Genomic DNA, 72089 nt, shown 5'->3' on the forward strand with positions numbered 1-72089 from the left:
GCATAGAGAGGCACATTCCATTTATCTCGCACACTGAATTGCCAGGATCCAATGCCAAAGATCCGACACCAATAGAGTTTTCAGACGATTAGTATGCTTCGCTGTATAGTTTGGATAGGTAATTTTGATATGTATAGATGAGTAACAAGTTGTTATGCTTTCCCTGTTATAGGTATACTATAAGTAGGAATTATAAAGACATTCAGGTTTACAATACTATACTAGACATTCTCAAACTCTTTAGATTTTGGTTGGCTTATAATGCTGTTAGATGGCCAATAAACCTGGTTTTCTGATGGATAGATTGAGGCCATTTGACCATAAATGCTATTTATGTAACACCTATCTATTTTGAAAATAATCTACCAAACTTAGAAAAAAATATTCAATTTTCTTTTTATATACCTATGACAGTGATTATTATAAATATGTAATTTCATAATACTACTATTATTTCAATTTTTTAAATCTAATATATAATTTAAATTCAAATTTCTTTTATACACTAGGTTATCCTTTAACTACCACACCATTGTTATAAATATGTAATTTCATAATGCTGATATTTTTGCTTAGCGTAAAACACCACATTGCTACTTAAAAAATGACAACATCAACCAATCAACGTCACTAAGGAGCACCGCCAATAGAAAACTGAATTAACTCCCAAATTCCGGTCATTAAAACCAATAAAAAATTAATGACAACTCGTTCACCTAACCTCATCAATCAACTAGAGTTTACAAGTCCGAACTTCAAAGTCCGGTCTATCTCGGACTTCAAACTATGGTCTACACCATGCCTAATCGTCAATCGTTTCCGTTAACCGAACCGAAATCCGAAGGGAGCCAGGTCCAATCTGGAATCCGCATGCCGAGGACCGGACCACAGCAGGTTCGGAACAGAAGCTGGACATTCATACAAATTCACTTGTCATTTCCCGATATTTCATCGTTGGAAATTTGGAGCTGGATTTATCCGCGCAGAAGAGAACTGTGTTCGAATCGCATCGAGTCTTTTATTGATTTTGTTTTGTTGAGCCTCAACGAGCGTGTTGTACAAAGTCCAAGGCGCTCGGGCAATTTGCTTTCCCGTGATTACCACTGTGGGAGCGCGGCCTGGACGAATTTGGTGGAGAAACGTTTGGATTTGAAGTCAAGGCCTAAGTTTCCTAAGAATTAGTGTAACTTGACAGAGGATGGCTTAAACTGTGGCATGGAATGCGGTAAGATGCTAAAACTGCTACGATTCTGTGAGTTTGTGAATGCTTTTGGTTGAAAATATGTTAAAATTGGAAACTTTCTAGCTTATACGGTAAGATGCTCGAGCCGCTGTTATTATTGAGGCCGCGATGGCAGTTTTTCTGCGTTCGGCAGGTGTTGTTCAGGGGCATTTTTGGTTCTTTTTGGCCGAGATGTTGCTATATTTAACGTAGTATGTGCTGAGACACCTCAAACTGCTCTGATTTTTGGGACAAGCTATTTATAATTAAAATTTTGGAAGCATTTAACAACAGGGAAAGACAGGTTTTTAAATTTAAACAAGGAGTTTTTATCTTTGTCACGATATGCAGGGTGGTACCGCGAACTGGTCTGTTTTTGGCCAAAACTGAATTTTTCTGTTAAGTTCTTTGGGAAATAACTTATTTTCATCGACAACAGAGTTGTCAACAGGCTTTAGACAACAAAACTGAGATTTTGAGGGCATTCAACCGCTCTTATGAAACTTTTAACCAAATGAACTCGAAGCTGCGGAACCTTTAACACAATAACAAACGAACTATGTTCCGGTCGGATTGGAATTCGAGTCCTCTAAGGAAAATTTGTTATTTTGCCGCTATGCCTCTTTCTTCCGCATTGGGTTCCGGATTGATTAAAGAATGGAATACTCCTGCTGGAATGCCTGTGAATCGCTAGATCGAAACCCTCTTACAGCCCTACATATCTGTTATGCGTGTAATTATGTGATCTTTAGTCGCCCTTCTCTTCCAGCCGGAGCTGAGAGGCATTCGTGTTGAGGAGTTTTCGAGAAAGGAACTCCCTTTAGATAATAGCCTCGTAGCTGTTTTAAAGGATTAAATATCTGCTTATGTTTCTTTTGGATCTCTGATTGCTAGCAGTGTTTCCTTATTCAAGTTAGGGATACCTAAAAACTTTTTGTAAGAAATTTTGATTTCTGTGGATCAGTCTGACAAGTGCACCTATGCTGAGAAAACAAAGATTTTCAACTTTACAGATCAAGCCTACGGCTATGATTGAAAAACTGCACTCAACACAGTGGTTTTTCATTACTTCCAACACTTGAACACTTGAATCAAGCTTAATGCGGTACCCATACGGAGTACTGAAGAACTTATTGCCAGAAATTTTGATTTATCTGGATCAGTCTCCCAAGGACACAGATGCTGTGAAAACACATTTTATTGTACAGATCACAGGCTGAAGATTATAATAGCAAAATTGCACTAAACACTTACCGGTTTCTCATTATTTCCAACACTTGTATCAGTCTTCAGGTGGTACCGATATCTGGCTATGTGAGAATCCTACAAACGTTTTAATGTAATACTGAAATAAATGATGTTAGCTTTGCTAGCGACTTATTTGTGGGTAGTACAGCGAGATTTATAGACTGTACTTCTGAAATATCCATTGCAGTGAATTATATGAAAACAAATTTTATAAAGTTTTATAACAATTGGCTATGATTGACTACACATGTATTGAGCTAACATAGATTTCTAGGTGAAATCTTGAAACTGACTTGACAACAAAATCTGACCTGGTAGGGTTATCGTGAATTTGTTTGAATCTTCTTTGCATGTTTTCCAGAGTTTTAAATGGTCATTCGTAGGTACTCAAAAGGCATCGGTCATGTTGAGTGTAGGCAATTTTTTGTTCCTTTATTTGACATTGCAGATCTACCTGAAACAATAACCTTAGCAATACTTGAGCATAAATAACAACAATCAATTTTAGCTTATTTAATCCCTTTAATGAAGCTGTTTGACATGTCCCTAAAGATCCATTAGAGCCTAGTATGTTAGGCTAATTTAATTTTAAAAGTCTACTCTAGCAGCAGATCCGTCTTAGATCCATTCCCGGGAGATGGACTAGGTCCTCCAGCATTCAGCAGCGCGCGAACCCCCTAGGCAACGAGATAGTGGACAGTCCGCACTTGCCACCGGCTCTTCATCGGGCCAACAGACTTTGTTGAGTCTCTTCAGTCTTATTCATTCAGCCTTGGATGTTAGGAGAGATGGGTCTGATCCTCTGACCTATTAGCTCCTAGATCTTCTCTGCTAGGGCCAGATGTTGATTTACTTCATGCATTGTATTTTTTATAGGAGACCGTTTGATTCTCCCACTTTGTATGGGACATCATTGTACTCAACAGTTCCTTTGACCTACTTTGTGGTCATTAGTTGGACATAAATATAATTATTTTATGTAGCAGCTTGTCCTTGTTGGCTAAATTTCAGTAAATATCCATTAGGGGTAATTCCAAGATCATTAAATCCTTTGAAATTCAACATGTCTGGTTATATAATTGGAGAGTTAATTTCAATGGCCAGATTACTTAAGATAGGTTTTAGTGCTAGTGGTAGATGGGACTCTGTAAAGAGTTCTGATGGTAACCCTTTCTAGAAAATTATACTTACCTTCTAAGAAATTAAACTTGTTCTGAATGCCCATGTGGTGATGGTTGTTGCCACCTGATGCAGCCTTTTTCTTGACCTTCACTTATATGTAAGAATAAGAAAAGGGAATTGACAGTACTCAGAACCTGACAATGAACAATATACATAAACTGGGGATGTGCAGTCTCACTACTAGTATGGAGAAAAACATACACTTGTAATCATTGAACTTGTTTCAGTTCACAGGCCAGTGTAAGATGGCATTTTGTTTGAGCGCACATTTGTAATATCTACTGTAATCGGTTATGTTGTTATTCAGCAATATAGTTAAGATTCTGCAATTGCTCAAAAATCCATCAGAGATTTCAAATAAGAAACCAACAGTGGTCAATATTTATTATTTCTGGTGTTTAGTCCACCTTAACTATGGAGAGCATTCACTTTTAGCTACATGATTCACAGATCTAACATTTTTATGGTATGCAGTTATTTGCTTTTATCATGTATTGACATGTGATTTTGCAGGACTTCTCAGATCTGTTGTGAGCTATAGCCTATCACTTATTAAGGCTGCAAGTTAAACGTCTTAAATTCCATAATCATGTCACAGAACTGGGAAGCTGATAAAATGTAAGTAGAATGTTTTCCATGCTATATTTGTGGTATGATAATCATCAGTGAGATTTATCGGGGCCATTGCAATTGATCTTCTCACTGGCTGACTTTCTGTTGTGATTGTAGGCTGGATGTCTACATTTATGATTACCTTGTAAAGAGGAACTTGCAGTTGTCTGCAAAGGCTTTTCAGACAGAAGGGAAAGTTTCCCCTGAACCAGTTGGTACGATAAGTGTGTGGCCTGTTCAGTGCTCAAATTGACTTGTTTTATATGAATTACAGACTTGTAGATTAACATAGCATTCAATGGGAACTCATCATAAATAGTACTGGATTCTAACTGTATGTCTGTCTTCAACTATTTGATTTTGGGAGTCTATTGTGTATATTTTCCAGCCATAGATGCGCCAGGAGGTTTTTTATTTGAGTGGTGGTCAGTATTTTGGGATATATTCATTGCCAGGACTAATGAGAAGCACTCAGAAGTGGCTGCCACATACATAGATGTAAGTTACAATGCTCTGTGGACTGCCACTAGACAGCATAGGCATATAATTTGGGATATTGTGTTTGAGATTTTGTTCCAAGGGCATTAACCTATAACATATTGTCAGAGTTCCAAGAAGACTTGCATTACAGAATATGATTGCGAAGAAAGTTGAATCTGGGTAGCAGATGAAGCTGAACATGTTGAAATAATATAACTTAAGAGTATATATAGCTTGCAAGGCTGCTATTGTATCTAATGCATATCTGTGATATGCAATGACAGACACAACTGCAGAAAGCACGAGAGCGGGAGCAGCAGCAGCAACAACAGCAGCAGCAGCAGCAACAGCAACAACAACAACAGCAGCAACAACAACATCAACAACAACAGCAGCAACAGCAACAACAGCAGCAGCAACAGCAGCAGCAACAACAGCAGCAGCAGCAGCAGCAGCAGCAGCAGCAGCATCTGCAACATCAGCAATTGCAGATGCAACAACAGCTTCAAATGCTACAGAGGCATGCACAGCAGCAGCAACAACGTAGAGATGGGGGCCATCTTTTGAATGGCACTTCCAATGGGTTGGTGAGTAATGATTCCCTGATACGTCAGAACCAAGGGGCTGCAAATGCCATGGCAACAAAGCTATACGAGGAACGTCTAAAGCTGCCGCATCAACGAGATCCCATGGATGATGCATCAATGAAGGTACTTGGGTAGTGAATGAGCCCCAGATGGTGTTGCATTTTCTGGTTTTCTTGTGGAGACATAAATCTATGAAAAAATGCACATCTTGTTATGCCAGCACACCGTGGTTTGTCTCTGTTATCACTGATGGTATTTCTCCAGAATTTTACGTCTTATGTCTTTGTTTTCAGCAGAGGTTTGGAGATAACCCAGGCCAGCTATTGGATGCAAGCCAGACATCCATGCTAAAGTCAGTGCCTCCCCACGGGCAGCCTTCGGGGTATTTTTTATTTTTATTTTTTTGAAGCATATATCTACAACAGTTTTGTTCTATCTCTCTCCCTCACACACATGTGTGTGTGTGTGCGTGTTTGCATGTGCAAGCATTTCTTATAATTTCTGTCTTATTTGTTGCTTTACCTTCTTTCCTTAATGTGGTTCATGCCTCTGCATCTTGAAGAGAATTATCTGTAACATTTTCAAGAAAAAGATGGTTCAGCTTTTCTCATGATCCCATATTTTACACACAGGCAAGTTTTACACAATACAACTGGCAACATTTCAACTGCTTTGCATCAGGTACAAGTTCTTAATTGACGACTCCCTATGATGTTGCAGCTGATCAAGGTGTCTCGATTACATATAGTTATGTTATTTATCTTGTAAAACATTCGTTCTGTAGCAAAAAGTTTAACTTCAAAAATGTATACATTGCTACAGGATAACAAGAATGACATGAGTGCAGTTTTGAATCAAAGATCAACTGCATCTGACCCTTCATTGTTTGGAGTTCCTGGGGCTGGGATTTCAAAACCAAGTTTGTTGAGCCCAGGTTTGCTAATTTGTCTTCAGTTAGGGACTAGTTATATGTGCAATTTATAATGTTGAAATCAGTGAAGTATGAATTCATATTTTTTCAGTTAAAGATACTATGTAATACTCTACACTTTTGCAATTGTTAGGTGTCAATCAAGGACAAAATGCATTGCCTTTAAAGGGATGGCCACTGACTGTAAGTGTCTTCTTAATTAGGAAAATTTGCAATCATATTATTGTCTTGCTACATCTCACTTCCACCGTTTTTTTTGTATTTTTCCTATCTGGTATTCGTGACCTTTTAGTTTATGGTAAGTTTGTTTCGAAAACTCATACTTCAGCATGAAAATTGTTCCAAGTAATTTTTTTGTGATAGAGGGTTAAGTCTATAATAATTTTCACGGTTCACAGTATTTAGCATTGCAGTAGTAGAAGATTTTAAGAAGTCAGCAGTGTGGCAAATGTGGGCATGATAGTTAAATAAAACATATCTAATGTTGTGTGCCTATATATTGGATGGAAGTCTGGGAAGTGTACAAATGTGCAGGAGGGATTGAACTAAACAATTGCTCTTTAGGAGATATAAGCGGACATGGTTGAATTGAATGGGTGGGAACCGGAATAGTGTTGTAATTCTAAATCTTGGAATGAAGGGCACCTTTATTTGAATGTACATTCATATATCATGTTGTCCAAACAGTAAAATTATTCAAACTTTAGTGTGTATGTGCCAATGTATCTGATTTTTAAGTTATAACTTGTGTGCGTGTCTGTGTGATGAGTATTCCTGTATCCCAAGTGGATTCACACATGGAGCATAATTGGATTAAGACAAAAAGAAACCATGAATTTTCGGTTGAGGTGTTCTAAATTGTGCCAGTGGTACGTTACTCCATTTACACAGGGATACAAAGCCAAATTTTGCTCATAGATTTGCAAAGAGGTTGATTAAAGCAAAGTTCAATACCAAGAGGCATACCTGCTGTTCAGGGTTAACAAAGTTGTGAGACTCAAACTTGTTCTAAAGTGCATTTGGATGGTTTTGAGGGATGTCATGAATGTTTAACATAAATATTTACTTGCAGTAACAAGGCATATTCATGTCTGTGGAAAAACCAATGCATGCATATGTGTGTCAAAATGGTAAAGATTAAATTTTGACTTTTAATGTAATACTGTTTTTCTTGCACTGGTGGTTTAATTTTCGTATTTTCCTTGATAATTCTTTGCAGCCGATGAATTATTGCTGTCAAGAGATTGCACTAAACAGAATCTCAAAACCTAACCAGTTCATGGGTTACATGTTTTTTAGGAGAGAAGTAAATAATAAATTAGATTGATGGTTGAATTATGGTGTAAAGGAAATCCTCTACTGAATTGAGGAAAATTTAATACGTAAAAGGCAACACAAGGAAGAGAAATACGTACAAACATATGAAGATTAACAAATAAAAAGAACTTGCATATCCAACCAACATTTACTGGCGAGTCAAGAGAGAACTAAAGAGAACTAAATGTTATGGATTAAGGAAACCACTTATACTGTGTACACAATGCAGATGTGGTTCAGGTTGATGCCTATAGGTTTTGGACACAAGGTTTCTAAAGCCGTAGTCCACCATCTTAGTGACAACATTGGAGTCCAGAGAGTGGCAATAATCGGGCAAAGTTCATCCATGTCCAAGGATTCCTTTGGAGTATATATATTAAATTTGTCATTAACTATTTTTTAAATTCATCTTTGAAGTTGAGTAAATTTATCCAAAGAGAAGGGGCTGTTATTTGCAAGGAGAGGGCTTGGTTGGAAATATAGGCACACTGGCTTCTCAATGAAGGATTATTAAGAGGTTTGCTACACTGAAATTGTTGTTTGCCAATAAAAATGCCAGACTAACTGGAGGTTTGTGTGGAAGCATTTGAGATAAACAGTGGATATGAAAAGGTGTACATGCTTTCTTCTGAAGAGAACATTAATATGCATGGAATCATGCAGCTGAGACAGGCTGTTCAATCCTTGGTGACTTAGAAAACAAGTCTCCATCACATTCTTTAGGTGCATCACTGAGCCCACAACTTTTGGATGTCTATTATGGAAGTTTTTGATCTGGATGATTGGCCAATAAAGTTGTCTATGTAAGAGGATTATATTGGAGATATTTTGTGATCAATTAGGGGTTAAAGTGAAGTTCACTCCCCGAAGGTGTCTCCCATGCATTGATGATTAATTTTTGTGATCACAGGCTACTCCGTATGGCAGGTGCGGCATGCTATTTTTTCAAGATTGTTTCTCAGTCCTTGTATACACTTCAGACGAGAACCAAAGTTAGTTCAGCAGTTAGCATGGCACCATAGCAGGAATGAATGAACATGTCTTTCCATGGGATTTTTCCTCTGAAGTATATGCTGGCAATATCATTATTCAAAATTTAAGCTAGCTTCAGTAATAATTTTGAATTATTCTAACTTAGGAAGCTACATATGTGATCCAAGTGTCTGAATGCCTTTGCAGGCTCATTGTCAATCTCGAAATGTTTTAGTCATAATCCTAGAAACTCTTAAGTAATGGTCCTTTTAAGTTAACTTGTTCATTTAGTTGCCCTCTCAACAAGTATCCATAGAATGGTTATACAAGGTAATTGGTCCCTTCTAAGGGGGCCTCTCCAATCAAACTTAGGCATCTTATCATTTACTGGCTACTTCTGGTGTTTTGATTACAAGGGACAAGTACTTCTAATTGATCACAAACTTCACAAGTTGCATGGCCTTCTTTTCCAAATCATCAAATTATTCTTCATGTAAATTGCTCCGATATTCCATTCCAAGTAGCCTCAAGCCTGCCAATTAAATATTAGGAGGATGTGGATCATAATTTATCCTTGGGTGCATTACACATTTTATGGACAGAGATTAATTCAGCAGGGTAGTCTTCATTGTCTATTCATGCATCAGATTTCTGTATTACTATGGATGATCCATGCACCCATATGCTTTTTGACTAAATTTGGTTCACATGTTTAATAGAGAATTCACATTCAGGGATGACGGTGGGTTCCAAGAAGTTCGATGCATGAAGGCTGAAGCAATCTCCAGATGATGTCTGTTTCACCTATGTGACAAACTAATTAGCTGACAGATTACTGAAATTCCAGTTCGTGGAAATTTACAACAGTTAACTCAAATTCAGGAATATTTTTAGTTTGCTGTAATTTAGGATGGCTTGGTATTTGCTGAAATTTTGGAAGCATCATCAGTTTGCTGCTAAGTTGCACGATACAGGGAAACAAGTACGAGTTTCTGAAACGGGTACGGGTACGAAACGTGACCCCCCCAAATTTTGGAAATGGGGAAACACAATATATATATATATATATATATATTAGGACATTTAAGAAATATGTGCAATCATAAAGCATACATGATACTTCTAATTTAATACATTATGATTAAATTGTCCAATGTCAATGACCTTAGTGTTCTTGATTAAATACAAGTTCCATACCCTAGTACCCTAGGTGCTCTTGATTATTGGGAGTCTCCCTTGCATAGAGGGCTTGGTTCTCTTGATTAAATACATGTTCCATACCCTAGTACATGACAAAATCCAATGGAAACATTGCAATCCCCCCAATCTTGAAATCCTGAAAAACAGATAAGTCTGCTGGATTTTGAGTGAGATCTAAAATTCTACTTTCTCCATATGAAATCCAATGAGGGCGAAACCACTCTCAAACATCCTTGAGTCATTTCATGGTAATGTTAAAAATTTAAGTAAAAGGACAATGAAAGATAAGGAGAATATCACTTGAAAGATAAAGGAGAATGTCAAATGAAAGATAACGGAGAATGTCACTTGTCACTTTTACTTTAAGAATTTAACATAATAATTTAACATTACCATGAACTGCATATCAACACTAGGACCATAGGCTTGAACATTAGGTTACCCCACTCAAAAAATTTTGTTTCCAATCTTCAATAGCTCCTTCTATCACTCTTGAATTGGTAGAGAGCGAAAAAAAAACAAAACGAAAAATCTAAAAAAAACTGAAAAAAGTCACTTTATCGCTGAAGCGTGGTTGTACGACCTGAAAACGCGTTTCAGGCCGTACTGGGCCACGTTTCTCCCACATGAAATGTGGCACGTCCTGAAACGCGTTTCCAGGCCGTACCAAACGCGTTTCCGTTTCGTTTCAGCCCAGAAATGCCCTTAGGACCAGCGTTTCCTGCAACATAGGTTTGCTGAAATTAAGCACAATGGCTGTAGTTACCAGCAGCAGTGTTTAGTTCAGTAGGTTGGAAGAAATCGAGGGCTAAGATTTGTGGGCTGTTAGTGATTAGTCCAGTTCAGCCCCCCTTTTGTATGGGAAATGTACTCTTGGGTTGGAAATAGTTATTCAGTCTGCTAAGTGTGCATTTCAATGGTCAAGTAAAAAGGTCACTCATGACTTAGTGCCTCTGCACATTCGCGACATGCTGCTCAGACAACTGTACCTGGGTCCTGTTGGACTGCCACACCTTGAATTGTGTTCTCAATATCAGAGACATGTTATTCCATGTTCTTGAGGTAAAACCAAAACTTCAAGTCGTTTTTCTTTCAGCTAAGTAGTGCTGCAAACTCATAAGCTACATTCAAAAACTTCTTCTGTTAAGCATATGGCCAGCAGTCACACAAAAGACTGTTCTTGCTTCCTGCATGGGTTTCATCCATCGTGCAGTCAATACAACCATCTCAATATGCTTCTGGAAAATTACAATGGCAGATTTAAGGATACTGTTAGAGTTTGACATTATATTGCCAGGTCTATCATCGCATTGATCTAGTTCTCAAAGCTTAATTGCCCAACAGATCGTTGTACGATAGATCCCTTTTGGAAACTGAAGAAATTCAGAGACAGGTTCAGGATATCCTGTAGAAAGTGCATCTGAGGCTGAGCTGTTCTACTTGTGGAAGCCCCATTATGCTTACGCTGAAGAAATATGGCACATGGTGCATTCACTATTGTTGGGTTTATAAGCTTAACCATCAATATGACCATTAGGGAAAGGAGACGAAAGGAACAAATCAAATGTAAAACACATAACTGTTTTGAGAAAAAGCCAATAATAAAAGTTTATTCCTCTTTTGGGCTGCTCATTAATTTGTTCATGAGTTGGTTGAAAACTTCATGAGTGAGTTATGCTCAGAGCTATTTTTGTAGAGCTGTTAGAGGATGGAGTGCTTCTCCTGTGGAAGCCTCATTATGCTTGCACCAGAAAAATATGGGACATAATGCGTGGACTATTGTTGGGTTTAGTAGTGTAACAATCAATATGACAGTTAGATAAAAGAGAAGGAAAGGTGCACTTTGTTAATTTTAGTTAACAATGGTATGTTCTATGCTTAGCACAATTACTTCAATGTCCTTTAAGCAGCCCAATGACAATATCCAAATTAGTTTTCCAATAGCAATCACATTAACCCTAAATCACATTGACAGTAACTGTAGATAGAACATTAACAATAAAAGTATAAGACAAGCAAAGAGAAGATGACACCAGATTTGGTGGATGCCAAGGAAAACCCCAAGATGGGGAAAACCCTTTGATCAATTCTTCTTATTATTATATCAAATGTTCAGCTGAGAGAGAGAGAGTACAAAGTGGAATTTGGCCCTAGTTTCCAATTTTAACACACTCCAATTGTAGAAGTCATAAGCTTTTGTGAGAAAAAGACTACTAATAAACGTTCGTTCTTTGTTGGGGCTGCTTATTAAAGAATTCACGAGTTTCTTGTTTAGATCATCGGTAAGTTATGCCTGGGGCCAGTTATGTAGAGCTATTAGAGGATCCACATTTTCTACCCATCAATGGACTTATCTCTTTTATATTAATGAAAGTTTTCTTTGCTGCTCTTATGGATGAATGTCATGTCTCTATTATTTAGTTTCAGCTACGATGGTTCAATTGGTATACTTATGTTTCATGCTGTGATTCTGATGTTACCATTCAATTTCAAGTTAAGGGATAATGTCTGTTAAGTTAGATTGCTTGTTCTTCTAAAATAGTCTTTTGTATGAGTTTTAGCTGTAAAACCGCCCACCCATGCACCCACACACAACACTTCTATAGCACTTAACAAGATTGCATTCAAGAAAGGTATAGAAGCCCCTGTTGAGATCTACAAGGGTCAACAGAAGAATTGATGGAACCCAGACTCACTTAAATTTCTCAAAAAACCTCCTCACAAGTGTGCTAGAGAGAGTGCAAAAGCCAAGTACAAGTGCTGCAAACAGCTAAACCACACTGAAATGGATGGGGAACCAAAATGGATATGAGGGGAAAATGGTTATGTCAAAATTTCAAAAAAACCGGATTGATATGGTGGGGAAATGGTGCGCACACACACATAGTGGTTACCAATGTCCATCACTACTATTTACTATAATAAATTATACTAAGCAAATGCAAAGACTAGAGTTATATGATGTGAACATTCAACATACCTTAATTGATTGTAGATGTTTGGTCAGGATGATTGTAGGTGCACTAAATATCTTCTATAATATGAGATATCCCTTTAGTCCTTGAGTAGGCTTGCACTAGTGCTTACCCTATAACAATCGTGCTTCATCATCTGCTACATCTGGAGAACCAACACTCCTTTTTTTTGGCTTTATTTTTCAAAAAGAATATGTTTGTGTGGTCTCTCTTAGACTTTTGACTACCATAATTCAATTTCAGCAGGCTGAATATTTCAGGCTTTCATTTGTTTTACAACAATAATCTACAACAACTTCGAACATTAAAATGAAATTCTATGATTAAAACAATTTATAACACACATTTGCTTGAACAAGCATAGTAAGGAACTGGGATTCAAGGTTGGAAGGAGTCAAATCTTCAAAGCCAAAAAGCACATACATCTGACACCAAGGAGTGAATGAGTAACAGATCTGTCCTTGTGATATAACTTGTCTCAAATATGCAACTTCATCCTCAAATTATGGAATATGATGATTACAGTCTTCAGCTTCAGCCAGCGTTAACCAACAATGCTTCCTCATTACTTGCTTGCCTTTCTTCTTTTCCATTGGCATCCTAACGTTATGATAGCTAATACTTCAGGCTTACTCCATTCAGTACCCTAAAAATCGAAGCCTAAAGCAATCAAACCCTCAACCAAGCTTGGTGCCAACTTATATTGTGAAATGAAAGAAGTCTTTTTTTTCTATGAAAAAAAACTTCTAATGCGAGATTAACCAAGAATTTATAAAGTATTTGGTGTGTTAAGGGAGGCCCAAGGCTGTTTATTTTTGAGTTTTAGTGTTCATTTCAGGGTTGGGATTTCCTTAGAGCACTTTTAGGGTTTGACAGTCCAACTAAAAGTTATTTTAATTGGTTTTATGGGGGCCGAAATGCAAGATCGAGGCTTGAAATATTAAATATTTCAAAACTAGCCTGAAATGTTTCAAAATCTGCTGGAACGTTATAAAATCTTCTTGAAACATTTCAAAATCTCCCAAAAACATACATATCCCATTTCCCTTTACTGAAATTGCATTTCACATTTTTAAAAACAACACAAAAATGTTTTTGTGTCATTTCAAAGGAAAATTCCCTTTGTTTCGAGATCCAAAATGGGGATTTGCATTTCAACAACCTCCCCTCTAATGTTTTTGGTAATTTGGTAAAATAGAAATACACAAGTGTGCCCAAGAGAAAAATGTCAATTGGAAAAGAAAAATGCGAAAATTAAGTGCCCTTAGGCTTATTACACTTGTTATTTCAGATTAAGAAGATACGAGATGAGAGATTGAGTTGGTTGTTTATACACAACTCAAGTGAGGCATCCCTTCGATAGGAGCTTATTGAACCTATTAACAAAATAGGGTCTACAAGACAAGGGCACACACCAAGAGGGTTATTGAGCCTACATATAAAGTTTGAATAGGTCGTCGTTAACCATAAATCTAGTACACAATAAATGAAATAACTATGGACTTGGTCATAATTACAAGAGCATAATGATAACATAATGATTACACATAAATGGGTTGTTGGCACATGTATAGGTCAACTCAGTAAGTCCAACATCCTCCCTTAGTTGAACATGCCACAAAGAGAAGTCATTGCAATAGAAGGTTACAAAGTTTACTTCCCTCCTTCATGTTAGTAGAGGGATGGATCATACCTCTTGAACTCAAGCATCACTTCTTCGTAGAACCATCAAGATAATCAATGATCGATAATGAGCTGTAGAGAGATTTAGGTGGGAGATGATGTTTTTAGGCAAGAACATCAGAGTATTGAGTATTGGTTTATAGTTGAGAAGATTCCTCTTGATAGTGCTTAAAGGGGTTGGAAAGTAACTTGGCTCCATCAAATTTGTCTTGAAAATAGTCAACAATTAAAGCAAGAAGGGCTCAAGATGGAGGAGATTCCTTGTAATAGTATGTAGATGATCAATAAGAAATTATGCTACATCAATGAGAGTGGAGATAACCCACTTAGCTAGAGGCCTTGACCTATATGAAAGAACAATAACCGGTGTATGCGAATCATGCAAGTGTTGCCATCAACAAAAATAAATTTCAAGAGCATCTGCAACAAGAATGTTGGATGACCCATTGATAAGAGTGTCATCATCTACAATATGAGGATTGGATGAGCCACTGACAAGTGTATACTAAAAAGGTGAAGAGACTTTTGTAGTAGGAATGTTGGATGATTCATCAATCCATCAACTATAAGAGTTTGCCCAAATTTCATGCAAGGAGTACTAGAGAGAGTACTCATAGAAGTAAGGAGAGCACTGACATTGTACCGAAGGAGAAGGGTCTATTAAAATATGGCAAGAATCATCTAAAAGAGGACTTACTTGATAATGAGAAGAAGCACAATCCTTGGAAGCATGATGAGATCCACTTGAAACATCTTTTGAAAGACGTATTGGGAGAGATCTTGGCAGACTATGAGTAGGAACCTTGTCAAAAATAACTTCTCTATATTCAACCATTTTGTGAATGGTGGGGCCATAAAGACAATATTCCTAAAAAGTTTCAATGTTGCCGACTAGAGTGTAGTAGGAGCTTGGAGGTGTTGATGTGTTTCAAATTTCACTATGAGCATGGGTCCATGCACAAGATCCAAAAATTTTAAAATGAAAAATAGAAGGTTTGTTGATCTGAATTGGATTATTATATTGTTTGTCATCCACCTCGATGCATTTGGAGTGGAAAAAGTGGAGGAATCAACTCACTGGACTGTTTTTACTGGCAAGACCCAGTTTGGCAAAACGGGGTCTGAAACCTTCTAGGAGCATTTTGAGGCATCAAATAACGTTTTTTGGTGTTAAAATTTTGCCGCCTTGGCGCCACACCTTTGCATGCTATTCTACACATAGAGACCTTTCCAACGACGCAAGAAGCACATTAATTGGAATCCGTAAGCAAAAGTTATGCCATTCAAAAGTTGACTTTCCTGTTTTCACACCTATAGTTCGGGAGGATGCCACGTCAACCCCCATTATTTATGGAAAATGGACTAGCCACGTGTTTGTGATGTAAAAGACTCTAGAAGAGTATTTTGTAACTCTAGTAGGCTATTGTGCTGTGTTATAATCGAGCCACTAGGAGGAAGAGACATTCCATTCTTTCGAGAGCATTTTGTTCCATAGCTGAGCAAAGATAGTCGAGAGAGATAGGAGGTAGATCACACAAAGAGGATCTGTGCATTGTAGCAGCCCACGGACCACAGGCATTACTTCTTTATATTTGCAACCATATTTCCAGAGAGAGGAAAAGAGCGAAGTGACCTCACCTTCCCGCTGGGTTTTCTCTCAAAAGGGTTTCCCAGAGAGCATATCTTGTGTGTGTGCGCTTATTTTGTAGTTCTCTACTTTTTTGCATAATTTATATTCACATGCATGCACTAATTACAATTAAATCCATAGATCTTAATGTTTAATAAACTATAATAGTGTAGAATTTTCAAAGTTTTAATATAATATAGTTAGGTTTGTTGTGACGAATTGTCCAGTGGAATATCCACGACAGTTTACGGATCATTTGGTATCAGAGCAGGTTTCTTTGGGTATTTGTGGATATTTGCAGGGATCTAGGTTGGTGGGGTCGAAAATCGTAAAACCCTAATCATGGTTGACGAATTTGTAAACGAACCTCGTGATCTTGCAGAGGTGAGGTTTTCGCGGCTTGAACAACAAGTCGCAGATATAAACTGCAATGTAAACCTCCTCATGGCGGCCCTAAGCAATAAGTTGGGGATATTTGGAGAAGATGGGGGTTCGAATGCAGAGGAAAAATCAGAAGGGGGATCGGGAGATCGAGAAGACACGGAGAACTAGCTGAAGAAAGAACCTGAAAAAGCTTAACCTAGTTCGAGTGCCGTGAATCAATCCCTGTCCAAAATGGAAGCAAAAGTCGATATCAAGTTGTATTACGACGAGATCGATGCTCTGAAGCTAAATCACTGGTTGCAACAATTGGAAGTTTATTTCAACGTCCATCAAATCGAGGAAGGGCAAAAGATCTCATTCGCGCGACTGAAATTAGAGGGCCATGCATTGACTTGGTGGGAGAGCCACACGAAAACCCTGAGGTTGGAGGGAGAACCTCCAGTGACTAAGTGGGAGGATTTCAAAACCCTCATTAAGTCATAGTTTTATCCCATTGGGTATGTGGAGGACCAGTGGATTTGGTGGCATTACTTCAGGCAAAAGCCGGGCCAAAGCGTGCAAGAGTACACCACATAATTTAGAAAGATGGTTATAATGCTGGGTATCTCTCCAAAGAACCCAGATGTATTCCTCAAGTATTTGGGAGCTCTGCACCGCCATTTGCGTGAGCAAGTGATGCTGTTTAAGCCCAAATCGGTGGACGAGGCTTGTGTACAGGCACAATACCTGGAGAACATAGGCCTGAAAAGAGCACAATCAAGTGGATCAAAGCAGACAGAGCAATAATAAGCTTCTAAGGAGGGGAAGAAGAAGCAAAAAGGGGGAAAAGATAAAAAGATGACAACCACAACACACCAATGGAAAGATCCTAGCAACCACTACAACATTGATGGCCATACAGAGGAGAAGTGGTGGAAGTGGCATCCAGAACTAAACCCGAAGAATAAGAAGAAAGATAATAAGAATAAAAATCTCATGGCCACTGATTCGAGCAACCAAGTTGAAAGCAACTCGAACGTGGATGAGAAGATCGTTTGTACATCAGTGCAGAAGGAGGTGAATCTGAGTAGACTTCAGCAGCAAGAAGAGAAATAAATGACCAAACTCTTCCATATAAAGATACAAGTCAAGAACACAAAGATTGATGCTCTGTTTGACTCAGGATTGCAGGCGAATCTCATTGCAACAGAGTTAGTCAAGAAGTTGGCGTTGGAATTTCGTGATCATCCAAACCCATATCCACTTGGATGGGTAAATAAGGATGCAGAGTTGAAGGTAACAAGACAATGCAAAATTATATTTGCTATTAGTGCTGATTTTATTGATGAAGTAGATTTGGATGTGGTTCCCCTTGATGTATGTGGAGTCGTGTTTGGGAGTCATACATGTACATGTGTCATGCAATATTCGTGAGGAGAGCTAACCAGTACCGACTCATCAAGGATGGAAAATTGTTCATCATCAACGCGCACAAAAGCAAGTCGAAAATTTCATTGGCAAGTGCCAACCAAGCCAAAAAATTGATCAATTCCAGCAAAGAAGTATGTTTTATTGTTTTTAAGAGAAAAGTCAATATGAAGAGGAGTCAATAAGAGGCAAGGAATCCTTGGAGGGGTGTACTAAGAAACAGAAACAACAATTGGAGAAGTTGTTACAGGCATAAAAGGATGTGTTCTGAGAACCTAAAGGGTTATCACCTAAGAGAGAAGTGGAGCACGAGATCCAACTATTACCAAACTCGCCATTGCCAAATATTGGGCTGTACAAGCAGTCTGTTATAGAAGTAAGTGAGGTGAAGAAATAGTTGCAGCGGCTGCTGGAACAGGGTGTCATTTGACCAGTACATCACCATGTGGGTCACCCATCATCATTGTGCCGAAGAAGGATGGGATTTGGCGGATGTGTATAGATTACAGGGCATTGAATAAAATCACGCTTAAGAACAGATACTCCTTGCCCGAGACAGATGATCTGCTAGAAGCCTAGATCAGTTGCAACAAACAAAGTATTTCACCAAGCTGGATATCACCAGGTTCAAGTCAAAGAAGAAGATACATGGAAGACCGCCTTCAAAACCAAGCAAGGTTTGTATGAGTGATTAGTTATGTCATTTGGCCTATGTAATGAACCAACTATGTTTATGAGATTAATGAATGATATATTGTGCCCTTTTATAGATTCATTTGTTATTGTCTATCTGGATGATATACTAGTATATAGTGCTACCTAGGAGGAGCATATTTCACATTTGACACAGGTGCTGGAAACATTGAAGAAGCACCAACTGCTAGCAAATCTCAAGAAGTGCGAGTTTGCACAACAGTCTTTGGTGTATCTAGGGTATGTGATCGGTGGAGGAGAACTGAAGATAGATCCTTTCAAGATGGAAATGGTCGGTGCCTACTAATGTTTTTGAGGTTAGGAGTTTCATTGGGGCAACACAGTACCTGAGGAAATTCATATCCTCATTTTCAGCGATAGCAGCATCGCTCCACGCCATAACAACAAGTGGCAAGAGTTTCTAGTGGGGAAAATGTCAATAGAAGGCTTTCGAGGAGCTAAAGAAGAAGATCAGTCAAGCACCAGTTTTGGCATTACCAAACTTGTAGCGGCCCTTTGAAGTGGAGACAAATGCGAGTGGGTATGCTATGGGAGCTGTCTTGATGCAAGGAGGAAGGCCCATTTGCTACCATTCTGAAATATTTCATGGGGCAGTTCTTAACTACCCTACCTACGATAAGGAGCTCTATGCCATGGTGCAAATTGTGAAGAAGTGGAAGCACTATCTGATGGGAAAGGAGACAGTAATCCACACAGATCACTAGCTGTTACAGTACTTGCAAGCCCAAAGTAAGCTACAACAGACCAAGCATTACAAGTGGATGGGGTTTTTATAGCAGTTTCATTTGGTGATCAAGTATAAGAAGGGCAGCACAAACAAGTTGGCCGATATGCTTTCAAGGCCACCCACATAAAATATTACAACTTTGGGGACTCTTATGCACATGGAGCCATTCACCCATGATGCATATAGAGAGGCATATTCAAAAGATGAGGACTTCAAGGAGGTGTATCAGCAGTTGCAGAGTCAGAGTCATGTGCACAATGGCGACAACACCATTGACTACCATCTCTAGGATGGGTTACTCTACAGGCTGGATAAGCTATGTGTTCCTAAAGGTGAGCGTTTGCAGCTGATTAGAGAGGCTCACACCTCCAAGGTTGCAGGGCACTTTGGTGTAGGGAAGACCGTGGCTAACTTGTAGAGGTATGTGTATTGGCCCAAGATGCAAGAGTAGGTAGCTAGGTTCATAAGAGGATGCATTCTTTGTTGTACCAGCAAGCCTAGCAACAGGAAACAGGGTCTATATCATCCCTTACCTGTACTTACTCGTCCTTGGGAAAGCATTTCCATGGACTTTGTGGGAGGTTTACCGACAACCAGGAAGGGACATGACTACCTGTTTGTGGTAGTTGATAGGTTCAACAAGATGTGTGTTCTGATGCCCTGTAAAAAGACCATCAATGGACAAGAAGCAACAAACTTGTTCTTTGGACAGGTCTAGGTGCACTTTGGGATACCAAGGAGCATCATTTCAGATAGGGACACAAGATTTCTCAGTGCATTTTGGACTACATTGTGGGAGAAGATGGACACAAAGTTGAAGAGATCTACAACATTCCATCCACAGACAGATGGGCAGACAGAAGTAGTCAACAAGACTTTGGTGCAACTTCTGAGGGGATACAACCAGAAGCATCCGAAGACTTGGGATGAAAATCTGGTATATATACAACATTCTTATAATAGAGCAGTCCACACTTCTACAGGAAAGTCCCCATTTGAGACTTGTTTTGGATATTTGCCACCTTCACCTTTTGATATTGTATATGGGTAGTAAGGAGTGAGGGAAGATCTTACAGGAGATGCCTTGAGGGCTGAAAAATTTATAGAGAAGATCAGACAGATCCATCTACAAGTACATGAAACACCGTAGAAGTCACAAGAGAAGTATAAGGCTAGGCATGATCAACACAAAACAGAGAAATCATTTAAGGTGGGAGACAAAGTATGGCTACAGTTGAACAAGGAGAGGCTGCAGGGCCCTGGTAAGAAAATCAAGGCTCTACAGTATGGTCCCTTTGAGATACTGGAAAATGTGGGTGATAATGCCTATCGACTCAATTTACCACCATATATGCGCATTTACTCAGTTATGAATTTAGAGAATTTGAAACTCTATGAGCCTTCCATGCTAGATTAGGAAGAGGAACAAGTCCTACCTTCTGTGGAGGATTTGGCACTAGACGCTCAGGCAGAGTTGACAGAAGATACAGTTTTGCAGAAGAGGTCTAGAACTACAAGACAAGGGCAGCATGACCTTTGGCAGATTGGGTTGAAGGGACAACTTCCAGGCAAAGCTAAATGGTACACCAGAGAGGTGGAGGAAAAATTTCCTCACCTCATTCAGTAAAAGCTTTTGGGGACCAAAAGCCTCCCAAAATGGGGAGGTGTGATCCGAATTGGATCATTATATTGTTTGTCATCCATCTCAATGCATTTGGAGTGGAAAAAGTGGAGGAATCAACTCACAGGACCGTTTTTACCGGCGGGACCCAGTTTGGCAAAACAAAGTCTGAACTTTCCGGGAGCGTTTTGAGGCACCAAATGATGTTTTTTGGGGGTAAAACTTTGCCGCTTTATTGTGTCACCTTTGTATGCTATTCTGCACACAGAGACCTTTCCAACGATGCAAGAAACATGTCAATCGGAGTCTGTACGCAAAAGTTATGCCACTCAGAAGTTGACCTTCCTGTTTTCACACCTATAGTTCAGGAGGATGCCGCATCAACCCCCATTATTTATGGAAAAGGGGCTAGCCACGTGTTTGTGTTGTAAAAGGCTCTAGAAGAGTTTATTTTGTAACTCTAGTTAAGAGTTGATGTAGTAAAACTTAACCACTAGTAGGCTATTGCGTTGTGTTATAACCAGGCCAATAGGAGGAAGAGACATTCCATTCTTTCGAGAACATTTTGTTCCATATTTGAGCAAAGATAGCCAGGAGAGATAGGAGGTAGACCACACAGAGAGGATCTGTGCATTGTAGCAGCGCAAGGGCCACAGGGATTACTTCTTTGTATCTGCAGCCATATTTTCAAACAGAGAAAGAGAGCGAAGAAGCCTCATCTTCCAGTTGAGTTTTCTCCCGAAAGGGTTTCCCAGAGAGCATATCTTGTGTCTTGTGGGTGTGTGCGCTTATTTTGTCGTTCTCTACTTTTTTGCATAATTTATATTCGCATGCATGCACTAATTATAGTTAAATCCACAGATCTTAAAGTTTAATAAATTGTAATAGTGTTGAATTTCCAGAGGTTTAATATAATATAGTTAGATCTATTGTGACGAATTGTCCAATGGAATATCCGCAACAGTTTACGGATCATTTGTTGCTATACCATTTCTCATGAGAAGTCATATTTGATATAACATCATTAGGTGTTCTATTGATGATATGGGTTGCACAAACTATCGTGCCTCTCCAAATGAAAGCTTCATTGTCTTGGAGTGAAGCATGCAACAAACCATTTCCATGATGACCCTATTCTTCTATTTTGCTACTTCATTTTGTTGTGTTTAGTGTAAGGAATGGTTTTTTGCAAATAGATGCCTTGAAATATGAGAAATGATTCGAAAGTATTACTAATATATTTACTTTCATAGTTAAGTTCAGACACTTGATCTTTCTATTGCCTTGATTTGTTAGAGATTTGAATCCCTAGAACATTTTTTTAAAAACTAAAATAGGAATATTATATTATATTAAAAGGTTATAGCTAATGCTAACATCATTATACAAAAAGATAGTTGCAAAGTTTTAGAGCCTAATATTAAGCCACCGCCTGATACTACATAACAAAGTTTGCAATTGACTAAAAATAAACATTCCAGATTTTGCTACAAGTAGCATGTTTGACAAAAACACCTAAAATCCTAAACATGACAATTGACGGAAGACGTGAAAAGTATTCGCTTCTTGACTAATTGAGACTCTTCACTAGAAATTCCTCACAAAATGCCTTGGAAAAGGCATTCTAGAAGAAAAGCACACAAGAAAGAAGACGATGGAGAAACATATTGGAGAGATCACCTTCCACGAAAGCCCTTTCAAATTACCTTCACTTAGAACTAGAGAATAAGATCGAAAACGTAGAAGCCAAACTAACATCCTTTATTAGAATCCCTTGAAAAATTCTTGAAATTGTGCTTGATTAGAATCTCTTGAAAAATCCCCGAAATTGGAATAAAACGACCAGGATCCTAGACAAGCCACCTTGCTACAGAGAAATCACTTACTAGGAGGCTTGACACTTGAAGGCCTCAGTAAAAAATGTTCGCAATTCCTTTCCTCTTTTGTTCCATTATTCCACAGAGTTGCCAAATTTCATATTGAAGCATTAATTAAATAAAGACATGGTTAAGGCTTGCATGCGAGAGAGGTCGAGTCTTCTCCTCGTTACTCATCAAAATATAGTTGACATGTTTGATGTGGAATCATGAGGTTAGTAGATGTTGTTTGATGTGCCAAATTAATCCAAGACCTTAGGGGATGTTGCATAGAGTTCACCCCATTTTTTCATACTCTACTTTGATTAATTTGGTGGCCTTTTTGGCCCGAAGATTAGCTCTTCTATGTTGAGTTCTCACTTCACGTGATCGAAAGAGATTTTTCTTATTGTGCTTGTGTCATGTCCCTTCTCAAATACATTTGTAACAGGGTGCTGCTACACAATTTTGGCTAAGGAAGAGAACCCATCATTTTCGACTTAGGGACTTAGGAGGCAATTCACTTAAGAGGCAATTCGACTTTATTTGGTTGCTAGTGGAATGTGGGGGCCACCCACACGGGAGTTCGAATTGGCCCATTCGAACAACTTGGAGGGAAAGCGAATAGGTGGATGGAGGGGCCCACATGAGGTCACGGAGACCCAAGGAGTTATAAGGAGGGAGCAACTCTCATTTTGGATTCAAAATTACTTGACTGTTCTCTTTGCTGCTTAGTCGAGTCAACCGGCTGTTTAGCCACAAATCCCTCAAGCGGGAGATTTAATCTCTACTTCGGGGGACCATCCGTGCCCGCCCTAGAGAGGCAGTTCCATAAGTATTTCAGGAGTTCTGGGAGTGTGTTACAGCACTGCCATTCAACCACAACAGGGAGTGCGTAATTCTGGCTAGTTGGAGAATACACAGGGGGGTTTGGAGCTATCAATGATCAAGCATTTGCCGGGAGAGTCAGAGAATTGGGAGAGCAGCAAAGGGCCAACCTTTCTTGTGAGTTTTGGAGCCAATAGAGCCAACGTCCCAACAATTCGAATTAATGGGCTTGGGGACAACGTAGAGGGCCAGTCCAACAATTTCGTGGAGCTAAGGAGCAGGTGCCATAGGTCGGAAGCCCATCTGGGAAGTTAGGGGATTGATAGCAGAGGTCAGCCCAGCACTTTGGGTCCATTTCCGGGAGGATTTACAGGCAGATTCCAGCAGGCCGAGTTTTGCAGTTGCAGCTGAAGTTGGGCTCCAAGGGGGTCGAATTTCAGAAGTCTAAACCAACCAAATTCCTTTCTGGGTTTTTCTGGGTTTTGGGCAAGGATCACACTCCTAATTTTATAGAATTTTTTGGGCAGATCTAAGGGGTCAAACAAGGGTCCCAACTGAGCCAACAACTAGAGGAGCTAAGGGGAATTTGGGCCAAAATTCCAAGGTCAACATTTGGCCAATTCCTTCGTGGGTTTTTTGGGTTTAGGCCAAGGAGCAAGGAGTTGAAATCTCATAATTTTCTGAGCACGGGAAGCAGTGATTCCAACCCTTCGAAGTCAAGACAAAATAATTTTCTGGGGCAACACAATTTAGTTTGGTGCAACAGTTGTAGCAACCTTCAGGTCAACATTTTCTCACCTGGGTTTTGTCATGCTTGTCCATTGAGACAAGCCCAGGTGCACCATTCTATTTTACTATTGTATTTTCTCCTGAAGAAGTAATAAAATGGCTCAACAGTTCTCTATTTCCAGTGTTTCCATGGGTGCTTAATGTATATTTCGTTTTTTTGATTGCTGGATTGTTTGCATGCTTTGTATATCACTTATATTCCTATTTAGGAACATTACAATGGTATCAGAGCCATAATCTTGGCTCAACTTGTGGGAAAGATTAGAATCAAACAACATGGCGGTCACCTGGAATGAGGTGGTGAGGATACAACAAATGATGATTGATGTGGGGAAGAAGTTGATTCATTCCTCAGTTGGGAATCCAAACATGATTGCAATTGATGTGGAGTTATTGGGGGAGAACTGGAGGGCATACCAATCATTGGGTTATGACATTCAAGCGTCCCTCTCTTTTTGGGAATTCTGTGAACTAAGGGGTATGCACAAACCAATGGAGATTCAATGGGATTTTGCAAGGATGATGAGAATTATCAAGGAAAAAGATGAAAGAGTAGTTGAAGGGGCCATGGTTGGCAAGGATACAGTTGAGTATACACCCATGGATGAAGAATCATCCGTTGATGACGTATTCGGGGTTGTGACCGAGTCCTCAGGTGATAACAATGCACCACAGGTTAATGAGGTTCCGAAAGATAGCTCCACTATTGTTGAGGAGCCGATAGGTATAGAGTCCTCTAGATCTATGACGAAGTTGCCAGACGACAGTCGCCTACAACTGACTGGTGAGCATGTCGTTCATATCGGGTTGTCTATGGAGGAGCAGTTGAAGGCTCATGTCGAGCCCGTGATGGAGAAGGATGTGCAGCCATCCCTTGGGAGCTCCTCTAATGGTGCATTAGAGGAGCTTGCCAGATGAGGATGCCACTTGGGAGGGTGAGGATATTTTGGAGCACTCGGATTTGAGGTTGCTTGAGGGCAAGCAACATTTGGGAGGGGAGGACTGTCATGTCCCTTCTCAAATACATTTGTAACAGGGTGTTGCTACACAATTTTGCACAATTTTGGCTAAGGAAGAGAACCCATCATTTTCGACTTAGGGACTTAGGAGGCAATTCAACTTTATTTGGTTGCTAGTGGAATGTGGGGGCCACCCACATGGGAGTTCGAATTGGCCCATTCGAATAACTTGGAGGGAAAGTCGAATAGGTGGATGGAGGGGCCCACATGAGGCTAGGGAGGCCCAAGGAGTTATAAGGAGGGAGCAACTCTCATTTTGGATTCATTCTTACACCTTGCAATCAAAATTACTTGACTGTTCGCTCTATTGTTTAGCTGAGTCAACCGACTGTTTAGCCACGAATCTCTCAAGTGGGAGATTCAACCTCTACTTCGGGGGACCATCCGTGCCTGCCCTAGAGAGGCAGTTCCATAAGTATTTTAGGAGTTCCGGGAGTGTGTTACAACACTACCATTCAGCCACAACAGGGAGTGCGTATTTCTGGCTAGCTGGAGAATACACAGGGGGAGTTTGGAGCTATCAGTGATCAAGCATTTGCCGGGAGAGTTAGAGGACTAGGAGAGCAGCAAAGGGCCAACCTTGTGAGTTTTAGAGCCAATAGAGCCAGCATCCCAGCAGTTCCAATTACTGGGCTTGGGGACAGTGTAGAGGGCCAGTCCAACAATTTCTTGGAGCTAAGGAATAGGTGCCATAGGCTGGAAGCCCATCCGGGAAGTCAAGGGATTGATAACAGAGGTCAGTCCAACACTTTGGGTCCATTTCCGGGAGGATTTACAGGGAGATTCCAGCAGGTCGAGTTTTGTAGTTGTAGTTGAAGTTGGGCTCCAAGGGGGTCAAATTTCAGAAGTCTAAACCAACGAAATTCCTTTTTGGGTTTTGGGCAAGGATCACACTCCTAATTTTATAGAATTTTCTGGGTAGATCTAAGGGGTCAAACAGGGGTCCGAACTGAGCCAGCAGCGAGAGGAGCCAAAATTTCGAGGTCAACATTTGGCCAATTCCTTAGTGTGTTTTTCTGGGTTTAGGCCAAGGAGCAAGGAGTTGAAATCTCATAATTTTTTGAGCATGGGAAGCATTGATTCCAACCCTTCGAAGTCAGCAGACAAAACGGTTTTTTGGGGCAGCGCAATTCAATTTGGTGCAACAATTGTAGCAGCCTTCAGTTCAACATTTTCTCTCCTGGGTTTTGTCATGCTTGTCCAATGAGACAAGCCTAGGTGCACCGTTCTATTTTGCTATTGTATTTTCTCATGAAAAAGTAATAAAATGGCTCAACAGTTCTCTATTTCTAGTGTTTCCATGGGTGCTTAATGTATATTTCGTTTTTCTGATTGCTGGATTGTTTGCATGCTTTGTATATCACTTATATTCTTGTTTAGGAACATTACAACTTGCCTTCCTTTTAGCTTGAGCTATGACTATGATGAGGTGTTGCTATCCATTGGTTATGATTTCCCAAGCACATCTTTAATGATAATTGGCCACTTATGACAACTGATGTTCTAACCTTGGTTTGCTTGGCTAGAGAAGACCTTTTAGAAGGGAAAATTCTTTTGCCAAATTGTTTGGAACTTCCATAATACCCAATGCTGCATAAGATGCTACCCTTTTACCTCTCATATCATCATATAGAATGCCCCCTGCACCTACTACCCTGTGATTTCTTTTTGGAGTAGCGTCAAGGAATGAGAGGAATGATTTTTGATTTATCTTCATTCAAGAAATTCCTAAAACTCCATATGTATTTTCCGTTGAGGATAGCTATTTGGTTTTGAATGAAGGGGGAATGAAGATTTATTTTGAATTCTAAAATTGCTTAAACCATACCTCCTTGTCATTCTCCAAGGGTTGTTCGTCAATCAAAATTTTGAGTTTGCAGTTGATGTGTTCTGATAAGAGCCTCTTTACCATGGCAACAATTGTATTTGAGTTCACCAAAGTTTGATTAAATATTGTCGTAGATCTTCTAATACAAATAATCTAGGAGACCATTCCACAAACTTTGGAGAATGTTTTTATTTATGATTGAACCTCTTTAGGAATTGCCTGAAATTGCAAACATATCCCTCTAGGAGGAAAGCCATCTCGCATGATGGTTGAGGCTAACAAAGACCACATACTAAACCTTCCTTGAGTAATATCTCTTAGTGTATGGATGATGAATTGGTTCTTCATCCCTTGGATAAAGTGGACACTTAGATGGCCCTTGAATTTTTATTTTTTGTAGGTTATTTGATGTTAAAGTTTACTGTGCATCATTGTCCAACAAAATAGATTAATCTTTTAAAGTCCATCACTATGTCGGATTCGATTCCAAATTGGAGTTGTTAAAAAAGAGAAAGGGATAAGATTTGATGAAGCTAACCATCTTTGACTCTATATTCCAAATCTTACCACGCCCATCTATCCCTAGTTTGAAGATCCTATCGTGTGCATCCACTAATAGTTGAGAGAAACTTTGGAACCAAAATGTGGAGCAACTTAGGAGGATCCCCTATTTTCTAGGCCATCCATCAGCGTGAGCTCTCTAACCATAGTGATATTTGAATAAGGATTTGAAATTTTGTCCATCTAGCCAAGTTTTTAGGGGAAGCATTTATGGATTGTGGATTAGAGGTTATTGTTCTAGAGTCTAGAATACCTTGTAGCTGTTCAAGATCTAAGTGCTCTTGGATTGAACTATAGGGTCATTCAGTAATTTCCATATATGGGAGCCTCTTTGGCTCTCCTTTATGATATTAATGCATTTTTTTCTTACCCTCTTGAAGTACTTTGCTATATAAATTTTTCCCACTAATTTGCTCTACCAGATATGTACCTCCATATCAATTTGGTGCCCATTGCAAGGTTCATAAAGGATGGGTTCTTTATCCCTAATTCCCCTATGTCTTTTGGAGCCCTAATTTTTTTTTGATCTCTTTGCCCATTTACTGCATAATCCCCACCAGAGCCAACATAGTACATTGGTAGAGTGAAAGAGCATATAGGACGAACTTTATTAAAAGCCCTTTTTTGTAGGATTTAACCATTGATATCCCATTGGCTAAATTTAGCTTTTATCATCTCTATAATGCTTTGCCATGATTTTGGAGAGGGGCTACCAAGAGCTATAAGCATTCCTAAATATTTGAAAGAGGACCAATTTTAGAGCATGCAAATTGCGAAATCATGAAAATAATTTATCACGTGAGGGCTTATATTCCATCCAAGTATTTGATATTTTTGATGGTTGATCTCTATTAATTTTAGCTTAACATGTTTTTTGCTTAGGACAGTTACTTTATTAATCCATTGGCCCATTATTATTTCATTAGAATTCCATTAGCAATCACATTAATCAATATCATATGACAATAACTGATGAAAGAACAACAACCATAAATGTAGAAGACAAGCCAAGACAAGAGGACACCGTGATTTAGGTTTAAAGCCAGGGGAAAACCCCACAAGGGGGAAAACCCACATATCTTTTCTTCTTGATAATATCAAATGTTCAGAGAGAGAGAAATCCATAAGTACAATGATACATTAGTCAAATTCAATAGATTGACTTGACATAGATGATCCCAATCTACTATCCAAAAGTCAAAGTCACATTTGCAGAAGTCAACAACAGTCAATGTAGTAGTCAACAACAGTCAAATCTACCCTAACTAGTCAACAGTCAAAGCTACCCTAACTAGTCAACAGTGAATGTTCAACAACCCAATCAAATCAGCCCAATCTATTCGGTCAAAGGAGAAAGAAATTTGCTCTCTCTAGGCAGTGAAAGTGTAGTGAACGCAACCTTCAAAATTTTGGTCAAAACTTGTTCAACAAATTGCAGTCAAAAATGCCTCAGACCTGTGGTCAACCTTGCAGTCAACACAGGTTAAACACCTCAATTTGCCTTGGTTCTTGTGCCCACAATTGCAGCCTAGCTCGCAGAGTAATAATCCATCAAAATCACAGTCAAACAATTGGTCAAAGTGCCTGGTCAACACTGCTCTGTGCACTGGAAAGGTCAACTATAGAAACCACAAACATAGAAAATCACATGAAATTCATCCTCCAAAAATTCACGTGTGGGAGAGAGATAGCTTCCCAAAGAAAGTCGAATCCATCACGAGAGGAAAGAGAAAATCATGTGTGTGATGATGCTGAAATGGAGTGAACTCATCTTATATTTATACAAGTCAATGTGGGTCAAAGGTCACATCTCTTGGACTTCATGAGCCTACATGACTGTGGGGCCGACCTTGACCAAAAATAACATTGTGGGCTTGACTTCAAAAATGCATTTCCGCCTGTCAGAATCCATCGTCCCTTAGGTCAAAATTGGTCCTCTTGGGAAGAGGAATCCAATGTCATCATCATTTCATACAAAGGCACTCTCTATAGTGGAATTTGACCGTAGTTGACCATTTTTAACACTCCCTCTCAACTAAGGGGAATTCCATTTGTCAATACCCTTCATCACGTTGCCATCATGCTAATTATCATATCGTTGACATCATAATCATCATGTACTATGATTGCATCTCATCTCTGTTGAAGATTTGATATCATAGATCAAGAAGAAAAGATCCTGGAAGGTGAGTCATAAGACCTTGCCACCTTCAGAAATGACAAAGGCAAATCCTCATGTCCAGGGGTAGAACGCCATCCAAGCTTGATCCCAGATCAAGACCGTGCTGAACACCATCCATCTTAGTAATAGGAAGTACGACAATATACGATGCGTCCATCAGTTGTGCTATGGTCCCTAACCATTCTTCCCAACTCATTGGCCAGATGAGAGTTACTTCCCATGTGTCCTAGACTACATGGGTAGGATGATGTTGGGGCAACAACAGGGAAAGAATAAATCACATCTTGCTCACAACCACATGTAGGAAAGGATAAACCACATCCTATAGTCACATGTCACATCCATCATAGGGAAAGGATAAACCACATCCTACACGTATGCAAAGCACTGGTAGTAGGCAAAGGATGCACCGCGTCCTACATGCACTCCAACCAACAATTGTAGGAAGGATCCTACACGTGGGAAAGGATGAACCACGTCCCACCAACATGTCCACATGTGACAATCGACATATGCCTATATGCATCTCTTACTGGGGTAAACACGTATAGGGAAAGGATGAACCACATCTTGTACATAGCGAACCCATAGGGAAAGGAGTGAACCACATCCTATGGTCGCATATAGCTCCAAAAAGTACCCCAAGCCCCCAGGAGCTCCCAGAGCTCAATGTTCCGCTGGGACCCTCATAGTAGGGTCTATCCATGACTCTTAACCTCTCTCTGAAGGAAGATAATCTTGACCTTACCAAGAGGCTATGCAAGGATGACAGTAATCTGCACATCCAACTAGAAATGATAGAGCTTGATTGCTCTCCGCTGTACCATATCCAAATAGAGAGGTACCCAATACTTGGAGCTGTCGTGGAACATGGATTCTCTGAAAAAATGAATCCCACTCAAGAATATCGCAATATACAACGGTGGTTACTAGCACGTGCTCAAATGGCTCACTAAAGAGCTTCCTCAACCAACTGGCTTTATAATAAGCCATACTTGCTGCTATATACATTCAGCCTCAAAAGTGCTTCCAGAGCAACCGAATCAAAAGACATAGAACATCACACTGCCAACCGAGCCAACATCAGAATATCCATGGAATCTTAGATTCCGGTAGTGTATCTCAGATTATAGATAATAGAATCACAGAGATATCTCAATAAGCAACTATCCAATATATGAGGCTCATCCATAGATCGACCTAGAGTCTTCATAGCGAGGCATATGATTGATAGGGTGTTTATCAAGAACACCAGGATCCCACAAGATATACATATGCAGACCAACAACTTCTCCATCTCATCAGACCTTTAAGTGCAGGGAATAGTGCATCAAGGCTAGGTCTTCCATCTTGACTTTAAAAGTCAACTCCCTCTTACATTGATAAACGAGAGGGTCATCAATCAAACATCATCATTAGCTGAATGTTTACAATCCAACCAACATGGCTTGTCCATAACTACCTTTGAATATAGGGAAAGTGACCTTGCCAAAACATAATCATCGATCCACTTGTATCCTGTCCCTTTTCCTGATATAAACCCTTAGGTCCATGTGCCAAAGTCATCAATCATAATCATGCAACTTCCATGCAGCCTCTCAAGTAACAAGGATATATCAAGGCATCATCAGAGTCATCATAATCATAATCAACTGCCATGACTTGCCTTCATCAATAAACATCGGGCAAGAAGAGTCATCGGGTCATACTGCCAGGGATTCTATAGCTCCCTCTGAAGCCTTGCTTCACGTGATCATCTAGCTTTCAATCATGAGCTTCTCATGCAAGGGATGAGACTTTCCACGAGGCAACTGCAACAACAAACTTCTAGGAAGCTTGCTTCAGATCAGAGAGTAAACTCTGAAGAATCATCATGGTCCTTCTTCAACCAGAGTGAAGAAATCCTCCCATGAGATTATCCCAAAACAACTGCATTATCCTTCATTGCTAGATGACTGCAACCAACGCATTAAATCACCCAATCCATGATGAGGAGGGGTCCTTCGCATCTAGGCATCCATATTCATAAGACCGTCCTTCATAAGATCTTGGCTCAACGCATCAAAGTGCCCAATGACCCAATCAAGATGCCAAAATTAGGGTCCTCACAGTTCCCTCTGCTCATCGTGCTTGCCAAGACATAGGATTTGCCATGCACATCCTTCTTCCAATGCTTTCTTCATGAGGCACCTGCAATAGCCATAGACAAGCACTACCAAGCACAATATGTGATCATAAAAGCATGAGATACGATCTAGGGTTTTCATACACTAATGGAGGATGGAATTCAAAACATCATCCTCATCAATCATACCCTAGAATCCACAAACCCAAAAAATCAAAAGAAAGGGTTTCTTATGAGGGAACATAATAGGGTTAGGGTTTCATATGTGAGCTAGGGTTTCCCATGAACCATCTAGGGTTCTTATTCAAATCAAACCCTCCATCAAAAGACCCTTAAAACAAATAAAAATAAATGCATTGCACGTACCTTGAGAGATACCATACCTCTGATTTTACGTTCATACAGGCTGATACAAGGGTTTGCTCCAAAGTGCTTTGCACTTCTTCCATCTGCTAGACTTTTAAGGGTACTATCACCCTTATCCAAAGGTGCCAACATAAAGGAGCTACATACTTTTCTTAGATGAACTTCCTTTGCTTCAACTGCTAGACAAAAATAGGATCACATGGAGGGCTGCCACTAAACCTTCTCAACAAAATCACATCAGCTACTAGATAATGAGCAGCTTAGTCAACAATATGACATTATGGAGGGCTTTTACTATTCTTCAAAAATCATTTTCAAATTGATGTCTAAAGAGACCATCCCTTCTCATAACTGCATCCTCTATTTTCATTGACTTCAGGGCACCTTTTATGAAGGCTTCAAAGACATGAATATATATTCCTTATTGATTTGCAAGTCAGCTTCAATGGAACTGGCTTATAACACTTGTTTGTGTATATATATGCGCTTGTAATAGTGATAAGGACTCAACCTCTTCTTCAATACACAGAATAAGGTTCCTTGATTTTACTGATATGGATGATATAGGATGCCCACTGATTGCTTTTTCAAGGCTACAATTCATACCTTGCAAATATGCATACAAGATCTCAACTGTTTTAAACTATGGAGGGCCTTAGTACACAAAATAGCGTTGCTTGATTTCATTGATATGGATGACATAGGATGCTCACTGATTGTCATTTCAAGGCTACAATTCATACCTTGCAAATATATGCATACAAGATCTCATCTTTTTTAAATTATGGAGGGCCTTAGTACTGTCCTTTAAAAGATTCTTGGCATCCTTACAAACTTGTGGAATGAGAAGTCCACCACCTTTATTCTTTTATAGCCTGGAGATCAAGAAATCACAGCCTCGATGGTCAGCCAAATTCACAGAGCGTGATAGTATCTAGCAGTGCTTTATGTGACATAGGCTTCTCGGCCTTATTACAAGCATAAGGAATAAGTAGGCATCTTCTGAGATAAAACAATCAGCATAACCAATTTTTTTTTTCTCGTCAATAACTCAGAGAACAAAGAGGCATGAATAGGCTGGATTCACTGTCTGAATTGAAGAGCGAGAGAGAGAATAATAGACAAAGTTCATTGAGCCATAACATTTGGCCTCCATACCACACGATCGCAGAAGAGAGTAATCCAAGGTTGTCTTCATGAAATGACCTTTGACATATTCTTATGTTCTTGCACTTTTCTTGTTCTGTTAGGAGAATAAAGTTATTTTCAAAAGACTGAGACTTTTCGAAAAGCATACTTATGCCCATAATGTAAAAGAGAGACAACTCCATTGCATAGCAGACCTTTTAGTGCTTCTTGTACTTAGAACAATAGGAACACTTGGCTCCCTCTCAATGGTTCAAAGAACTAGGCCACCGACTCGGTTCTTAATTGCTTCACAGGACTCTCTTTAATTCATTGATCAAATCCAAATAAAGATATGTATTTTTAGAGTGATAATTAACACAACATACTTTGATTGTAGCTCTTCTATCAAACTACCATTGATTTGATCCTCAACAAATATGCTTGTTGGACATCCTTGTACATGCCACAAGAAGAAAAAACTTATCAGTATTAAGACCAGAGACTCGTGTTTTTATTAATTTGTTGAATATGTTTATCACTTTTTTAATGATAATTTTCAATTTTGCCATCTAAAACAATATTTAAAAAAAGAGATTTTAAGTTTTAAAAATTTGTTGTTTCCCTGTTCTCTAAGATTTTAACTACCGAGGAAGCCAAATCTCATAATGCTCCATAATGCCTGATTTTTATTAATTTGTTAAATAGGTTTATCATTTTAATTACTCTTGATGATTTATTTTATTAATTTGTTAAATATGTTTATCATTTTAATTACTCTTGATGATTTGCCATTTACAAAAATCTATGCTATTTTTCATTTTTTCAATTTGTGGTTTCAGTGTTTCCTAAGATTTCGAGCAGTTGTGTGTGTTTTTTAATACTCTATAGAAAAATACCTGTAATTCCACTCATAAAAATAAAATAAATTACACTTTGCATATACACTGTGAGTCTATTCAAGAAATTTTTACTCCGGTGGCAATATGTACATGCCACAAGAAGCAAAAACTTATCAGTATTAAGACCTGAGACTAACAGACGCTAAAAATACATACACAATCAATTACAGGGCTGAATCCCCCCATGAAATGGCAGGTGACATATACAGGAGAAATCTGGCAGAAAACCCCTATACATAGGAAACCACCATACAGGGCCAAGAGTCCCCATACAAACAACATGACATCCATAAAATCCAGCTCAAAAAGTCACTGACAAGTAGACCCGCAGGACAAAATGCTGAGCAGCAAAAAAGTGAGCTAAGGACGACGAATATTGTAAGGTGATGGCGATGAAGACACAACAACTGAAGTGCTGATGCAGCATCAAAGCAGACAGCAGAAAAACCCCAAAGAAACCCCACTGGAGCAGAGGCAGCGATGGCGGCTTCAGGCAGGCAGGCCAACGAGGGTCACACCAGCAAGACGATGGAGGCAAAGGATCCAAATGGACGACCCCGTAGAAATCCACAGGATCAGCTCACGAGCAAAAAATAAGGCAGTGATGGAAAGACAGCACCCCAAAAATCCCCAAATGAACCGGCTGCAGCAGCAAACGAAGGCAGTAGCAGCCAGGGCACAGGCATCTGGCGCACCAGAATCGACATCGAACCCCAGTCCAGAACAGAAGCCCAAAGGAACCCTAGCCGCCCCTGCTTCACTATGCTCCTTCACCTAGTGTCAAGTAGTTGTGTTGCATATACTGTCCCTGTTTTAGAACCCGTGGCCATTTCCAAATTTCATGCAACTTAGGTTTCAAGTTTTCTGTCGTTATATCTTGGTTCTGTTTTTTAAATGATTAGTATTTAGATATCTTATATGTGACGTGCTGTACACCATATCTACACCCACCAACTCTGGCCACAGCTTGTAACTGATTTTCAGGTGCAGAGTGGCCTTTCTTTTAGCCCAATTTGACCTTTCCATGGTGTATATGTGCACCGATTTTAGAATTTTCTTTGAAACTATTGTTTGCAAGTATATCCCAAATAGAAGGTCAAGTTATTGTTGAACATGAGTTTCTTTTGTCTGTTTAATAAGTTCACCAAAGAACCATATTCCATTATTGATGGTTGGTTGAAATGGCAACTGAAAAAGTTATTTGAGATAAAACATTTTCTGGGCAATTGAACATGCATTCAAAATTGCATATTGCTCTTTAAAGCTAAGCATTTCATGTTTAAACTGTTTAACGAGAAAGCTTCTCATAGACATTTGACTGCTGAAATTTAGTTTAGAAATGTGTTTCTTTCCTTGCAGAACATGTTCTGTTGTAACTTCATACTCCATTCTTCTTTGATTTGTTCCATCATATCCAAAAATGAAATTTTGCAAAGGTAGCTATGTTTACTGCAATGTTGTTTAATGTTCTGTCTTCTTTTATTATAGGGTCTAGATCATATTCGACCTGGGCTTTTACAATCACAGAAGTCGTTTATTCAGTCTCCGCAGCAGTATCATCAACTTCAGATGCTGACTCCACAGCAACAACAGATGATGCTCCAAGCTCAAGGAACTTTAACATCACCTGCAGGCACCCCCCTTCTTAATGAAATCGAAAGTAGAAAGCTTCGGATGATTTTGAGTAGTAGAAATGTTCTTCCAGGCAAGGATGGCCAGCCCAGTGCCATGGGTGATGTAATTCAGAATGCTGGTTCTCCACTGTCAAGAGGTGCTTCATGTGAAACAGATATTTTATTTAAGGTAAATACATTTGTGGCGGGGATTTATTTGATAGTTAAATGAATTAGGCCCTTTCAATCCACCTGTTTAGTGTTTAAATTGATGTAGTATTAGTGGTTTGGATAATTTCAATTACAGGACTTTGGTTTTTTAATTTGTTTTAGAGTACTGATAACAGGTCATAAAATTTATTTTTTTCCTATTTTTATATCATTATTTTCTCTGAATTTTTTTAATCACCCATATTTGGAAAATGTTGCAAATTGTTTATTTTACTATAATACATTTATTACACCATATGCCTTCTTTTCCTATTTTAGCTGTGATGAATATGAACCTTCTGGACTGACCTCCTTTATCTACAATGGTTTACATTTACATGTCCCATTTTAATTGCCAAGTATGATCCATCTGAAACTGTTCACAAAATATACTCCAATGACGATCCAGAAATTTAACTAGCTCTGAGAACAAATGGTCTTTAATGATTGCTATAGTTTGAATAGCAGGCTTATTTTAGTTTAATGCAGTACTAAAGAGCCGTACATTGAGTGTGGTGTTTATATGCTAGAGTGTGGAGCTTTCTCTTGTCATGATTTTTTTTCATCCCCCTCCTGTTTATTCATTTTTTTAACGAGAAAAACCTCGTGGAATCCCACACTCTTCCTGGAATATTTGGATCGAGGGTGGTTCAACTGCCAGCCACAATCAATGTTTTAAAACTCTGACTCAGACTCCGACTTGACCGAGGGTCGACTCCGACTCCGACTCCGACTCGGTATCGATTCGGTCGGCTCGATTTCAATGACTCGGTCGTTGTAAAAAATACATTAAATATATATATATATATTTTTTTTTTTAATAAAAAAACATAATTTTAAAGATTTTCATTCATGTTTCCAAACACACAGCATTAGAATATAGATAGAAGACAACATATGATCAAAGTAGGCTCATGAATATATCCATTATATCAAAATGGCACCCAGTGCACTGTACTAAACTTTAAACAAGCAACTAATCATAATTTGACTAATAACCACAGACTTGCCATGTCCTTTGATTCTTGTATTGCATTGCGTTCAAAGATTCCAAGTGTCACAATAATGCAAGGGAATGGTTGATTATGTTCAACTAGATTGAATCAATCATTGCAAATTTAAAGATACTATAAGTTGAATTCCAAAGCATGATCTATGGTGCTATACTGCTATGCTTCATGCTTGTTTATTTTTGATAATTATTCTCCATAGATTGCAGTTATTCTGGAGTGAATCTTGGGAGATTAGTATGTACTCTTTAGGAAGACTGATGGCTTGGGCTGATTTAGGCACTAATCTGTTAACTTGTATGCTGAATCTGAAATAGATGTAGGATTATAATGTACCTTCACAATCCCATTAGCCACTTTTAGCTACTAATCGATATTCATATAATCCTTCTATCATACTTTTTTCCTATTAATTATATGTGGAACAGTGGGGGTTTATATTTATCCGTGTACTTTTTATCATGTTTTTGAAGGCTGTAAAAGTAACATGTTGAAATGACAATCTATTTATCCTGGCCTTTTTGAGATCAGAATTCAGTCGAAAGTCACCTAAAATGTATCTTATTGACAAACAACACATGATAAAACTGTTTTCACAAGTTTGAAAACTGAAAACAGAGAATGGAATGTCAAGTAAAAGACTGAAAGAGTGCTCATGAGAAGTTGTTGGACAACTTCCTGGATGCCCACCATGCTTGGACAAAGAATATTGCAGCAATATGTAGGACAAAGAAAAAGCTGCACTGCTCATAGCATGCCAAGGACCTGCTGTGCTCTGTTAACTGGCCATCTATGCACATATTGTATATATTAGGAGTGTGTTAAGAGCCCAGTACGCAACCCGGCCGAGTTATTACGGACTCGGCTGAGCCGGCTGGGTTAATACCGAGCCAGCCGAGTTGTTAGACAACCCGGCCGGCTCGGTATTAACCCGGCTGGCTGAACCGTTTCCTAGGCCGGGTCATAGCTGGGGGGTCTGGCTCGGACCAACTCGGCCGAGTCGGTTCCGAGCCGGCCGTTTTTGAAAACACTGGCCACAATAGCGGCTGGTAAGCCTGAGGAACTTGACTGGATTTAAACCTTGTGACCTATGGCCTCCCTGTCAGTGATATTCATAGGGCAGCTGGTTCAACTGGTTGAGCTAACCTAGTCAAACACACATCCATTGACCACCAACCGTCGAAACATGTATCGTATTATGAACGAATTACTAGATCCCCTCCATAGGTCATATGCAATTATGTTATAACCAACCTAATGAATGCAGAAACGATACAGAATGCTGTGAAATGCGTCTCACTCTTGCTTACACCCGCGGGTCACGAAGAAAGATTTATAGATCTTATTCACAGCAACTCCTGTTTAACTACCTTGACATGTCACACTGGTTGGTTCGAAACGCGTCGACAAATGTCTTTCCTCATGTGATTTTCGCTGAAGCTTTGCTTACAACTATTATGGATCACAGAAGCCTCAATTCAATAAATGTCTCATATTCATCTACTAATGAAGAAGACAGTGAACCTCAGTGACAGAATCGAATGAAGCTTGTAGTTGAATAATATAATTTGTGAAAATAAAGATCCCAAGTGAGTCTACCAGACTGTCTCCTGGGCATATTTATCAGATATTGGCCTCCTTTTTTAATACTTGTCCAGTAACGGGGAATAATGGTAATTTGGACATAGAGTAATTTTAATTTATTGGAGCTCTGAAATTCCACGGACTTCACAAATTTTGTATTTTGGTTTAGACCTTGTTATTTTACCTGTACTATTAGATTTCATTGCTTTTAAGTTTTCAGTATATCAATAAATATGCTCTTGTCTTGGAAAAAGCTTGGTGGTTATCTTCTTTTAGGTATTCAGGAATCAGGATTAGTAATCCTTTAACAACTTATTTTATCTGCAGGTTAAAATGGCCCAGCAGCAGCAGCAGCAGCGGCAACAGCAGCAGCAACAACAGCATCTTGCACAACAAGCCCAGTCAACACAGCAGTCTGAAGTGGCCAATCCTCATCAACAGCAGGATAAGAGTGGAGCTGCACTTACAATTGATAGCAGCCTGTCAAACTCATTTCGTGGAAATGATCAGGTATATAGTATGATGGTGCCAAGTCCTAGTGCCAACAGTACCGGTCCAGGAAAGGTAATTGTGTAGAAGTCTAAGAAGCTCAAGAATATTTAGTTGGGTTGTATACGTTTGTTATGGTGTAGACCAGTACTGGCATATAAGATATAGTTCCATCTAGCATCTGGTCAATGATAATAGTTTTTATGTTTTTCTGAGTTAGATGAATGGAATTGACTCCAAAATGTCAAAGCTGCAAGATTTTCATCTTTTCCATTTGAAATGGGGCTTACCTTTGCCATGTTGTAATCTTGAAAGGATGCCTCCAAGAGTCAAACTGCAAGAAAAAGGAAGCAACCTGGTTCCTCTTCTGGTCCTGCAATTAGTTCTGGAACAGTGAATAATGCTGGCCCTTCCCCAAGCTCTGCACCCTCAACACCATCTACTCAGACACCTGGTGATGTGTTGTCTATGGCAGGTGCATTGCAGCACAATGCTAGCTCATCAAAGCCTCTACTTATGTATGGATCAGATGGGACACTTGCTTCCCCATCGAACCAATTGGTAAGGATATTAAAATTTATTTACAGTTCTGTAAATAATTTTACTAAGCTTAAATTGAAACTTCTTTAGCAGGTTTCCTAGCAAAGTATTCTAAAAATTGTTGCGTGCAGTCTCATGAGCACTCCATTTTGGCAGTATGATGATAAAGAACTTTAACTGTAGGTTGATATGGATCGCTTTGGGGAGGATGGATCGTTGGATGACAATGTGGAGTCATTTTTGCATGATGATACAGATCTAGGAGATCCAGCTGGGAGATGCATGGATGTCACTAAAGGTATGAGAAAAAGGTCCAAGCTAGAGCTGTACAAGTAGGAAGACTAGTACATCACTATAAGTGCTGCATCAAGCAAGGAATAGAGAGACTATTTGTAAATATTCTATCATTATTTGAGGTTCTGCTGATATTTGTTGGCATCCTCTGGCTTATGAGATGTTATAAATACCAATCATTTCAACACAAACACATTTTTTTAACTTAAAGGGTTTTCCTTTAGTGAGTTTGGTTGCCTTCGAGCTAGTACGAGTAAAGTTGTATGCTGCCACTTCTCTTCTGATGGTAAATTACTAGCCAGTGCTGGACATGAGAAGAAGGTAAGGAATGGTTGCCATCTACATGTCCGTCAATCAAAATTTAATTTGCACAAGGATTGGAGTGGTGACTAAGTTATTATGAAATATTATGTGGGAATGTAGGCAATGTTGTGGAATATGGAGACACTGGGAGTTGAAAGTACCCTTGAAGAGCATAACTTATTAATTATTGATGTGTGTTTTAGTTCCAACTCAGCTCGCTTGGCTACATCATCATTCAATAAAACAGTCAGGGTTTGGGATGCAAACAATGTCAGTATGCAATTCATTTCCCCTTTTCTGCTTCTGATATGGATATTAACTTATAGGTCATCAATCATGTGTTCAGAAGCAAATGTTTCCAAACAAAGATAAATGGGTCAATATTTGTTGTTCCAAATGATATATGCCCCAGATTATTATTTATTTCTGAAGAAAAATATCAATCTGGAAAAATTCACATGTTTGATCTTTGTACGTGTGTTACTTGGGAACTATCTATTTTTTGTTTCTTTATATATTTGAAACTTCTGGTACATGCCTGGGAAACATTGAACAAGGAAGACAATAAAATAATAGATTCCATACAGTTAACTTCTTTAGCTTTCAACATAAGTCATCATGAATAGAGAGAGATACTAACAAGAAAAATTCACGAAATCTCTTTTTATGGTACATTTTGATTTCGTTCATATGTTTCTCCTTTTTTCAAGTATTTTTTTACCTTTAAAAATTAAGAGATGGTTCAATTATCCCCTCTCAAATAATGCACATTAAGGGACTTGCAAGATAGGTTTGCTTCAGATCTTAGCAGCACATTTGATATATTGTTGCATCTTTCTAATGATCAAGGGCCTTGCATGATAGGTTTGCTTGAGATCTTAGTGGCATATTTGATATATTGTTGCAGCTTTCTAATACTGTTTTCCTCTTAAAGTTTGAAGACGAACAATTCATCCTCTCACAAAATGATGCTTGGCTTTTTCATTTTCTCTTGTATTTTTGTGACATAATGGGCTTAGAATTTTGTTTTCCTCCAGATCTTAGCATTGCTTTTGTTATAAATTCAAGCAAAATCTTCCATTCAATATGAAAATACATTTCTTGCTTGATTAACCATTTCATAAATACTAACCTTGGTTTAAATAAATTCTAAGTACACTAGTTTCTAGATGATAGCCATCTAGCACCTGTTGCTGCTTTCATTGATTGGGCTGCTTTGGTACCTTCTTGGCACATGCAAGCATTTGAATTTTATTTTATTTTAATTTTTGATAATAGATTTGGGTGGAGGATGGCCATTATAAGTTGATGTCATCTAAACAGTGGCCATTCTCTCTTAAAGAGTGGTTGCTCCCAAATCTTGTATTAGACAGGTCAAATCATTCTAACATATTGTTATTTGTTACAACCAAGCTATTCATTGAGAACGTTTACTGGTCATTTAGGAACTGTTATGTCTCTTGATTTCCATCCAAACAATGATCTTCTCTGCTCTTGTGATGGAGAAAATGAAATGCGTTATTGTAGTGTTAATCAGGGCATTTGCACAAGAACTTTTAAGGTGGGCATTTTTGATGTATATGTTTTTTAGCTCTGTTTAATTAATCACGGCGAATGCACTTATGCTAGATGAGATGCTGTACACATTAAATTCTGAAAGGCTTATTCTTGATTTCACTTACTTCACAGGGTGGTATGAGTCAAGTGCGATTTCAAACAGGAGTTGGTAGACTTCTTGCAGCTGCTGCAGAAAATGTTGTATCAATTTTTGATGTTGAGACTGAGCACCGTTTGCATTCTTTACAGGTATGCTTCGTGTTGTCTTGCATTGACATTTGGTCTTTTATTATGCACTCTAACTTGTAAGTAATATTGGATGAAGATTCTGAGTTTTCTGATTCTCTTAGTTCTGCTTAAATTGGTTTACTTAAGTTATCTGAACTTTCCACATGTGATGCCTTTATCTTTTTTTTTTCTTGAAAGTATTTTCAGTGAATGTAAACATTTATGTGATGTAGATAAAGAATTGGTTGGAAATGATCATCATATTTAATATATTTATTATTTCAGAGGCATACAAAGCCTGTACACTCAGTTTGCTGGGATACAAGTGGAGAATATTTGGCGTCTGTAAGTGAGGATTCTGTTAGGGTATGGTCTTTTCGTTCTGGAAAAGAAGGTGAATGTGTACATGAACTGAGCTGTAGTGGAAATAAATTCCATTCATGTGTCTTTCATCCAAGCTATCCAAAACTTTTGGTAATTGGATGCTATCAGGTTAGTCACATTCGGTATTTGACTTCAAAACTATTACTTTTTTAATATGGGCTTTTCTCCTTGTAAGAGTTGGTAACGATAGACTTTCTGATTGAGGTATGTGATTTGTTGATCGTTATTGTTTTTGTTTGCAGTCATTGGAGCTATGGAATATGGCAGAAAACAGGAGTATGACCCTCCCTGCACACGATGGCCTCATAGCCGCATTGGCAGTTTCCAATGCAACTGGCATGGTTGCTTCTGCGAGTCATGATAAGTGTGTAAAATTGTGGAAGTGAATGGCCTGATATAAATCAAAAAACCTTTATTCCCAGGTTGTTGGTTGTTAATGCAATCGTTTTGATCAGAACAATGGTGAGCCTCACATATTTGTTGCTTATTTTGTTTTTAGAGTAATAATTACTCTAATTATATGTAAATTAATAATCTTCCATAATTTATATGTAAATTTCCTGCCTGCCAACATTTTTGTTCTTCTGAAAATTCATTTCTTAAAGCGCATTGTCTCTTGGAGATTTGCTTCTAATCAGTTGTTCCTGTGTTAGTGTTTTACTCTAGAGGTTTTAGTTGTGATTCTTGGTCCTCCTAGAGTTGATACTAGATGTAATTGCATATTTTGAGCAAGAAGCCTGCATGTGGCTTTTCCTGATAAGTTGCAACAAGCTTGATGCCTTTTTTTTCTTCTGACGTTTCTTGAAATGCTCCCAAATGGATGGGTGGGGCACATGTGATCTTTTGTATACATAGCAAAAACACTAAGCTGGTAAATATTCATCATAGATATAAACTGTACTTTTGCTTCGGTTGTATTTGTATCAATAGTGCTGCTGCCACAAGTTCACTTCTGACTTGGAATTTTTTAAATTATGTTGCTTCTGAAAATGCTTCAGAGATTGATGTTTGGGATGGCGTTTTCTGACTTCCTTGGTAGGCAGAAACGTATGCATTGCAAATATTTTGGCTTTGCTTGTATTTTTGTGAAGGGAACCTGCTGGAATTATTTTTAATCTTCTTTCTTATTCATTCAGAATGCCTTTGTCTTGTTAAGATAACATATCCGTACAACAGTTTTTGTCACATCTTTGACATATGTCCAGCAAGTTGATTGTGGGCAACCTCTAAAAGAGGCCATGACCCAAAGCGAGTCACAGTGGATATTTTAGAGTGTCATATTCGTTGTGTTTGTATTTTAGATTTATTCCCTTAAGTGCATCGTCTCTTGGAGATTTGCATTTAATCAGTTGTTTCTGTGTTAGTGTTTTGACTCTCGAGGTTTTAGTTGTGATTCTTGGTCCTCCTAGTGTGGACACCAGATGTAGTTGCATATTTTCAGGAAGAAGCCTGCTTGCGGATTTTCCTGATAAGTTGAGGCAAACTTGATGTCTTTTCTTTTTCTTTTGATGTTTTTCGAAATGCACCAAAATGGATTGGTGGGGCACATGTGATTTTTCATATACATAGCAAAAATACTTATCTGTAAATATTCATCATAGATAAACCATACTTTTGCTTTGGTTGTATTTGTATCAATAGAGCTTCTGCCACAAGCTCGCTTGTGACTTAGTTTTTGTCGATTATGATGTTTCTGCAAATGCTTCAGAGATCGATGTTTGGGATGGCGTTTTTTTGACTTCCTAGTGTAAAACTGTAGTTTGCCTTTGCTTGTCTTTTTGTGAAAGGAGCCTGCTGTAATTATTTTTAATTTTCTTTCTTATCCACTCAGAATGTCTCTATCTTGTGCAAGGTAACATTTCTGGGCAACAGTGTTTGTCACATCTTTGACATATATTCAGCAAGTTGATTGTGGGCAACCTCTAAAAAGGGACATGACCCAAAGCTAGCCACAGTGGAAGATGATGACGCATGTCATATTTTCCCTGTTTATATTTAGATTTCTTTTCTGAGAGTGTTGAGTTTCATACTCTGCAGTTTTTCTATTGTTTGCTAGGTTATGTGAGCCTTGAGATGATTGATACACCTAACCTGTGGCTTGAGTAGCTGCGTTTTAGGGGCATCTAAGCAGTCAAAATCACCCGGGGATCGCACACGGCCTGGGCCACATCAGCGCTTAGCATGGCTGGGTTTTTGCCGATGGAGTTTCACACTGGTGACCTTTACACTATGGAGTGCTTTAACATAACACCTTGTCACTGTCTGCTCTACGCCCCATGGGATCATACTCTAGCAGTTTTTTAACCAAATTGGCAGCTAGTAGAAAATATTTTCCAGGGAAAGTTTTCTGGATATTGGGGTCCTCATGGGAAATACACTTTATCCCACTCTCTATCCCAGAAGCAAGAGTGAGTATGCTGGTATATTGCCAATCCCACTCTAATATCTGCAAACAACAGCTTGCTCACATGTGCAAACCCTACCCCATTTTGGAATTGAACTTGTGATCTCTGAGAAGAAAGCACATCCTAACAGCAAGGTCCCCTTGAACTGTGCTAAATTATGGGCGTTGGGGTCTGCCTGGAAAATATAAATTGTTCCACTCTTTAGGCCATAAGCAAGTAAGCAAGATTGACACTGTTAGTACCCTCACCATAATATCAACAAATAACAGTTTGCTCACATTTACATTTCCTACCTCCATATTTTTAGGACTCTTGCTTAATCCGTGGAACTTGAAAATTTCTCTGCAACTCGTTGAAAGGTCATCCAGCAACCACCGCACTCAAGCTCTTAGTGTTTTTATTGTTTGTACAATTAATTTATCCAGATGTTTTGAAACTTTAATGAGTCATTGAAATATCCTACTAACTTTTGTTCCTTACATATTGACATCAACTATCAAATTCCATGTGTAGATTCCTTTAATTTGTCTTATTTTAAACGAGGTTGCCAATATTGAGGAAATTTGAATGCCAATTTAAAGAATATGGGTTGAAAATATTCTTACCTAGCCATGCTATTGGAAGAATCAAATTCCAAAAGGATACAATTCTGTACAGACAATAAGCTCGCCTTATATGCTTTAGATCATATTCAATTTGTACACAATGCTGTGTCCTCGTTAAATCGTATTATACATCAACAACACAATACTATTATTGACCTCCATTTAGGGGAAGATAATCGATTTAAGAAGACATATAGATTAATCGATTTAAGAAGACATATAGATTAGTAATTCTCTAATTATGTAATAATGTTATCTTCAAATTTTTTTAATTTAAGATTTATTAAGTGTTAAGAGGGATTAAATCTCTTGAGATGAAAACTTCTTTTAAAGAGAAAAGAGATTTGATCCCTTTGAGTTTTTGGTGGATCTAGAGTTAAGATGGATAAGGCTTATAATATATATGTAATTGACATTAAAGTATAATATATATGTAATTGACATTGAAATATTTTTGTTATAATTCACATTCTCTATATTAAAATGTTAAAACATGGCCCTAATGTTTTTTCCTGTAAGCATACATCTAATTAATTTTATTATTTATATTTTCTAAAATATTACATATTAAAGCCGTATTAAGAATTGAAAGAATAACAAATTTCTCTCATATATTGAATTAGAGAGCAATTATTAATGAAATAACAAATTTCCTAAATTTTATCTCTCTATATATATATTTCATTTTAATATTAATATCTTTTACTCAATGTGCATATTGAAATATTTGATTTATAATCCACGTTAAATTTTTATTTGTTATTGATATTTTTAAAATCTTATATATCAACTCCATATTAAAAATGAAATAAATTACACATCTTCCTCTATATGGAAAGTGAAAATATAAGAATTTCTTTAATTTAAATTATATTTTTCTCTATATAAAGTAGATATAAAATTATGTTATTTAATATGGACATTGAAATATTTTATTTATGGTTGATAGTAAAATATTTTTTGCTTTAAATCTCACATGTAAAATGAATGTAGAATGAATTACACAAGATCCATCTTAACACTAGATCTATCAAGCGCGGAGAGGGATCAAATCTCTCGAGGTACAAACCTATTTTTTGAGTGCAAAACTTGAGGAAATGTTTGCACCTCGAGAGATTTGATCCCTCTCGACGCTTGATACATCCGGTGTTAAGATGGATCTAGGCTATTTTCAGTTGTGTGCCGTCATACAAAATTTGTTGAACATCTAATTATTTTGATAATTTTAAATATGCTAAATATGTTTATAAGATTAATTTGGTCAATTTAATTTTAAATTTTCCTAGTTACCTTAGTTTGTTGAGATGAGATGCGAGACACTGTTGTAACTTGAATGACGAACAATGATGAAATTCAAATTTTGAGTGCAAAGTGTCAATATAACAATTTTGATACATAGAAAATGTGAATATTAAGGATATAGTCAATTACAAACAATTTTCATTGCAATCAATTTGAAACTATTTTTTTCCATTTTCTCATATCAATCATATGAAAAGAGTAGCTGGAATCATAGACCATTCAAATATTTAACTCGAGCTATTGTAGCAAACAACATACATCGTCTCTATTGCTCTTTAATATTAATAGTAGTTCTCCAAAGTCAATCATTGTGACTTATAGAGTGTTAAACCCCAAATGATTTTCAATGGTAGTTATTTTCTATTACCGCGTTTGAATGCAAAGTAATTAACAATGTTGAATGATGGAAAATGGAAATGATAAGAATGTAGCTGATTATAAATTCAAGTAAGAAAACATTTTATTTAGGATGAAAATTCAAGTATTGTATTTATGGTTGAATAATTTTTATGTGCTTACACTAAGAGAGAGAGTGTATGTTTTGGGGGTGAGAAGGGGAGATAGAGATATAGATGGGGGAGAGGTAAGAAGAGAGACGCAAAGACAGGGAGGGAGGAAGAGATATGGATATGGAGAGAGAAATGTTTGAGAGAGAGGGAGGGGAAAGGGAGAGAGGGAAGGAGGGAGAGATAGATAGATATGGAGAGAGAGTGTGTATGTTTATGCGCTGAGATAGAGAAATAGAGAAGGAGAGAGAATGGGAGATAGAGATATAGATGGAGGTAGAGATGTGCTTACGCTGAAATCAATGCACACTATTAATCTAATTACTTTGAAATGAAGGTACATCATACATCTTGTTACATCAAATCAGAAATCAACATTTACACTAAAATCAATGCATCTAGTGTAAACAATCAAATAAGATTAGAAATCAGCATCTAAACTGAAATCAATGCATCTAGTGCAAGCAATCAAATAAGATTATAAATAAATATCTACACTAAAACCATTGCATGTAATGCAAGCAATCAAATATGAGTAGAAATCAACATCTACGCTGAAATCAATGCATCTAGTGTAAGGTATTAAATATGATTAGAAATAAACATCTACACTGAAATCAATGCATCTAGTGCAAGCGATCAAATAAAATTAGAAATCAATATCTACAATGAAACCAATGCATCCCGTGCAAGCAATCAAATAGGAGTAGAAATCAACATCGAGACTGAAATCAATGCATCCAGTGTAAAGTATTAAATAGAATTATAAATTGACATCTACACTGAAATCAATGCATATAGTGCATTGATCCAGGTGGATGTTGGTGGCCACCCACCTATCCCATTTGGACCCCCACAACCATCTCTTTCAGTGTTCTCAATTTCTTAAATTGTAACACAGTTTACTATTTTTAGCGGTTTTTTCGGGTCCTGAACTTCCGGAGCCGTTTTGAGGCCCTAAACGACGTTTTTTGGGAAATCTGGACCCATGTTGCCCTTCCCAAAGTGGTAGTGCTCAAATAGATCTTTCTAACGAGCTATTGTACACGTCAAACGGAGATTGTATGCCAAAGTTACGACCCCGGGAAATTGATGTACCAATTTACCCAAACGGGGCCCACAATTTGGCGTTTCATCTTCTAGGGTTAGGTTTTGGGATGTGAAGGGTTTTCCATTGTTTCTCAACAATAAATAGGCCTTCGAACCTCATTGTAACACAGTTCAGAGGCATGTAGCCACCACATCTCTTTTCAGAGATAAGCTACCATCGCCATAGCTGGTTTATTTCCATTACTGTTTGTAAGCATATTTCAGTATTTTACATTAATGAAATGAAGTATTATTTCCGCTGCATATCTGTGTTTATTATCTCTGTAATTTGTTGCGTTCTTGTTTAAGTCCAGATCATGCATGTGATCAAATAGGATTATATATCAACAACTACATTGAAATCAACACATCTATTTTAGTGAAAATCTAAAATATTCATGACTTTCTAGATCTAACTTCTCTGTCTATATTTGTCTCTATGAGACTCTTTCTTCTTCCCTCTCTCCACCTTCCATTCTGTGTTTATCTCCCTCCTCTCCTTCTCTCTCTTCCCCTCCCTCTCTCCCCTGTCTCACTCTATCTACCTCTCCCTAATTTTCTCTATCTTTCTCTTCTTTCCTCTCTCCCCCTGCCATCTATATTTATACCTCCCTCCATCTCTCCTTATTTGTCTCTCTATCTCAACCCCCTAAACATATGCCACGCTCTCTCTCTCTCCCCCATATCTATCTATATATCTATCTATCTCTCCCTCTTCCTTTCCATCTCTATCTCTTCCCCTTCTCTCTCTCTCTCTCTCTCTCTCTCTCTCACACACACACTGACTCTCCATCTCTCCCTTACCACTCCCTCTCCACCTTTCTCTCTCTATGTCTTTCTTTCCCTTCCAACTCCATCTCTCTCTCCTCTCTCAAGTCCTCTCTCTTTTTCCTTCCTCTCTCCCCTTCTCTCCCACCTCCCTCTGTCTCTGCCCCCATCATACACACACTCTCTCTCCACCCTCCAACTCTGTCACTATCTCCCTCCCTTAGTGTAGCCAAACACCACAGTGATGCATGAGACCTACGTGTTTGCGGGAAAAGGTATCCTCTTGATGCAATGATTTCATTGCTTAATATATAAAGGTGTTCATAGTCTACCCCCTCTAGATTTAAATTTGTGGCCTCCAAAGAAAACCTTGTGGGGACACTCAAGAGACGCTTCACAACATTTATGAATGACATCCTGTTAAACTTGTTGGCATAGAATGGTGCACTTCACTGAAGGGGATTTGAACTAAGCACTTGCTAACATGGATCTAGCCAAATGTCTAACAACATTGGTGATAATGGGTTGATCTTACTCTTTGGATTGTTTTATTCTAAGGAAAATGTCGCTGGAAAACATGTGTGGATGGCATTCCAAGTGAACCTGGGGGGTGTGTAGACTAGTGAATTTAACCCAGGGAGTTTTCGATTGAGACCCATTGGCATAGAATTAACTAAATGCTCAAAAACATTGAGAACAATTAGTTATAATATCTTGGGTCATATGTATGTCTTACCTATAAATCATTTTTAAATTGTGTGTGTGTGTGTTATTATGATGTTGGTGATTCTGGTTAATATCCATTGAGATTAAATTTGGCCCATTAGACTTTAAGAAAGACAAATAATTATTTGGTTTACTAAACTTAAGAAAAACATTCTTAATTCATTGTAGCTTTGATTAGTTAAAATCTTAGGACAATTGGTCTTCTAACAAATATTTTGAAATTGTGATTTAAAGTGGGTATATATATATATATGATGACGATGAAAAAGATGAAGATCATAATGGTGGTTAACATCCATCGAGAATACATTTGGTCCATTGGGTCTTAAGAAAGATAAATAATTATCTAGTTTGCTTTAAAAGTTTATTTGTGTTTGAAAAGTCTGAAAAGAAGCCTTTCTAAATCGTCATAATTTTGATGAGCCAAAATATTAAAACGGTTGGTATTATTGCATTGAGAAGCACTCTACAACACATTTTAAGGGATATTTGTAGGTGTAACGTAAGAAAGTATGTAAGCATTTTTTTTTTTTTTTTCCGAAGGTGGCAAAACCTATCAAACTCAGGTGTCAAACCAACAGTGAGGACAGCCATCTCTGGCTGCTATCCGCGAATGTCGGTTTGACTCATCACTGTTATCAAGGAAAACCACGCCACCTGTAATAACCCGCTGGTGGTCCGTAAGGGAGCAGGCTTTCACTCCTGCCAGATGCCTCTGGGTCTTGGGCCGTTAACTTGTTTCCTTACGTCCGAGGAAGACGAGCTCTTAGCCAAGCAGAAGCAGTGAACCCAATATATTTTATTTATATTAATATGTTTAATTTATAAAACAAAATTATGAATAATTTTTTTGAGGTGTAATGTAAGAAAGTATGTAAGCATTTTTACATGTGAACCCAATATATTCTATTTATATTAATATGTTTAATTTATAAAACAAAATTATGAATTAACTTTTTATATAAAAAAAAATCATAATACACATATCATGGGAGTGAATTCCTGGATCCCAATGACCTCACCATGCCACCATGGCAGCTGAGTTGTCTATGCGAAATCTCAACGCGCTACACTTGGTGAACAGAGTACACAACCCAACTCTGTCCATATGCTCGAGGACTCTTTCTCACTGGATCCACATTGCATAGCTTTGATACCCGACAACCTATTGTCGCAGAACGCGGAAAAGATAGATAGAGTGAAAACACAAAGGTTGTGAAAACTAACTTGCAGAGTACTTTGTTATGTTGAAGACATGGCGTTCTTTGGGACCGAGTGGCTAGTCTACAGAAACGGGCCCTGGTTGGGCACTGAGAATTCGCAGATATGGATGGCCCTAAAATGCATGAGTGGGTGAAGAAACAGTGGGAACCTATCTTGAAATATAATCCTAAAATTAGCGTTTTGATGAACAAGTGGTTTGGGTTTCATTTCCTCCATTCGGACGACGTCGATCGGATCCTAAAGACTCCATGGATAAATGGTAGAAGCTTTCTCCAGTTACACTGTTGGTATGTTAGATTCAACCCTTTATCAGAGGTTCCTCGCAGGCGGTTTATGTGGGCGAAATTACCTGGCCTTTTGTTAGAGTGATGGACAAAAAAACGACCATGGAAATTGGTGATGCAATTGGAAAGTTTGTATACATGGATCCAAAAAGCTTTGGGGCGAATGGACAAACGAGTTGCTTAGGTTCTTGTGGAAGTAAATTTTCTGGCAGCCTCCTTGTTGAAATTGACCTAATGTGGGGTTCCATCCGGTATACACAACACAGATTTTTGGGGTATCCCCTTTTGCTGTTTGATTTGTCATCACACTGGTCATGTAATGGCGAGATGCCCTCCCTCGATTGTTTTGGAAGCAGTTGACGCACGCTACACAATGGCATTGGTAGAGGTCTCAATTGGCGACATCGTCGGAAGAGGAGATGACGAATTCTCTAGGCATCTTATTATCTAGGTTTGTGCGTGGATACCACTATGTATCAATTTCCTCAACATATACGCCCCATATCGAAATATAAAGGAATTTTGCCAGTGGATGAATGCATGTGGTATTCTGAAAGCTGGTTCGTTGGTCATGGCAAACGATTATAATTTGACCATTTCCGAGGAGGAATGTTGGGGTTCAAAATGCCAACTGGATGCTTTGGGGGACATATTTTCAATGATAATCACTTGGTGGATATCAAGCCATCACATCTTTCTCCTACATGGAACAATGGTAGGGTGGAGTTTGAGTTTATTGGTAAGACACTGGATAGATTCATGCTACATGAAAATATATTGGAATCCTTGGGCCATGCGCGATCATGGGTTTCCCATGCTAGATTATTTGACCATGCACCCATCACTTTTCAGTGGATGGATGAAAGGCCGTGGAAAGGCCTTCCCTTCAAATTCAATAGGACATGGTTGGAAGATCAAGGTTTTGCAAGCTTGTCCGCGATTCTTTGAACTTGTTGGAGAAGTTTTAGGATAACTCAACATTGCATTTAATTATGGAGAAATTGTGGGCTCTTAAGAAGATTGTGAGAATTTGGGAGAGACATGAAAACCATAGTTTGAAAGAGGAATTGCTGGATTTTGATAAGGAGATCACTGACATCCATAACCTCATGGATCCTGTATGTCTGGAACAGGATCTGGTATCCTCCTTAAAAAAAATTGGAAATGGAAAAAAGAGAAATTTTGAAGATTCAGGAAGAAACGTGGCGATTAAAAAGCTGCGCTATCTGGATTAGAAAACAATTTTTTTCAACAATTTGGCTCTCATAGATGTAACACAAATACTTTTTGGAAAATTGAATCAGATTCTAGGGACATGGTTTATAATTTTGTTGATATTCATAAGGAAGCTGTAAAATATTTTCAGAGCATTTTTATGGAAAGACCTAATGTGGACATTGACAATCAGCTCTATTTCATTGACTCATATCCCACAGTGTTCATAGAAGCAGATATTATTGAAATTGATAAACCTATCACTATGGAGGAAATTTCTAGAGACAAATGTCCCGGTCTGGATGGCTAGATGGTTGAAATCCTTCTGCACTTCCTGGATATAATGGGTATGGACCTACTACGAATGGTGGAATAATCAAGAATACAATGTAAAGTGGATGGGGTGATTAATTCCACCTTTATTGCACTTATTCCAAAGTCCGCTTTTCCTAATACCTTCAAAGATTTTCGTCCTATTTCATTATGTAACATCACTTATAAATTGATATTGAAGATTATTATTTACACGATCAAAGAGAAGCTATCTTTCTTCATTACAAATTGCACTTATTCCAAAGTCCGCTTTTCCTAATACCTTCAAAGATTTTCGTCCTATTTCATTATGTAACATCACTTATAAATTGATATCGAAAATTATTATTTACACGATCAAAGAGAAGCTATCTTTCTTCATTACAAATTAGCAGTTTGGGTTTCTCATGAACTAACTAATATATGATGTTATTGCCATTGCCCAAGAGTGTATACATTCTATTAAGGTTGACAAGAAAGAAGCTCTAATTCTCAAATTGGACCTTCATAAAGCATACGATTGTGTTGATTAGACATATCTCCATTTGGTCCTTTTTAAAATCGGTTTGAGGTAGTAGATGGTTGATAGGATCATGGCCTGTGTCTCATATGTTAACTATGCCACCATTTTAATTAATGTTTTGCCATTGACATTCTTCTGGCCAAAGAGAGGGCTTCGACAATGATGTTCTTTGTCACCCTTATTGTTTATCTTGGTGATTGACGGTTTGAGTAGGAAGATCCGGGAGATGCATGCGAATGATCTATTTCATAGATTGCAGGTCATCAAGAGCTCCTCTGTCTCCCATCTCATGTTTGTGGAGAATGTACTGATTTTTGTAAGGTTTCCAAGCCACAATGGAGCTTCATCATCACCCATTTTGGGCAACCCACATGTTTATATGCCAACATCCACAAATATGTGTTGATTAAGGACTATGAGAACGATGAAACAATTGTGGATATTGCCAATTTATTTAGTATAAACACCTCTTTGTTGGATGATGGATTCACATATTTAGGAATCAGGCTGAAACCAAATGGCTACTGGGTCAAATATTGGTCGTGGAACATGGATAAATTTGAAAATTGACTTTTGCACTGGACCCATAGATGGCTTTCACTGGGCGGCAGGGATATTCTCATTCAATCTGTCTTGCAACATATATCTGTTTATTGGATGCATATGTTTTTATTACCTAGCAGTATTATCAACAACATTAAATCTAGTATGGCTAAGTTTTTATGGGTGGGAGCTAGTGGCAACACAAAGTTCCATCTGGTTCTTTTGTATGTTATATCTTGTGACAAAGAATATGGGAGTTGGGGTCTTAAAAGACATCGAAATATTTGGTTGGGCACTGCGTTTTAAGAGTCTCTCACGGGCTTTAATGGCTAATGGCATCTGACAAGATATCATTAAGAGGAAATATTTGAAAACGATGTCGATTTCTGAGTGGTTTAGATAGACTGGTTTTGATTCTCCTTCGAATGGGTATATATTTGGAATAGCTTCCAAAAAACCCAGTTGCTGGCTATTTAAGAATTTAAGCGGACTATGGCGTGCACGGAATGGATTGATTTTTGATGAATGTCCACTGGATATTGGCAAGTTAGTAAATCAAATATGTGCTCATTATGGTGAATACAACAAGAAGATGTTGAAAAACAAGCCTTACAGAAATAGGGACTGTAATCTAAATCTGGTGTATCCTACTGGGTATTTTGATGGGGCAGTGCAACAGGGTCGGTGTGGATGTGGAGAGTCTTATTGTTAAACTCAGAACACCATGTTCGTTGTTGCTGGTAAGGTGGAGAAGGAACCAACACTTGTGCAAAAGTAATTGCATTGTGGGGACTTACGTTCTCTGACAAAAGAATGAATCTGGAGCACATAAACATTCTTGGAGATGCAAAGGTCATCTTAGATTGGTCGATTAGTATGGAAAATATTTGTGTTCTCAATCTAGCAAATTGGATGAAACATATAATGAGTCCGAGGAAATCCTTTACAAGTGTCTCCTTCAGACATATATTTAGAGATCTTAATTCAATTGTAGACTCCCTCTTCAAAAGGGGCATTGGTGCGGTGCCAGGTTCCTTTTGTTACAATGTCCTCTGTAATGGCGATATTCAGGAAGAGGGCAGTCTACTGATTGGATAAATCTATTTCTTGGTTTTTTTGCACTCTGTTTTTTCTTTATATGTAATCGGTTTGCTTATATTTGCTTCTCTTAGAGACGGAATAGTTGAGACGGAATAGTTTATGTCTTGATAATAGGGGATGACTTTAATATTAGATTTTTCTAAACCTTTCTTAGATGATTGAGATATTTTTGATGCTTATTAGTAGAGAGGAATATGGGTATGATACAATGGATACATTTTGTTGGCAAATTTCTATGAGGCAGAATGTATTCTATATTAGTTATATCTATTTCATGTTATATGTATTTCATGTATTGATTTTATTTTATATTAATGGAAATGATTAATATTTTTTATATGAAAAAATAATAATATATAAGTAATAGCTATAAGTTAAGATCCATTTTATCTTATAAATTAAAATAATGATTATGTAACCATATTTAAATTTAATTAATAAGCACATAAATACTTTAATACTTATAATAAAATTACAATATAACAATATTTTTTAATGGAGTAGTATTTAAGTGCGATTTTTTGGAGTTTCCGATAGATTTCTTGTTGGAATCCTACACAAATTTTTTTGGCCAAATTTGTGTTGTTTATATTGAATTTTTGATTGCATAAAATGATTCAATACCTTCAAAAACCCTAGGGCACTTCGAGTATGAAGAGTTCACTTGTCAAACTTGTGATTTCAATGAATCCCTATTGGATTCTAGACAATTAGATCATAAAATAAACCAGAAAAATTTCCAAAAATTAGTACTTCAAGACTACTCTATTTTTAATTATATTTTTAACCATGGATATTCACACCCACTTTACCATAAATATTATTAACTTTTAAATAAACTTTGTTTTAATACCATGGCTCATCAATACCACATGCCCAAAAATCATCTCTTATTTCAGTGAAAATATTTTATTTGAATTTATTTTTATAACATTTTTTAATTAAATCTAAAGGCAAAATGATTTAATTATTTTTGAAATATATTTAAGCCCTCTATCACATTATAATATATAAGATATAAATAGTAGCTATAAATTAAGATCCATTTTACCATATAAATTAAAATTATAATTTTGTAACCATATTTAAATTTCATTAATAAGCACATAAAAACTTAATACTTATCAATTTAGATCCATCTTAACTTGGGATCTACCAAGCATCGAGATAGATCAAATCTCTTTTCACTTTAAAAGAGGTTTGCCACTTAAGAGATTTAATCCCTCATGATGCTGGGTAAATCCAGTTAATATGGATCTAGTCTAGTTTTATTATTAATTATAATTAATTACAATTATGATCAAATCTCTTTTCACTTTAAAAGAGGTTTTCATCTTAAGCGATTTAATCCCTCATGATGCTTGGTAAATCCAGTTAATATGGATCTAGGCTAGTTTTATTATTAATTATAATTAATTACAATTATAATCCAGTTAACATGGATCTAGGCTAGTTTTATTATTAATTATAATTATAAGTTATAAATTTTATATTTTATTTTTAGTTTTATGTAATTTGATCAAGTCAATTTTTATTTATTGATAGTTATCATTATTAATTTAATGTATTTTAATTTTATTTTGACTAAGTCAAAATGTTTACAAGACATTAACCATACTGGGCAAAAGAGTGCCTCTCCAAGAAATTACTTTTAACTTTACATTTGCATATAACATCTCTCCCATACCTTTTGTTTTTATATTTAATTAAAAATGTTATAAAATAAAATATTTTGATTTTGAAACGAGTTGTGGTTTTTGGGCATGTGATATTGATAAGCCATGGTATTGGCCCACGACTTAATAACATTCATGGTAAAAAGGGGTGAATATCCAGGTTAAGAAGTTTGCTATATTTTAAGTATTAAATTTTAATGTGCTTATTAATTAAATTTAAATATGGTTACCTATTCTTTTTTTTTGTTGATGGCAACACAGATTTTAATTTATAACTACTATTTATATATTATATATATTTTAACGTGATATGGATATAATGATTTTCTTTTATCTAATTAAATAGTTCATAATTTTATTAATAAAAATAAAATTTCAGAGTAACAAATTGAATTTTATTATTTTTAGTACTTTTAACTTTTTATATATATTGAGCCAACATTTAAATGTTTACACTCATATAGGGACACTACAATATGTCTACCATACCAAGCTTTACATTACTTTTACCCTTTTGCTATTTTTTAATTGAGTACACATGTTAATACTTACAAACATTTATGCCACTACAACATTCCCCATACCTTTTTGCTTTTAAATTTAATTTTAAAAATGTTATAAAATTAAATTAAGATAATATATTTATAAGATAAGCCATGGTATTGTAACCAAGCCTATTTAGAAGTTAATAATATCCATGGAGTGAATATTGATAATTAAAAATCTTGATATATTGTAAGTATTAAATTTTATGTGCTTATTAATTTTTTTTTTGTAAATTGAGAATTTCTATTACTTCAAAAGATTACATTGTTTCATGGTGTCTTTCAAAAACCTGTTGGCCTCATTCTTACTGGATTTGTTGGCCAACAGGTGCATGCCCGAATACATGATATAATGTCAAAGCAACAATGATTTACAAATACTAACCGACAACCATTGCCAAAAGTCTAACAACACAAAAAAACGACCAACATTCATTAGGTATCATCAGAATTTACTAGGACATGGTGGTATGGAGCTGGGCCCGAAGAAGGCGGGAGTTTAAAATTACAATGGGCGTGACCCTACATGTGAGCCAACCTGGATTCCAACCTGCCTAGCTGCTCCTGAATGCGCCTTTGTCTTCTCCAAAGACTCGCCATTTTGTCATGCATTTCCCACATTTCTTTGTAGGTGGTTCATGAAGTCAATGATATCATAATGGTGATCTTGCCGGGCCCGGTTAAGTTGGACCAACAAACTATGCAACAATTGAAGGATATTAACATTGCCATCCAATGAGGTAGTATTTCTAGCTGAAGGGAGGAAGTGGGGAAACAAAGGATCCACTGTTTCACCTTGTTCTTGTTCCTGTTGCTGTTGACAATGTTGGACTCTTCTCATTTCTAGCCCGTGACTCTGCCCTGCCTCTTGGAGAGTTTATATTCTGCTTCACACTTGGGTCTTCTTGACTCCAAAACCCCCCTCGTCGAAACCCCTGTTACCCCAGCTAGGCAGATGAGTGTAGGCCCATGATTTGGAGAGTGTTCTTGCTACCCATGACCCTCACCACACATAATAAGAGCCCCAATTTTTTTTCCCAACCATCATAGGGATATACCAAGCAGGTATCAGAGCAACAACCTTGTCTCCATTTGCCACTTCGAACCTAGAGGAGAGAAACCCCCCCACCAATCCACACTGGACAAAGAAACTTTAGACTCACGAAAGTAGGATGTCAAGGCGAACGACACCCCGTAGATGAATGAGAAATCCAATCCCCGCCCATGCTTACCAGTCGGCCACCTAAGGGTGGGTCTAAACACTCGCTGAAACCACTCAAGAAAACCCCACTTTTCCATATCCTTCAGAGAGGGCACCTTGAGATGCCTTTTTTCAAACCAGACCTCTAAAACACCACACCTAACTTTCCAAAGACTAAACAACACAAAAACAACCAACACAGAGAAAGAAACAAGACAAATATGCTTGTACCTCGTATGAATTACCCAGAGAACATTTACAAAAGATGCCCGCCCAACGAAAATAGAAATGTAGCTTGGTGAATTCATAGTGAGTCTCCCATCCTCACAATGCTAAATTCTTTGCTGCATAGAACTTCCTTCTTACTTAGGTTTACAAGACCAAAACCACCCCAGAATCCCCTCTCCTCTCTTGCACTTAAACTTGGATTTTGCGCCTTGGAGAAAACCTCTGTGAACGATTCCAAAACAATCCCAACCAACATTCTTGCCCACAAATTCCCCTGGGTATGCAACCACCACCGTGTAAACCACCATCCGCACATCAGTTACACTAACATTACATGTATTGCGAATGCTATTAATTGGCAATCCTTAAAGACTCGACTCCACATACATGACTACAATGTCCTACTTGCCAAACAGTCCCTCTTTCCAAGTCAAGAGTGGGGCGTAGGGTGGAGATCCCTCACCACGTTTTACGATATCCCGCTATTTGTTACCCCCATAGAAGTGCTTATTAATTAAATTTAGATATGGTTCAGACATAATCATTATTTTAATTTCTATTGTAAAATGAATCTTAATTATAACTACTATTTAGATGTTATATATTTTAATGTGATATGTATTATGATTTTCTTTTGTCTAAAAAATTGTTCATAATTTTATATAAAAACAAAATTACAATCTAAATAAAATGAATTTAAAAATTGTTTACATATAACGTCTAACATCTAATGCTTACACATCTCCCCTTTATTGAGTTGTAAAACACCTCTTGACGCAACAATATAGCAAGATTTTTATCCATGGATATTAATCCCCATTTCACCATGGATATTATTAACTTGTAAATAGGCTTTGTTATAATAGCATGAGCCAATAGTATGACTCATTAATACCGCATGCCCAAAAACCATTTCTCATTTCATAGTCAAAATTATATATATGTATATAATTTAGTTTTATTACATTTTTGTGTCTAGAAACACCCTCTAGCTCGGGTGCTTTGTTAACGCACTCCTTGACGTGAAGTCATCAGTTCAATTCCTTGCCCTGATCGGGGTGATATATTGGACATGATGAAGATGTAGTCCCACCAAGCTAACAAAAAAAATCATTTTGACTTAGTGAAATTACATAATAATTTTTTTTTTAGGTTATTAGTTATTAATAATTTTTTTCCCCAACGAAAAATCGTAATTTCCATTAAAGTAAAAATGAAAATTACATGTAGTAGATGCATTGCATGCATATCTATCGATACAAAACTAGATTAAATCTAATTTTCTAGCATGATATCAAAAATAATGTTCAATCAAATAGTACCACCTAGAGTTAAATTGTGTAGATTATACATCAGTCCAAAATTATACAAAAAAGATAAGCCATCAGTAAAGGTCATGATCAGATTCACTATATCCACATATAAACATCAAAATTCTGAATACCATTGTGTTGAATGTTCTAGATATTTTTCAAAAGGACGATGGTAGTACTGATAGTAATCTGCCCCGTTGTGCTCTTGAATCATCCATGTGCCCGGTACCTATTGCACCCCTTCCTTAGATAACTGATCAGAAATGGTATTTCTCTCCCTGTAAATGTGTGAACATACAATATCATCAAATTGATCTCTAATCATATGAATCTCCAAAATATTTTTTAGAGTGTGTGTGTGACAGTGGGATATCCGATTGAACCGGTCAATGGCTAATTTTGAGTCTCCAAATACTTGCAATCTTTCACATCCCTTCTCAAGCGCACATAACAAGAGTAGTTTCAAGCTTAATAATTTAGTGAAATTATTTGTACCTGACCCAAAAACAAAACTCATTTTGAAATAATGATTATCATTTAAGTATAATATGGCGCTTCCTCCATAGTTTTTTGCGTTTGCAGCACCATCGAATTATGCCCAAGGATTTGAGTGGTCGATGTCCTCACCTATAATTACTCAAGTTGTACTAGTGGATGAATCATCAGGTATAAGATCATATATAACGAGTAGGTTGGCACCTAACTTTTCTGGATTGAACATCTGCTCCTTGAAAATATTTTTGTTCCTCCCTATCCATACTGCCCAACAAATAAGACTCGACAGATTCCACATCTTTTTGGGTTTGGGCTCCTAGCACCATTCTTGCCACGCATCCTCAACCATTCCTTCATGCCACCTATAACTGATACCAAGTGATTGGGAAACCAAACTCTAAATACATGCTGCTGCTGGACAATAAATGAAAAGATGTGCTACCATTTTTGGAATTTCAACATAAGGCACACCATGAAGGTCCCTGAAGGGCTCTTCTATTTAAGTTATTTGTTATAGGAATATTGTTTGTAAGAATACACCATAGAAATAGTTTGGATTTTGGGGGACATTTTAATTTCCAGATACTATTACACCACCAACACTTTATTTTCGACTCCTTATACTTATATGCAGTGATATAACCTTCTTTGGGATTATATACACCTCTTTTGGAGCGAATCCATATCAGCTCATCATCCCTGTCAGTGAGACGAACATGTGAATTTTATAATGCATTTATATATCCCTTCTAATTTTGTTGCCACTGATCTGGTATGTTTAGATCATGTGATGTCATCCATCCCTGCCCCCATATGGATGAAACTACCAGATTTGATATTTGATTAAGTGTTTTTATCCCATGGTTATTTAGGTAATTTATGAGCTTGAGAGGGAGTACATACCTTTCACCACTACCAGACCAAGGATCGATACCAATCATGACTTGTTCCCTAGATCTGATTCTCCATGCCAATTTAGACTCAATAATATTGAATGACGCCAGAACCACTTTCCATATGATGGATATAATTGATTTATATTTGTTATGGAGGAATATCCAAGCAATAAGAGGTAGAGGGTAAAAGTAATTTCTTACTGTGATCTCCTCCTATAGGCTATTTGTCGTTATCAACCTCCATCCCACCTTTGCGGCCAAGGCCCTAGAGAAAGTATATAGATGCTTTATACCCCATCCACCCCACCTTTTTGGCTTAGCAATTCACTCCATTTGATCCATGGTAATACCCTCCTTTTTCCCTGCGCCATAGATAAGCAAAACATTTCTTCCGGATTATGTTTAGAATGCCTTTTGGAATCCAAGTAAGAGCCATAAAAAATACCAAGATAACTTCCAAAACATATTTGATCAGTACCAGTCTTTCGGCCCGGGATAACCATTTGTGACACCATAAATTTATCGTTTTTTTCTATCTTTCTATTAGCCACATCCAATCCGCCTTCCTGTAATCATTGGGTTTCAACTTGAAACCCAAGTATTTTATACTATCCTCCATATCGACCAGCTGGAAGGGGAATTTTTCCTTGATGAATGAAATTTCATCTCTGGTACAACCCAATGCTGAAATGGTTGATTTATGTGGACTTATTTCCATGCCCATGTTTTTTTTAAATAACTAAGTGATTCGGTATAATGCAATGACATCATTTCTTAACCCATCTAGAAATATCAGTACATCATATACAAATAGAAGATGCGTTAATGATAGATTCCCAATAATACCCGTTCCTTTGAGAACACCTCTAGCTTTTGCGTTTGATATAATTCTGTTGAGACCCTCCATCACAAGTAAGAATAGTAATGGAGAGAGAGGGCATCCTTGTCTGAGTCCTCTTTCAACATGGAAAAACTTAGAAGCAACACCATTCACTAAAACTGCAAAAGAAGTTATTGAGATACAACACATGACCCAATTGATAAAGTTGATATGAAAACCCAAATGTGTGAGTAACATCCTGATATACAACCAGCTAGCTTTATCGTATGCTTTGGCCAAGTCAATCTTTAGTACCATTCCCTTTAAATTCCTAGTCTTTAAACTATGCATTGCTTCCTGTGTAACTCCAATAGCTTCATGAATCTGACAATTTTCCAAGAACGCAAACTGCTCTTTTGAGATATGGTTAGAGAGAATTGGTCTCAGTTTATTAGCGATTATTTTAGCAATGATATTATAAATGCAGTTGCATAGTGAGATAGGCCTAAAATCATCAAAAATTCGAGGATTGTCTATTTACGGAATAATTGTAATGAATGTAGAGTTGAAGGAATCATATATCTTTCCATAGGATCTTCTTTCTTCTACTACCTTCATGATATCATTTCCAATCAATTCATAAAATTCCAGGAAGAATTCAACCGACCAGCCATCAAGCCGAGATACTTTATCCTTCTTGAAACAATGAAGGACTGCTTCCAATTCACTCGATGTTACTGGAGCCAATAGATCATTATTTTCATATTCGTCTACATATCGGGGAAAAAGAGATGCAATCTAGATGATTTCAGGTAGAGATATATCCTGCTGAGCCTGAAAAATAGATCGAAAATGACTTACCCCCATTCTTTCAAGCTCGTTGAAGGAAGAGGCTTTCCTGCCGTAAGAATCTGATAATTCCCAGATGGTGTTGGTAGCCCTTCTTCCCTTCGCAAATTGTTGAAATTTTTTGTATTGTCATCCCCCGCTTGGAGCCATATGGCTTGGCTTCGAAGCCTCCAAGTCTCCTCCCTATCCTTGATCAATTTGTTCTTTTTTAATTCTAGCTGAATCAACCACATTTTGGCTTCATTACTATCATACCCTCCTCCACCAGGCTCCTCCAATAACCTAATTTCTTCAGTAATGTTCTTAAGGTCTTCCTCGTCTTTTATTCTCTTATGCTTCACCCATTCCATAATTTTTTGTTTTAAATCATTTTCAGATTCTCTTCAAAACGCCTCATTGCAAACCCCTACTCCTGTGATTCCACATGCCTCCAATTATTTCTAACTATTTGAATAAAATCCTGCTCCTTCAACCATGTAGCATTAAATTTGAAGGGGGCTTTAGGTTTCCTGGATTTCCAAACCAGTTCCAGATAAATGGGGAAGTGTTCATATACACCTCCAATCCATACCCATTGCTTGAAAAGTGGTATGTTTTCCAAAAATGAGTCTCTAATCAGAAACCAATCAATTCTTTGAGCAACCATTTGATCTTATATACAACGATTTCTCCAAGTAGGCAAGATATTTGTTAACCTAGTGTTGATGAGATGATTGTTTTTAATCCAATGAGAAAAAAAATCAAAGAGATGATCCTGCTGTGAGTGAATACCCCATATATTTGACATAACCGAAGAGAAATTCATATCCCCTCCTAACACAAGATTTGTTGTCTGCATAAAGGATTTGTTCATGACACTGTTCCAAAATTCCACCCTCTCCACACACGATTCATAGACATTAATCAATCTAATATCCATGCCAAGTTCTATAGAAAAAATGTCCGCATCTAATAAGTCTTCACATCCCCAAGTGTTCAAAATCTTCATCGTGTTAGGATTTATCCCTAATGCCAAACCCCCAGACCTCCCTTTGGCATCTAATGCACTAAATTCCCAATTATTTAGCATTCCCCTTAACATGTTTATGATGTCCATACTACCACCTAAAATCTCTTGTAAGAAGATCACATCAAGTCTGTCCCCATGTAGCAACTATTTTAAGGCTAGTTTTTTAGGTTGACTAGCCAAACCCCTGGAATTGAAATATAGGACCTTCATTTTTGAACATGGGTCAGGGTTTGTCTTACTCTAAGGACCCTATCTAATGAAAGTCGTCGGCCTGCAACAATATCTTGACTAGCTTGGTGTATGGATTTAGAAATATGAGACTGTTTACCCCAAGGGACTTTGGGAAACTTTGATGGAGATAGGTAACCTAAACCCCCTTTAACAGTATTCAGGTCCTTGTCCCGAGACTGTTCTTTTGATCTAGGTCTCAAATTGCATCGAGGTGCTCTACAATTATCAACAAATGAATCATACGAAATAGATATAGATGGACACATAGAAGGGTAACATACAATGATTGGTTCAGTCGGATAGTGGATAACCCCCACATGTGACAGAGAAACCCTACATATCATGGAGACCATATTTAAGTCTAATAATTGTGCAAGAGTTGAACTTTCAATTATAACATTATTAATAGAATGAGGAGAGGAGGTACCCGATATCAGAGGCGAAGATCCGAAAGCGCTATCGATTACTTGTGGGTGCGTTTGACTAGATCCTCCTGAGAACTAGGTTCACCATCCATATTCTGTGTGACCATCATCCCTTGAGTCATACCTTGCTACCCTTGTGCCATATTTCTGCCAGTGCCCATTTTCTCCATGCTCTTTTGGCTTGTCGTGCCTTCCACTTCCTTGTACCCATGAATTTATTGAATTAGAGGGCATTCCCTATATATATGCCCAACTTCATGACAGTGCCGACAATGGAATGGTACACCCTCATAGTCCAATTTCTGATTACGAGTATAACCCTTATACTTCAAAATAATATTACCCACTAACCCTTCCCTAGTATCTAGTGAGATGAGCACACGAGCACAGTCATTATACCAGTCTCCAAGAAGGACTTATCATAGTACAGAAACTTACCCAGATCATCACCAATATATTGAAAAGCATTCTCAGTCCACAGATGCATTGGGAGCCTCGACAATCTAAGCCAAATGGGTCCAACCCCCAATTGCTCCCTCTCCAGGTCAAAGAGTGGAGTCCAACGCTTAAACTGTATAGGAGCTTGTTCAATATACTAATGGATATTATTGACCCAACAAAGTTGCTCTGGATTGTCGAATTTGATTGCAAACCACCCGTGCGCCAAGACCCGAATCTCTGACAGTTGATTTAGGTTTTTACTCCAATTTTCCTGAACCCATTTCCTTAGATGAGCAACCGTATACCTCCGTCCCCTAACCCTACCCACCAATACTCTTTCTGCGGTATCCATAATTTCATCAAATCGAAGCTCGTGTCCCAGAACCAGAGATCTATCCCTCTCTTTTACCTTAGTGCTCTTGGACTTCTTATTCTTTTTCCGATTTACTCTTGCAACTAGATTTCCATCGTCCTATGGAATTTGAACCCCAATGTTCTCATCTCCAGTAGTGTAGCTGCAAGAATGTGAATATAGCCCTTGCAAATATATTGACACCGAATGGGCATCTTCCTGGTACCACGATACTGGTTGATATGAAGGTAAGTCCCCAACCACTCCCGAAGACCCGCACCCTTGTGTGTGAAAACCCATATTTCCAACACAAGGGAACCATGTTCCAATGACAATACAGGGTTCTAAGAGTTGAAACCCTCCCCCCGATACCCTTCACTATTTGACTGTGCAAAACAACCTTCAACAAAATTTAGGGCCTTAAGCGATATACTTGCAGAAATCTCTGGACCCAGAGTGAGTTTCCATTGTCTGCCTTTCGACAATGCTCCTAAAAACCCTAACTCCGCCTGGTTTTGGATAATTGTCGCCTCAGTTTCCAAATTTTGACAAAAAGGTGAGAGACATGCATAGTCGGTAAAATAATGGGACACTCTTATCACTGAAATGCCAACTGTTACAGGGGTGACCGACTCGGACTGTTGAGGTGGCGAAGTCGCCCAAATCAAGATTCCCTCATATGGGTCTTCAGAATAATCAACATCATCGATCTCCATAATGCAACTCTTTGAATCTTTGGCAGAATAAATTTGATACCCTTGCAGACAGTGTTAACAGATTACAACACAACCCTCTTGGGAGACCACACCGTAACAACAAAAACATGATACAAAGAGCTAATACGTTAGACTATGCTGTATCCCCGACCCTTCCCTACTTTAGAGTGCAGGGAAAACCCTTGTAGAAATTTTGGTTGTAGATTAACATGATAATGCAATACAACTAAAGCAAAATACTTTAATCTACTTCTACAATCAATTTTGCGGAAGCTTAAAATATTTGAGCAAGATCAAGCTGAACACATATAACCAGAAGAAGAATCAATGCACATGAAACAGAGAAGAATACTCAGGGGAAAGCCTCAGCTAAAAACCCCACTATTTGTATTATCATACAAGGTGGAAATATATCAGAATTACACAAAGCCTTAGCTCTCATAGCTAGCCAGCTCTTAGTACAATCCTCCTGGGTGCTCATAGGCAATCAAGGCTTCTCACAAACCTTCTCCTATGCCCTCCAAGCCTCCTATTTCCTTGCACTGTTTCTCCTGGGTGATCCTATTGTTACCAAGTGTAACATTGATCACTCACACTGATCTCACACCCTATAAAACTGCTCAATCCTCAAGGAACCTTGTTCCTTTTGCATGGATGAGTTTCCTTTATAGGAAAACTCATGCAACTAATAGTAACCTGTCCTTGACATTTAGCTCAACTAGGTCTTTCTCAGAATAAACATGCATGAGTTAATGATGAGAGAATATTTAGTTATCTGGAGTACACTAGTTGGATGCATGCATGCATTAACTGACTGAACTCACAATTAGTTCCTCGAACTGTTTGGAACTAATTTAACTAGAATTAACTCAGTAAACTTAGTTAACTAATTACAACTCAAATATAACTCATCCTTATCTCCTTATTTAAGGGACAATCTCCTTAATTTAAGGGATAACTGTTGCATGACTTCACAAAGACTTCTAACTTGAATTTCTCCAACTAATTAATCCATAATGAATTAATTAATTATTTTCCAAGCAACTAGTGAGACTAAATTCGAATTTTAATTCTCAATTTTAATTCAAGGACAAATTAAAGTTAGAATATTCTGGATTCTATTTTTAACATTTCTTGTTGCTATTTTCAACACTCCCTCTCAAAAAGAAAGGAATTCAACTTGATCCCGATCCTGAACCTTTGGAATGTTCTGCATGCAACACTTCTCTCTAGTCTTGTTGCTCCAGCAACTCCAGAAACAAAAAAAAATAGCCAACCTGAATCAGAATGATGCGTCTATCATCAAAGTCTCTGATTGCTATTGCCTCTGTCGATTGAAAACTCTGCGCTTCTGTTGACTCTGCCTTTCTACACTGTTGTCAAACCTTCTCTGCGCTCTTCAGTATTTGACTGCTCTAGCCTCTGTCACTTTGATCTCTGATTGCATCAATCCCACTGATTCCTCCCGCTACTATGTAGTTTGGGATCCCATAGCAAGGTGCGATCCATGAGATAAAACCTCTCAATGGACCTTGCCCAATTTCAACCTTCTTGGGACTATCACTTCACATCGCCCCACCTCACACCTGGAGGTATGGCTGCATGTGATCCCTTTGCCCACTTGGCTCGAAATTTCCCCCTACTAGAGGTCTTTGCATGAGTGGATGCCGCCGCTCGGTCTCCTCTCAGCATCTCCAATTGTGGCTCCTCCACAATTGTTTGAGACTTATTCTGGGGCTGCATGTTGAGAGGTAATTTACTTTCCCTCTCAACCACCAAGTCTCTAACATTTGCCTTGCTCCTCAAGGCTTTGCATGCATCTTGAACCTCAAGAGCATACAGGTTCTTGACTCGTGAACCGATCTGTTTCACTTGTCTTGTGGTGATGTGTCTAAGGAAAACCTTTCCCTTGCTGAAGACAACATCGTAGCCTTTGTCCTCTAACATCGCGATCGATACCAAATTCTTCTTTAGTCCAGGCACATACTTCACATCTATCAAGGTGACGAGAGCTCCATGCTCCCTCTGAAAAGCAACTGTGCCCACTCCTGAAACACTGTACCTTTCATCGTCACCCATCTCTATGCACATCTTGAGGTCTTTCTCCTCCAACGTAATGAATAAAATTTTTATCGTTGGTCATGTGGAATGAGGCTCCACTGTCAAGAAACCAACCACAACCCATCATCAATGACACCATGCATGCGATGAGTGTGAAGTCCATCTCAAACTGAGAGGCTAATGCCTCACCTTCCGATCCATCCGAGGATCCCTTCTTGGACTTCTTCGATGGGTAATTAGTCACATAATGTCCCATCTCTTGAAAATTAAAGCATCTCACTTTAGACTTGTCACCCTTATTCCCTCCATGAGAAGAATTCGATTCGAATGGGACGCCTTCCCCTTCCCTTTCCTTGCCTTACTCGCTAAGGCCATATTTTCTTCGTCATCATCCTTGGATGAAGAACCATCTCGTGTGCTCCTCCTGATCTCCTCTTGCATGAGATCCGACCACAATCATTCCCAATCCAACAGTTTCTCCCTTCCATTCACAGAGTCCTGGTAGCTATTCCAGCTCTTTGGAAGGCCAAGGAGAGCGAGGTTCACCATATCATCATCAGCAGTAGTTATTCCCACACTGCTAAGCTTATCTCTGCAAGTGGTGAGCTTGTTCAGATATGTGGAAATAGTATCGTAGTTCTCCATCTTGATTCTTCAAAGCTTGTCCTTGAGCGCCAATTTCCTCTGGTCACTACTGTTTTGGTAGAGGTCCTTCAATGTCTTCCACATTGAATATGGAGTATCCTTCCCATGGAGACTCGAGACAATATGGTCTCGAACTCCCTCAAGGATGATCCGTCTCGCCCTCGCCACTGACTTCTTCCATTCAGCCAATTCTTGTGCATTAGTTGAACCTAACTGTGGGATTTCTTGATCAACGAAATCCTTCAAGCCGATGTCTTCTAATACAACCTCCATGCGATCTTTCCATGCTATGTAATTCGAGCTGCCATCCAAGGCATACTTGAGTCTCAAGCCATAGAATGCCATTGACCAACCTTGAAGTATGAGATGAATTCGATTTGCACCTGCAACCCCGAACTTCAAACTTCGAATTCTCTTCTCCATATACTGTTCATAGTGCCGATAAACTTGGCTCTAATACCATGTAGAAATTCTGATTGTAGATTAACCTGATAATGCAATATAACTAAAGCAAAATACTTTAATCTACTTCTACAATCAATTTTGTGGAAGCTTAAAAGATTTGAGCAAGATCAAGCTGAACACATATAACCAGAAGAAGAATCAATGCACATGAAACACAAAAGAATACTCAGGGGAAAGCCTCAGCTAAAAACCCCACTATCTGTATTATCATACAAGGTGGAAATATATCAGGATTACACAAAGCCTTAGCTCTCACAGCTAGCCAACTCTCAGTACAATCCTCTTGGATGCTCACAGACAATCAAGGCTTCTCACAAACCTTCTCATCTGCCCTCCAAGCCTCCTATTTCCTTGCACTGTTTCTCTTGGGTGATCCTACTGTTACCAAGTGTAACACTGATCACTCACACTGATCTCACACCCTGTAAAACTGTGCAATCCTCAAGGAACCTTGTTCCTTCTGCATGGATGAGTTTCCTTTATAGGAAAACTCATGCAACTGATAGTAACCTGTCCTTGACATTTAGCTCAACTGGATCTTTCTCAGAATAGACATGCATGAGTTAATGATGAGAGAATCTTCAGTTATCTGGAGTATGCTAGTTGGATGCATGCATGCATTAACTGGCTGGACTCACAATTAGCTCCTCAAACTGTTTGGAACTAATTTATCTGGACTTAACTCAGTAAACTGAGCTAACTAATTACAACTGAAATATTACTCATCCTTATCTCCTTAATTAAGGGATAATCTTCTTAATTTAAGGGATAACTGTTGCACGACTTCATAAAGGCTTCTAACTTGAATTTCTCCAACTAATTAATCCATAATGAATTAATTAATTATTTTCCAAGCAGCTCATGAGACTAAATTCGAATTTTAATTCTCAATTTTAATTCAAGGACAAATTAAAATGGGAATATTCTGGATTCTATTTTTAACATTTCTTGTTGCTATTTTTAACAACCCTAACCTTGCTCGCTATGCTGCGATACATGAAACAACGTGAAAAGAAACCATAGAAAATGCAGAAACATTTTCCGTTCACCCTCTTAATTATTAATAATTTAAACAACCTAGATCCATCCTAACTCTAGATCTATCAAGCTTCAAGAGGGATCAAATCTCTTGAGGTGCAAACCATTTCTCAAGTTTTGTACTCAAAAGAGAGGTTTACACCTCAAGAGATTTAATACGTCTCAATGCTTGATAGATCCAGACTATTAAAATAAATATAGTAACAAATATTTTGAAATTATGATTTAATGTGGGTATATAAAGGATAATTTAAAAGAAAGTGGTTTTTATTTACAACCTTAATATATAACAAAGATGAAAATTTCATCTAAAATATGGTGATTGTCTTAAGATATCGTGATTTTTTTCATATATGTATATATATTTGACAATAATTAATTTTATTTTTTTCAATTTCATTTATAAAATGTTATAAATATATTATTCTTTCAAAACATGATAATTTTATTTTTATATACTTCTTTGATAAAAATAATGTTATGATTATCAATGTCATTTCTAAGCTGTAAAATAGTAATATATATATATATATATATTTACTTTAACAATGATTAATTTAAGAATGAAAATTTTCACAATTATTCATATTATTTGAATTTTTTGAAAATAAATTATGTAGATATTTTTCTTATACAAAATTTGAATAGACACTCCACACATTATCAGAAACTACTAAGTATTGTTACTAGATTCTCTAGTTACATCATCTTTCACTATAATTCCTTAACTTAGTATATTAAATTCTTATTCGTTTTTTATTCGGAAAGTATGAAAGGGATATCACTTGTGAGTAAAAAAACTTAATTTTTTTTTCTAATTCCTTGACTTTGGTATATTAATTTTTTACGCGTACAAAGGTTTTGATTCTTAAAAGTATGAAAGGGATACCACTTGGAGTAATGGAAAAAAATCACATGTCACGTTTATATGGAATAAATAGATGATTATTTTCGTGCATTATATAAATTAGCATTGTGAAATAAATTAACATCTATTTTTGTGAATTATATAGGTTAGGATAGTCAAATAAAACAAATTTTTGTGAATTATATATAGTGAAATATTTTTTTGTGAATTATATAAATTAGTATAGTGAAATAAATTAAATGGTTAATTAATTAATTTAATCAAAATAAGAAATAGTATAATTATTTTTAATATAGAATTGGAATATAGTTAGATTATTTTATGGAGATTATATTTTTATTATTTAATTTAATTATATTTTAAAATAAACGTATTAATATGATTATTTAAAGTCAGCAATTAATAACGTATTTTACTTATTTATATGTTAAAATTGAATATCATATAGTTAGTAGATTTTCTACATATACGTCATGGAAAAATACTTATTTATATGTTAAAATTGAATATCATATAGTTAGTAGATT

General features: G+C 37.7%; 1 protein-coding gene across 1 annotated transcript; it reads left to right on the forward strand.

The window, feature by feature from the left end:
* The first annotated feature begins 845 nt into the window (after positions 1-845).
* Positions 846-43276, forward strand: LOC149170401 (transcriptional corepressor LEUNIG-like). The gene is made up of 19 exons (XM_089429010.1): positions 846-1225; positions 4166-4270; positions 4382-4479; positions 4653-4762; positions 5029-5454; positions 5628-5713; positions 5964-6012; positions 6154-6265; positions 6396-6445; positions 35962-36276; positions 39218-39454; positions 39695-39940; positions 40103-40217; positions 40425-40534; positions 40637-40784; positions 41923-42077; positions 42206-42322; positions 42587-42793; positions 42928-43276. The coding sequence occupies exons 2-19, from the start codon at positions 4242-4244 to the stop codon at positions 43069-43071; spliced, it is 2754 nt and encodes a 917-aa protein (XP_089285136.1). The 5' UTR covers positions 846-1225; positions 4166-4241; the 3' UTR covers positions 43072-43276.
* The last annotated feature ends 28813 nt before the right edge of the window (positions 43277-72089 follow it).

This window comes from Pinus tabuliformis, chromosome 4_2 (assembly GCF_031772625.1).
Source record: "Pinus tabuliformis cultivar Carrire ecotype Pingquan chromosome 4_2, CPIR1, whole genome shotgun sequence".
In the NCBI taxonomy this organism is placed as follows: domain Eukaryota; kingdom Viridiplantae; phylum Streptophyta; class Pinopsida; order Pinales; family Pinaceae; genus Pinus; species Pinus tabuliformis.

Excerpts from the sequence above, each read along its gene's own strand:
- LOC149170401 (XM_089429010.1), top strand. The coding sequence starts at position 4,242 with ATGTCACAGAACTGGGAAGCTGATAAAAT. Across the intron at positions 4,271-4,381 it reads AACTGGGAAGCTGATAAAAT|GCTGGATGTCTACATTTATG; the intron begins GTAAGTAGAATG and ends TTGTGATTGTAG. Across the intron at positions 42,323-42,586 it reads ACCGTTTGCATTCTTTACAG|AGGCATACAAAGCCTGTACA; the intron begins GTATGCTTCGTG and ends TTATTATTTCAG.